The following is a 72,089-nucleotide window of genomic DNA, read 5'->3' as shown; positions in this document are numbered from 1 at the left end:
ATGAAATACCTGTATGTATTTGATGTGCTGACATATAACAAAATCTGGGATTTAAGAAAATGTACTTCAAAAATGGAAAAATTGCAGATAATTGAAATTTGAGGTATTTATAACACAAATAAGGACCATTTAAAATAGACCAACAGGTAATATTAAAAACAAGTATATACTTCTGGAAAGATTGTGTGTGTTATATATTGACTATCAAATACTGAATTAACTTCTTCCTAATCCTAAGTATTATCTTTCCAAAAACTTGCTGTGAAGGTCATTTATATTTCCTTTCTAAATGGATTTTGAATAAAACATAAGAGCTGTATTTAACATTCTGCATCTTAATTCCAAGACTCTGATTGTATGCCTTCTTTTATATTATAAACATCAAATAGAGATGATTTTCTTTTTGAATTCCATATTACCTAGCAATATTTAACACATGAAATGCTAGAAGTGGCACTCATTGATCTTTGCTCTGCATTGAAAGTTGATCAGTACATGGCCTCATGAAAAGAAACATGTTCTTTCTAGGGTTTAATAAATGTTTCACAATGATTTTTTTTTTTTAAGTAGGCCTTAATACCCAATCACTTGCATTCAATGGCTAGATTTGAGTGGATAACACCACCTACCAAAGTACAACTCCCAATTTTTATTTCAGAAGGAAGCAATCCTTGAGAGATGAGAAAATAACTTACTTTAAGCTTTATTCATTTTTGTATTTGGCTACCATAAAATATCTTTTCTAAGTAGATTTAGGGTTTAAAAAAAATCTAATCCAGATTAAATTTAAAAAAACCTGCTAACTTAATTGTAATCTTTCCCATAAAAGAGAGAAGCACAAAATGCCATGGAGTATATCCAAGAAACATAACATAAACATAAGACTTACAATGCACAATTTAAAATTTCATATATTGTCAAATGATAAATGTCTGTTCCAGCTATGAATACTTCAACTTCAAAAATCTTTCATAGCCTTAAAAAAGAACTCTCACAGAAACAGAAGCTGGAATGCTATATGTGAACTAGGCCTTGCACCTTGTCAATATTTTTAGTTCTTAAATTTCTGGAATTTCTAGAGCCATAAAACAGCTATTTCATTTTGAAATTTTGATTTTAGCATTTCACTAACACACTGGGAAAGGATCATCTTAACTAAAGGTGTCAAGACTAACGTTTGAGCTTAGTCGTTGAGTTTTCTCTTACGGGAAACAGTTTAATCCCCAAGTACTATGAGATAGGCATTTTCAGGCAACTTTTAAAAAAGGAAAATAAAATAAATCTGCTTTTTGCCGTCTAGGAAAGATACATTTTTCCTTGTGGAAATCTGCAGTCTGAAAAGACAGATACAAAAAGCATGAACTGTTGAAAATAACCGAAATGTTCTTTGAATGTTTAAAGGCCAGCTCATCCTGCAGTGGTGATAGAATAGTCGGCTTACAACACGCAAAGCCGAGCCGCGGGTGGGCAGGCGCCGTCCGTGGCTCGCGGAGTGGATGGACTCGAGGGCGCGGCCGCTGCGCTTGGGGAGCTTCCAGGGCGCCAAGTTCGGGTAGCGCTTCTGATGGATTCCCGGGTCGGAAGGATCCGATTATCCCGGGGGTCGGTGATAAGCACAAAGCTGAGGTTAGAGTCAGCCAGGAAGGGAGGATCTAGTGAGCCGGTGGAAGACGAGAGGGAAGGCCTTTCCTTCTAGGAGCAAAACCAGCCACGCGCCCGGGACGCCCGGAGACCCCTGTGGGGCTCGGTTTCCTTCGCTGTGGTCCTGAGTCTACCCTGACATGTTCCCCTCCACCGGCCCAAATAAATCGTCGCTTCCAGCCTCCAGCTACCGTCACCTCTGTGGGGCTGAGAGCGGAGGACCGGGACAGAGAAGGAGCCGGCGGTCCTAGTCAGCGGCGCAAAACCCGACGGCGCGGGAACTCCGGGCCTGGGGCCTCCATGGCCGCGGCCTCCTTGTCTCCCGGGCCGGCTGCTCCCTACGCTGCGGGACTGAGGGCACTGGGGACCCAGGGGCTTCTCTGGCACTAGCGAGGTCCTAACCTTGAGTGAAGAACGCTGTCAAGTGCAAGTGAAGAATAACCCGGGTGGATGCGAAGAGAATGGTCTCGGGGCGCGCTTGCGCCTCTACCCGAGGACCGAGGTGGGAATTCGACAGACGCCAGCGGTAGGGACCCGGGGCGAGAAGCCCCGACTTTCTGAGTCGTGAGCCGCCTCCAATCGCCCCAGGACTTAACCCCGAGGAGCTTTCAGACACGGGCCGCGCCTAAAGTCGCTGGGAACCGCGAACACCGGAGTCCCGGCCACTTCCCGGACTGGCGCCCCGAGGCCGGGGGACCCGCCTGGGGCTCCCGGCCGAGCCCCTACCTCGGACGTTTTTCCGGGAGCCGCGAGAGGCCTCGCGGCCTGGGCCAGGCACAGCGGCAGGCATCGATCGCCAGCTCCCAGCGAGTGGCCCCGCGCAGGTGGAGGTGGCCCCGTCACCTCCAGGAGCGCCCCCAAGCCCCGGTGCCCCCAGCGTGCGCCCTCTCCTTCTCCCCGAAGGTTAAGTCCGTGTTTTTTGGTTCTCGGTTACGCATCCCATTGGCACGCGTGCCCAGCCACACCCTGGGCGAAACTAGAGGGCCTGCGTCCCCTGGGGGCTGCCGCGAGACCCCGAGTGTGGTGTCCCCTTCGGGCCGGGCCCGAGTCGGAGGCCCCCTTTGCAGCCTAGAGGAGTGCGGGGCGGATGCGGCGCAGGAACCGCCAGGCCGGGGAGGGGGCCACGGGGCCCGGGCCAAGAGCGCGCGTCCCCCGCCCGGGCCCTGCGGCCCTCCCCAGGTGTCTGAGCAGAGCTGCTGAAGCTGTAGAAATGTGCTGGCGCCTGTCCACCGCTGCACACAAAACCCAGCCAAAAGCGGCGAGAGGAAAAGCGAATATGGCGCTGCTGAAAATGGAGCCTCGGCATCTAGAAAGTCTTGCTTTCCTTTCCTCTTCTGGCTCTTAATTCGTCGATCTTTTCCCCCTTGCCCTCTCACGAGGGCCTCCCGCGCTTTCCTTCGGGTGTTCTCTACCCCTCGGCCCCTTTCCTGTTCTTATGAATAATCTCCTTTACTCGGTTTTCCTTCTTCCTTTCCACTCTCGGTTCCTCTTTCTCCATTTTGTGTCACAGGCGCCTTGCTTCTTGTTCCCTTTCTGGGCGCGCACTCCCCCGCCCGGCTCACTTTATTTTGTGTGTGGGTGTCGGAGCAGGGTAGGGGTGGCAAGGATCGTCAGGCTGAGTATCGAGTTTGTTTGTTTTTCTTTCCTTCTTATTTTTTTTTAAAGGTATTATCTTAGGAGCCAAGCATCTTCTTTGGTCGTGCGCTCCTTCGCCTCGCGCCTGGTGCCCCCCACCCGGCTGCACCCGCGGCTTGCGCGGCCCGGTCCCACCAGCCGAGCGTCGCCCGCCCAGGAGGAGCCTCGGGTTCTCCGCAGAAGCGAATACTTTCTGTTTTTGTTTTAAGCTAGAGCCTTGCTTTTGCAGTGATTCGTGGCTGTGGCGTGATTTTAAATAGGTGAGGAATTGGAGTCTCATTTCCCCAGGGGGCTTCCAACGAGGATTTTAAGAGAAGCGTGCAAAGAAGACAGCAATGTCCTTTTTTTTTTCTTGTTTTCTTTTGAACAGAGGGAACCCCCCCTCCACGCGCTGAGATAGTTATGTTTTTAAGGCTAAACTTTTTTAAAATTAGTTTTTCTTTTACACTTATGGCTGACTTTTGATCCTTTTAAAAAAAGGATGAAGTCAAAACAGACTGATGCTTTTGAATACACAACGTCCCCACGTCCCCAAATTGTGGTGCTGGGATAGTTCCTCTAAGATGCATTCTGATTTTGAAGTTCAAGGTCTCTAAGCGCTGTTAAGCGGAACCATGAAAAATATATTGCTACATTAAAGATAAAACAGACGGTGATACTGACTGCTACTGCTGAATCGTAGTAGAAACTTTTTTTTTTTTTTTTGAGGCTGTGCAGGATTTGCCTTGGTTTTATTAGGGAACCTGCTAATAGAAGCAATTTCAAGTGATGGGCTTCCCTCAGTAAAAAGCTGGAAGCAATGACATCTTTTCTATCTGAGTGCCTCTCCTTAGTCGTGGTAAAAAAAAGTAAAATAAAATAACATTAGTTTACATGCAGTGTTTGAAAAGAAAATGATTTTGCTTGCCAAGTTTTTATGTGTTTTCTTTATTTTTTTTACCAACTATATTTGACTTTATTTACAATTGTCAGTTTATTCTCACACCTGGTCAGTTTCATCTTCTCACCACGGTCTTTTGGAACCACATCCTCCAGCAAAAAAAAAAAAAAAAAAAAAAAAACCCAAAACAACCCCCCCAAAAACAAACAAACAAACAAACAGGTGTTCATCCCTATGAGATGCTAATGCCCCTGGAATTGTTTGAAAAGAGCAAAATTTTGTAAGGAGTTTCTTTTTTAAAAAATGCATTAGAGAAGTATTCACAAAAAAACTTAGAATGTTTCCTTTAAAAATTACCTTTGTTGGTTTTTCATTAATTGCCTTTGATTAAAATTAGGTTATAAACCTATCTTAATTTCAGACTGTTTCTTTATGAAAGAAAGGAGAAAGTAAATAGGTATTGGCAAGAACTAAACCAATGCAACTAGGCCCTATTGAGAGCCTAAATCTGTAAATTGGTATCCTTAAAAAACATTAATCAAATTGAGGTTGGTACAGGTAGTTCTCTGCTTCGAACAGCTGATTTTTAAAAGTCTTATAAAACAGGTTAAAATGTGTTTTTAGTCTAGGTTCCTAATTCTTTGTTATGCATTTCTCCTGGTAGATAAATAAATGAATCTAACTTGATGAGTAGGTAGATTTTTCTCCAGATGAACTTTCTAAAAATGGGCAAATTTAGGGAAGTGATTAATACCCTTCAGTTTAATTGGAATGATTCAGTGCTTATACCCAGTTAATCCTATTAAGATGCTATTTCCTGCTCAGGGGGATAAATTAAGCACAACTCAGATTGTTTTAGATGGACAACTTGGTACATATTCTAAGCAATGGGGGCTGGAAAAAAGTATCACTTCTCCAAAAAATATACATTGTGTACCAGTAATGTTCAAAGTACTTTGAGGAAATGTATTGATGAGATGGGTATAAATCATAGTGAATGTTGTTAAGGAGTTTACAGATTTTAAAGAGCAATTGATCTTTCTTTCTTTTCTCTTATTTAGAAAACAAACATTCATAAGAAAAAAAATAAAATTAGATCCCTTCTTTTGCCCACATACAAATTCAGTTTCAGATCAATTACAAAGTTAAATAAGAAAAACAGAATTAAAAAAATATTGAAAGGCCAGGCGCAGTGGCTCACGTCTGTAATCCCAGCACTTTGGGAGGCCAAGGCAGGTGGATCACGAGGTCAGGAGATTGAGACCATCTTGACCAACATGGTGAAACCCTGTCTCTACTAAAAATACAAAAATTAGGGCCGGGCGCGGTGGCTCAAGCCTGTAATCCCAGCACTTTGGGAGGCCGAGACGGGCGGATCACGAGGTCAGGAGATCGAGACCATCCTGGCTAACATGGTGAAACCCCGTCTCTACTAAAAAATACAAAAAACTAGCCGGGTGAGGTGGCGGGCGCCTGTAGTCCCAGCTACTCGGGAGGCTGAGGCAGGAGAATGGCGTGAACCCGGGGGGCGGAGCTTGCAGTGAGCTGAGATCCGGCCACTGCACTCCAGCCTGGGCGACAGAGCGAGACTCCGTCTCAAAAAAAAAAAATAAATAAATAAAATAAAAATAAATAAAAATACAAAAATTAGCTGAGTGTGATGGTGCATGCCTGTAATCCCAGCTACTTGAGAGGCTGAGGCAGGAGAATCGCTTGAACCTGGGAGGCAGAGATTGCAGTGAGCTGAGATCGCGCCACTGCACTCTAGCCTGGCGACAGAGTTATCTCTGTAACTCTCCATCTCAAAAAACAAAATAAAAAAAATTGAAAGGAAATATAGAATGTGTAGTATGAAAGGATTTCTTAAAACATTGAAATGCATAATCCATTAAGGAAATGATAAACTGGATGACAGTCATGCTTCAAATAATGATATGTCAGTCAATAAATAGTAGTCCCATAAGATTACAATATTGTATATTTATTGTACCTTTTCTGCGTTTAGCTGTGTCTAATTATACAAATACTATTGTGTTATAATTGCCTACAGTATTCAGTACAGTCACATGCTGTACAGGTTTGCAGCCTAGGAGCAATAGGTTTGTACCATATACAAACCATCTAGGTTTGTGTAATTACACTCTATGATGTTAGCATGACAAAATTGCCTATGGACCTATTTCTCAGAATATGTCCGTATAGTTGAGTGCCATGTGGCTGTATATAAAAATTTTTTAAAATACTTTTTATATGACAAAAGTTATCATAAAATGTTACAAGAGAAACTGAGAAGATATTTTCAAGGCATGTACTTGGTGAAGGATTAATATTCAAAATGTATAAATAACTTATATAGAAATAATTTACTATTTCATGTATAAAGAATTTCATAAATAAAAGATGTGGGCCAGGATATATAGATGTGAAGTGAAAGTATAGTACTATTAATAGGATGAATACATACCAACTTCAAAAAATGTAATTTCCTTTGGGATAGAAAGAAAGAAGGAGGGGGAATAGGAAGAGGCCCCAGGGGGCAACAATCTTTTTTTTTTTTTTTTGTACAAAGTCTTGCTTTTGTCCCCCAGGCTTGAGTGCAATGACTTGATCTCAGCTCACTGCAACCTCTGTCTCCCGGGTTCAAACAATTCTCCTGCCTCTGCCTCCCAAGTAGCCAATTAAGGCGCCTGCCACCATGCCCGGCTAATTTTTGTATTTTTTAGTAGAGACGGGTTTTCACCATGTTAGCCAGGCTGGTCTCGAACTCCTGACCTCAGTTGATCCGCCCACCTCGGCCTCCAAAAGTGCTGGGATTATAGGCATGAGCCACCGCGCCCGGCCCACCACAATTCTTTAAAAAAAGATCAGAGGCAACTATGGGAAGATGTTAATACATTTTGTTCTTTGTAGATTTTTAAAAGCTTGTTATAATTTATTTAAAAATCTCTAACATCAATTCCTAGTCTAAAGAATGAACAAATGACGCATTTCTTTTCCTTCGTCAGTAATAATCTTGTAAGATGGTGTTCACGTGCTTTTCTTTGATGGCAAAGAAAACACCATTCCCCAGTGTTTTTCCTGGGCAGTGTTTGAATATTATGTGACACTCACAGCAGAGATTTTCCTAGTTTGGCATCTCTCTGTTGTAAGCTTGTTTTCTGAGTAGATTTAAATGAGAAGAACAGAAACATATTTGAAACTATGACTAGGTGTAAGAGCATTTATTCTCTTATAATGAAATCGTGAAATATGTTTTTAAAAAGTGAGCAAACAAAAACCTCCACACCATTATAGAATGTTAAAAAAAAAACTATTGAATAATTTGAGGCCTAGTGTGTAATAATCATTATTTAAGTGTGTCTACTTTGTTGTGCTAAGTGTCAGGAATTGGTGTTGTGGAAGGATATATGAGATCTCATTTTCTCCTTTCATATGGCAGGAGTTTATACAGTATTTACATCTGTCATTGATACTTTTTATGAACAGAAGTTTTGTTTGCTTATTACTTCCACAGGGATTATTCATATGGAGCACTGGAAAGATGTAACATTTCATTTGCTTTGATACCGTGTGTTTATTTTAGGTTGACAAGCATCATGAAGCCAAGTGGTTATTGTTTTGCTTATTTGGTGTGAACTGAGTGAGCCAAGTTTGCATACCAAGTGATTCTCGTGGTGGACAATACCAATATGATTATGCCAAATGCATCGCTTCTGATGCATCACTCTTCGGGCATGTACAGACCCTGCTGATTTCTGCCAAAGCACTCTTCTTAAAGTTCTAAAACATTATCCAAAAACCTCTATGGCCCCCTATTGCCAACAAAATTAAAACCTTTCTCTTCATTGGCATTAGAAGCCCCTGTAACCTCATTGCTTTTCCATTTCCAGCCTCTTTCCAATACCACCAAACGAACTCTGTATCCTGCAGCCACCAAACTGTACTAGTTGTAATATGTTCACTAAGAACAGTGGTCTCTCATTTGTCTCCCTTTTCTCTCTTCTTATATCAATTAGAATATAACAGACAACCCAGCTAACACAGAGGCTCATTTTTCTTATGTGATAAGAAGTCTGTAGATAAAGAGTTGCTAGTGTTTTCTTGGGGGTTCAGTGACATCAGCTCTGTGATTCAGTAGACCTTCATATCATAGTTGCAAAATGGCTGCCATAGTAAGTGCAAACACCACACTGACTTCTGAGTGGGAAGGCAGCAGAAAAAAAAATGTGTTATTGGTGAGTCTTACTCACGTCAAGGAAGTATAATATTTTCCAAAATGCCCCACCAAAGGATTTCCTCTTACATCATATTAGCCAGAACTGGGACATATTATCACCCTTTATCTGGGGTACAGGCCCACATTTCCACATCAAAGGGAATTTGCTCAATGCCTAAATAAAACTGGAATTCAGTTAAGCAAAGAAGAAATAGAGGAGTGGTTTTTGGGGTAGGCAGTAAATACTGTCAGCTACATCTCCCTGAAAGCCATCACTCCCTTAAAATATCTGAGTAATGTCATCAGTGACTTCTGAACTTTTTCATCCAATGGACAGTGTTTATTTTCTAACTTACTTGAACTTTTTGTGGGGCTTAGCCACACCCTTTTTGAAATTCATGTGTTCATCAAATACTCACTCATCACTTACTGTGTATTAGTCACTCTGCTGGGCAAAGAGAATGAAAAAATGAATCATGCATGGTCCTGAACCTTCATAAGTTTATAGCCTCGTGGGGCAGACAGGTGAATATATAAGTGCAAAAGAATGTTATAGATATTGTGATAAAATTATGTGGGCTGGGCGCAGTGGCTCATGCCTGTAATCCCAGCATTTTGGGAGGCTGAAGCGGGTGGATCACCTGGGGTCAGTATTTTGAGACTAGCCTGGCCAACATGGTGAAACCCCATCTCAACTAAAAAATAACAAAAATTAGGTGGGTGTGGTGGTAGGCACCTGTAATCCCAGCGAATGGGGAGACTGAGGCAGGAGAATCGCTTGAACCCAGGAGGCAGAGATTGTAGTGAGCTGAGATCGTGCCATTGCACTCCAGCCTGGGCAACAAGAGCGAAACTTTTTCTCTAAATAAGTAAATAAATAAATATTATGTTTTGTGGGTCTTTTTTTTTTTTTGACAGGGTCTTACTCTGTCACCCAGGCTGGAGTGCAGTGGCACAATTATAGCTCACTATAACCTTGGCCTCTCTGGCTCAAGCAATCCTCCTGCCTCAGCCTCCTGAGTAACTGGGACTATGCAGGCTAATTATTTTATCTTTTATAGAAATGGTGTCTTGCTAAGTTGGCCAGGCTTGTCTTGAATTCCTGAGCTCAAGCGACTTTCCCAAACTGACTTCCCAAAGTGCTGGAATTACAGGCATGAGCCACCAAGCCAGGCTTAGAATGATGAATGAGATAAAATGAGGCACAAAGAAAGGCGCAGCCATATCTGGATCTCAGGTGCGATGTCTCTTTTCAGGGAAGGACAGGGGTGATACAGCCATCAACAAAAGCAATCTCACGTTCCTGGTTGGTTGTCTCTTTGCCTCCTCCCCTGGAATAATACAGACCTCTGTAGAAAATCGCAAGCAGGGTAGGGATAAGGGAGCTGGCCTCCTCCCTTCCCTTGGCCTGACAAATATGCATGGAATTCCTAGGAATGTTCAACCTTTTTTTTTTTTTTTACTTCATATTAGAATCCAGCTCATATGGAATCCATGTAGAATCTGACTCAAACAGAATCCACCAGGCATGAGAATTCTGGAATGCCCTTCCTGATTTATTTACTTCATCTGTGTTCCATGAAGGGCACCGGGTCTCACACCTAGACTGTGGGAGCTCCAGGTCTTTACTGTCTTGGGTTTCAGGGTCTAACCACTCAGGATGGCAAGAAGGACGTATTTGGGGAGATGCAAGCCTGTCTGCTTGGCTGTAGTGTAGGACTGGGGGGAAAAGAAAGGCACAGTAAGGATCAAAACAAGGCCGGAGCAGTAGGTAAAGATGAGTTCATGCCAATGTAGGAGGCTTGAAGATATTTGGTAGGTCATAGGTTCCCAAACTTTCCAGCTCACTGCATCTGTATCATCTCCGTAATTTGTTCATGGTGCCCTCAGCCAGAAGAAATACTTCAATTCCATTCATTAAGTAGGTAAGTCTAAACAGCACATTAGTGGTCATTTGTGTGGTGTTTGATAGATGGGGCTGTATTTCTCTCAAACATTTAAAATATCCCACGGCAACCTTGTGAGTTTGTTCCCTGTGCTGTCCCAGGGTGACTTGATATGCAATTTGAGAACCATGGTAAAGGTCATGAAAGATTTTTCATCTGCTGAATTAAATATTTGATTTTGTACTTGAGAAAGCTCCATCTTTCTGTAGATTGGAGTAAAGGCATGGTGGGAGGTAAGGAGACCATGAGTTAATGGTAGTCATTTAGGAGAGAAGTGACGGGGATATAAAATGAGACATACTAATGAGCATGCTGCTGGATCTAGAATATGTTATTGAGGTAGAATGGAGAGGAGGATTTCCTTATCAATTGGTTTTTGGAGAGAAAGAAAGAGATAGAATGATTCCTAGACTGTAGGCTTGGGTTAAAGGGTATATGATAGCAGACACATAGAAAAAATATATCTTTGGGAGAAAGAGTAACATTTTTTGGCATGCTGAATTTGAGATATGTGTAAGGATGAGATGGATATAGGGCATTGGAGCTCAGGAGCAGATCTGAAAAATAAATATAAGTTAATAAATTGTGAATATATAGATTGGGGCTGACAACGTAAGAGTAGATGAAATGGCTCAGGATGAGTGTGGAATAGAAAGAAGCATGCCCATATGTGATGGTCAATTTTGTGTCAGCTTGACTGAGCCACATGCTGCCCAGGTATATGGTTGGACATTATTTCTGGGTGTGTTTGTGAGGGTGTTTCTAGAAGACATTTACATTTGAATTGGTGAACTGAACAAAGCAAATGACCCTCCCCAGTGTGAGTGGGCACCAACCAATCCTTTGAGGGCCTGAATTGAACAAAAAGGGGGAAGGACATTGAATTCACTATTGGTGTGATTGAGCTGGGACATTGGTCGTCTTCTATCCTTGGTGGTCTTGGTTCCCAGTTCTTCAACCAAGACTGGGAACCACGCCATTAGCTTTCTGGCTCTCAGGCCTTCCAACTACATCATTGGCTTTCCTGGGTCTCCAGCTTGCAGACAGCAGACTGTGGGACTTTTTCCTTATAATAGTATTTTCTATCAATTTTAATTTTAATTTTTGTAGAGATGAGGTCTCACTATGTTGCCCAGGCTGATCTTGAGCTCCTGGCCTCAAGCAATCCTCCTGCCTTAGTCTTCCAGAGCACTGGGATTACAGGCATGAGCCACCATGATTGCTCTGGATTCCTATAATAAATATTATAATGAATACATCATGTTTAGAGAGCCAACAAAGGGCAGGGTCCTGCCTAGGAGAGAGAGCCAGGACAGGTATGAAGTTTGTGTAAGGTGATATATTTTGAGTGGAGCCAAGACTCTTCCCCTACTTTTGTTCTGTTCAACAGAGACCCTGGGTCTTTCTTTTTCTTTTGTGGTGGCGCCCCCTGGATAGAGCCTCAGAGAGGCAGCACCACAAAGAGCTATGCAAGGAATTGGTTCTGCAGTGGAGACAGTGGAGGGCAAAGTGTGGGGGACTGTGGGGAGAAGGAGGGGGTAGGGGAGAGGTGGTAGCACACAGTGCGAGGATTCTGTGCCATGCCAGTTCAGCCTGTGTTCAAAGCAGCTGTTCTTTCTGGGCTTCCAAGAGAGGAGCACTATTTTTATGCCCACATTGTAAGACACAATGAAGTATGTACTGGTTAACAGTATCAAATGCAATGCAGTGATTAAATAAGGAGTGGAGAAGATCTATGGAATCTTACAATTTGGTATTTACAATCTTACGTAAATATCTTTTTTTGCAATAGAGCAAGTCAGAACCCTGAGGATCTCAGGGTATAACAAGGGAGACAGCCGTGTAAAAACAAAACAAAACAAAACAATGCACTGTGATAAGGTGTAAGGTTTAATATAAGGTGGGATAACTTTCTTTCACCTCTCTCATTCACTAGCCACTTCCTATCAGCAACTGTCACTGGTGGTTTCTGATGCTCTGAAATGTCCAGGTGCGCTGGCTTCCAGCCTAGCTCCTCTCCTTCCTCTGCGTGTTCTTCCTGAGCAATTTCATCCACTTTAGGATTCTAACTAGCACCTGTAGAACAATGATTTCTCAATCTGTATTTCTAGTTTACTGACTTACAGAGCTTGAGTTCGGCATTTCGAACAGTGGGCATAGTACTGGGCACAAGGAGGTACTCAGTAAATGTCTACTAATTCATTTAAAAGTTGATGCTAAGTAAACTGATGATGTCAGAGTAAATTTGGATATCAATTAAACTGAAGTTTAGACAGTGAGTAAGTAAGGAAATACTTCCCAATAGATTTGACATAAAATTTCAATACTTTTTTTTTTTTTTTTTAGAGACAGGGTCTTGCTGTGTCACCCAGGCTAGAGTGCACTGATGTAATCATGGCTCCCTGCTGCAGCCTCTAACCCCTGGGCTCAAGGGATCCTCCTGCCTCAGCTTCCTAAGCAGCTGGGACTACAAGTGCAGTCCATTATACCCAGCTAATTTTTTTTTTTTTTTTTTTTTTGAGATAGGGTCTCCCACTGTTGCCTAGACTGGAGTGCAGTGGTGTGGTCTTGGCTCACTGCAGCCTTGATCCCCCGGGCTCAGGTGATCCTCTCACCTCAGCCCTCTCAAATAGCTGAGGCTACATGCACACACCACCATAGGTGGCTAATTTTTGTATTTTTTAGTAGAGATGGGATTTCACCATGTTGCCCAGGCTAGTCTTGAACTCCTGGATTCAAGCAGTCTGCCCACGTAGGCCTTCCAAAGTGCTAGGATTATAGGCATGAGCCACCATGCCCAGACTGCCCAGCTAATTTTTAAATTTTTTGTAGAGATGGAGTCCTGCTATGTTGCCCAGGCTGGTCTTGAACTTCTAGCCTCAAGTGATCCTTCTGCCTTGGCCTCCCAAGGCGCTGAGATGACAGTCATGAGTTACTGTGCTGGGCCTAAAACCTCAGTAATTAACTGGAAAGCAGATGAGAGTTTCACTATGGAAATTGGGTTAGGTGCAGTTAATCACAGTGAAGAATGGATTAAACAACGGATTTACAAATCAGAATCCAGGTTCTGCTGTTAACTTTGGGAAATTCAGCTAATTCTCTGTGTCTTCATTTCCATGCTAGTAATGCTTTTTTTAAAAATGTGTTTATGGTTATTAAGATGTAATTCACATACCATAAAATTTATCCATTTAAAGTGTACAAGTCAATATATTTACAGACTCATATAACCATCATCATGAATTCCAGCATGTTTTCATCACCCTAAAAAACACCCTCATGCCCTAATTCCCCATTCCCCATTACCCCAGTTTCTGGCTACTGCTTTCTATCTCTATGTATTTACTATACTGTACATTTCATATTAGTGGCATCATATAATATATGGTCTTTTGTGTCTGGCTGCTTTCTCTTAAGCATAATGTTTAACCATAAACAAAGTTAGCATAATGTTTTCAAGATTCATCCACCTTACAGCGTGTGTCAATACTTCGTTCCTTTTTTATGGCTAAACAATATTCCATTAATTGGATGTATCAAATGTTGTTTATTCATCCATTGATGGACATTTGCATTGTTTCCACTTTTTTGCTATTATGAATTAGCTGCTATGGATAGTACTGTATGTCCTACATGGACATTACAGAAACTTTTCTGTATGGCCGTATGATGACTCAATGTTTGACATCTTGAGGAGCTACCAATTGGTTTTTTGAGTGGTTGCATCACTCTGTACTCCCACCAGCAATGTATAAGAGTTCCAATTTATCCATGTCCTGGCAAACACTAGTTATTGTCCATCTTTTTTATTATTGCCATCCTCATTGGTATGAAGGGATACCTCATTGTGATTTGATTTACACTTCCCTAATGATTAATGATATTGAGCTTTTTTTTTTTCATGTGCTTATTTGCCATTTATATATCTTCCTTAGAGGAATGTCTACAAATGCTTTTCCCATTTAAAAATTGATTATTTTTCTTTTTATTGTTGCATTTTAAGAGTATGTATTCCGGATGTTAGAACCATATCAGATATATGATTTGCAAATATTTTCTTCAATTCTGTGGTTTGTATTTTCACTTTCTTGTTAGTATATTTTGAAGCATAAAAGTTTTTAATTTTGGTGATGTTCATGTCCAATTTATTTTTTCTTTTGTTGGTTGTGTTTTTGGTGTCATATCTAAGAATCCATTACTCAATCCAAGATCACAAAAATTAAGGTCTGTATTTTTTCTAAGAGTTTTATGGCTTTAGGTTTTTTGATCCATTTTGAGTTAATTTTTGTATATGGTGTGAGTTAGGGATCCAGTTTCATTCTTTGCATGTGGACATGTAGTTGTCCCAGCACCATTTGTTGAAAAGACTCCTCTTTTCCTCTTGAATTGTCTTAGTGCCCTTGTTGAAATAGATTGGCCATAGATGTAGTGACTCCCAATTCTATTCCATTGAACAATATGTTCATGCTTATTCTAGTACCACAACTATAATCCCAGAATGAAAAGGTGAATTGCATAGTAGAAATTTCTATTCTCAAATTACTTCATAACTCAAAAGACTTGTGGGCAATTCAGTTCTGGGTTTTCTTTCATATCTCTTTGGGAAAAAAAGTCTCTGCATCAACCCCATCTAAAATAACTAAATTGTATGCATAAACCTAAATTTAAATACTCACCTGCAGGGCTCTTTTATAGAATTCTACTTATGTTGATGATGTGGGCTTTGGCAATCTCTTTTTCACTGTATTCTATGAAATAGCTAAAAAGTCAATTATGAATTGAAGCATTCAATTATTAGAATGCATAATACTAGGCTAATTTAAAAGTTAGTTTTCAATTTCATGCAAAAGCCTTTAAATTATTAACTTTAGAAAAACTATGTATTTGTTATATCCTGTAGACTTAGACAAAGGATTTAAAATTCCTCTACTTTAAATGCAAGGATTCCCATAATGAAAAATCTCTTGACTCTAGGGCCACAGCATCTCTTAATTCAATTTATCGTCTTTGTGTTTTGGTTACTGACACTCTTAATTTTACAAATGTTTTTAAAATATTATCTAGATAAGGAGATATGGTAGCATGATGAAGCTCTCATGAAGGGGAAAAGTGGTTCTCTTGGAAATGTCATAGACAGTGGTATTTGGTTCTTTAGCTCATAAGAAAATATTTTTTCTCTAAGTAAACAATCACAAACTCTTTTCTGGTTTTGCCAAAGGGAAGCCTGTGGCACAATGTTTCTATTGAGGTCACTTGCTGAATTATACCCTCTGTCAACTCTGAAAGGATTTTTGATCTCTGTGGTTATTTAGACAGTGCTAAATTTATGAAAATTCTCTGTTTCCTATGTCTTATTGGTCATGCTTAGGAACTGTTTTGTGAGAGGCAACCCAGGATAAGAGGAGGAACACTTGGCTAAAGCTTGATATACCCCAGTGGCTTCCTGTGAGTCTCAGTTTTGCATATTCAGAAATACAGGTTTATCTGCTTACCAAGAGGTAAACAGGTATGAAAAACTTGGGTTTTCATAACCAAATGTAAAAGGAGTTGGTTTTCAAACCACAAAGCTCAATGACCATTCATTGAGGGCTCCTTCTCACCAAAGAATAAGAACCAATTTTATACAATAGTTGTTTTCCTTTCTGATGCGTATTTCTTAGGAGATGAAACGGCAGATTAGAAATATCTGGTGAATATGTACCTGGAATATGAGAGAGAGAGAAAGAGATACAGTTAGGGAATTTTAAAATAAAAAATTTAATTATTATTTCAAGAATATTACTATTTCAATAATTGGGACTATTCTTATTGTATGAAGTTGAGGAATACTGAGAAGTTCTGCTTCTGTCAAACTCATGATCAGCATCACACACCTCTTTGTGGTTGTTGTAGCCTCCTTTTTCATTTTGCCATTGTTTCAGGTTGACGTTGCAATATCCAGTTTGCTAAATGTGTTCAATAGAGGTAGCAAAGGTGCCTAACCTGAATTTAATCATGAGAGAACACCAGACAACCTGATGTTTAGGGACATTCTACAAAATAACTGGCCTGTGCTCCTCAGAAATGTCAACATCATGATAGTAAATAAGAGAGATATAGAGTGAAAGAGATACCCAGGAATTGTTATAGATTAAAGGAGATCGAAGGACATGACAACTAAATGCAAATCATGGTCCTGGATTTTTTTTATTTTTATTTTTTTAACAAAGGACCTCATGGGAACAACTAGTGAAATCTGAAGGTCTATAGTTGGGACTGGGACCTAGTTCTAATAGTGCTGTATCTATGTCAAGATCCTAACTTTAGGCCAGGCACAGTGGCTCACGCCTATAATCCCAGCACTTTGGGAGGCTGAGGCAGGCGGATCACTTGAGGTCAGGAGTTCAAGACCAACCCCATCTCTACTAAAAATACAAAAACATTAGGTAGGCATGGTGGCGCACACCTGGAATCCCAGCTACTTGGGATGCTGAGACAGAAGAATCTCTTGAACCTGGGAGGTGGAGGTTGCAGTGAGCCAAGATCATGCCATTGCACTCCAGCTTGGGTGACAAAGCAAGACTTTGTCTCAAAAAAAAAAAAAAAAAAAATCCTTACTTTGGTAATTGTACTGTGGTTATGTAAAATAGTACATTAATTTAGAAAACACACTGAAGTATTCAGAGGATATCATGTCCGCAATTTACTCTCAAACAGATCATGAAAAAAGCACCCAAATATATAAAGCAAATACTATTAGATTTAAAAGGAGAGATAGATTGCAATACAGTAATAGTAGGGGATTTCAACACCCAACTTTCAGTGATGGACAGATTATCAGACAAAAACAATCAACAAAGAAACATCAGGCTTAAATTGCACCAAAGACCAAATGAACCTAACAGACATTTGTAGAACATGTCACCCGACAGCTACAGATTACACATTCTTCTCATTGATACATGGAGCTTTCTCCAGGATAGTTCGTATGTTTGTCCATAAAACAAGTCTGAACAAATTTCTAAGAATTGAAATTATATCAAGTATCTTTTCTGACTACAATGAAATAAAACTAGAAGTCAGTAACAGGAAGAACTTTGAAAACTCTACAAATACATGAAAATGAACATGCTACTGAATAACCAATGAGTCAATGAAGAAGTTAAAAAGGAAATTAAAAAATTTTTTGAGACAAATGAAAATGGAATCACAATATACCAGAGCCTATAGAAAACAGCAAAAGCAGTTCTGAGTGTATTTATAACATAAACACCTTCATCAAAAAAGCTGAAAGATCTCAAACAATCTAACCTTGTATTTCAAGGAATTAGAAAAACAAGACCAAACTAAACATAAAATTAGTAGAAGGAAAAAGGTAACAAAGATTAGATCAGAAATAAACAAGATAGAGATTAAAAAACACAATACAAAGGATCATTGAAATAAAGTTGCTTTTTTGAAAAGATAAACAAAATCAACAAACCTTTATCTAGACTAAGAAAAAAAAGAGGAGACTCAAATAAATAAAATCAGAGATGAAAAAGGAGATGTTACAACTGATACCACAGAAATACAAAAGGATCATGAGACTTATAAACAACTATAAACCAAAAATGGGAAAATCTAAAAGAAATGGATAAATTCCTGGACACATACAACCTATCAAGATTGAATCATGAAGAAACAGAAAATCTGAATGGACCAATAGATCTAAACATTTCTATCTCTTCATGAATACATTTGAAGAATAATGATTGAATCATTGAATCTACCAAGATTGAATCATGAAGATCCAGTAGCAGGTTGGTCTCGTTATTAGACCAGCAAGTAACAAGATTGAATCAGTAATAAAAAGTCTCTTATCAAAAAGTCTCCCTCAAAGCCCAGGACCTGATGCCTTCACTGCTGAATTCTACCAAATACTTAAGAAACTAATACTATGCCGGGTATGGCGGCTCACGCTTGTAATCCCAGCACTTTGGGAGGCTGAGGCCGGCAGATCACTTGAGGTCAGGAGTTTGAGACCAGCCTGACCAACGTGGTGAAACTGTGTCTCTACTAAAATTACAAAAACTTAGCTGGGCATGGTGGTGGATGCCTTTAATCCCAGCTACTCGAGAGACTGAGGCAGGAGAATCGCTTGAACCCGGGAGGCGGAGGTTGCAATGAATCGAGATCATGCCGTTGCACTCCTGCCTGGGAGACAGAGTGAAACTCCTGCTAAAAAAAAAGAAAGAAAGAAAGAAAAGAAACAGAAACTAATACCAATCTTTTCAAACTGTTCCAAAAATGGAAGAGGTTGGAATTCTCCCAAACTTATTTTGTGAGAACAACATTACCTGACACCAAAACCAGAAAAGGACAGACACAAATAAAGGAAACTACAAGCCAATCTCCCTGATGAACATAGATGCAGAAACCCTCAACAAAATATTAGCTAACCAAATCCAACAGTTCATTAAACAGATCAGAACAGATCAGAAAAAAAAGATCGTACATATTGAGAAAGAAAGACAAAAGAGTAAAGACAACATTTAGAGAATTTGGTTGAATTCTTTGTACTATTCTTACAACTTTTAAGCCTGAAATTATGTCAAAATTAACATATTTGAAATGAATGGAAGATTTTTAAAGTTTCAAAATTGTTTAAAAATATTTAACTATACAGTACATGAGAGTTATTTTGTAATTAAAAAATAAGAGAAACAGTATGGGCCTGTGGTTTAGAGAGAAGTCTACAGAAGGATGCCTGGGTTTGATTCCTTGCTCTGTCACTAGCTGTGTGATCATGAGTAAGTTACATAATTTCTAAATTTCCTTACCTGTAAAAGAGGGATAATAATACTGAAACCTACCTCATAAGGTTGTTATGAAATTTAAATGAGTAAATATTTGAAAATGACTTTCAACACTAACATAAAGTGTTGTATAAAATGTTTGTTAAAGTTTTTTTTGTTTTGTTTTGTTTTTTTTTTTTTTTACAAATAACTGATTTGGATTTTTATTAGTCTTTTCTTTGGCCAACTTGGGATTCTTAAAGTTTCCCTTGATAAACTCTTTGCTAATTTTTTGGTCTGCTTCGTATTAGGAACCTGTAAACTGGTCTTCTCTTCTCTTCTCTTCTCTTCTCTTCTCTTCTTTTCTTTTCTTTTCGATGGAGTCTTGGTTTGTTGCCGAGGCTGGAGTGCAGTGGCATGATCTTGGCTCACTGCAACCTCCGCCTCCCAGGTTCAAGTGATTCTCCTGCCTCAGCCTCCCGAGTAGCTGGGATTACAGGCATGCACCCCCATACCTGGGTAATTTTTGTATTTTTAGTAGAGACGGGGTTTCGTCATGTTGGCCAGGCTGCTCTCAAACTCCTGACCTCACGTGATCAGCCTGCCTCGGCTCCCAAAGTGCTGGGATTACAGGCATGAGCCACCGTGCCTGGCCGACTGCAATGGTTTTTCATAAAAAATATTTAATATAGTTCTTTTATTTTCACTTATCAATTTTCAATTATCCAACACATTTAAGATTGACTAAGTCAAATGCTACAGTAAGTTTAAAGATGGATAATGTTTCTAACCTCAAGGAGTACACAAATTAGAAGGGGGAATTAAGCACAGAAATGGTTATAATGTGAGATTTGGAGAAGTAAAAAGTGGGAGAGGATTTACAAGAACGAAATATTACATCTAGATGGTGAGAGCAGGAAAGGTTTCACAGAGGATGAGGATAAAGTTGAAGGAGGAATAAGATTTTAGTAGGTGAGATAGATGGGCAGGTGTTCTAAGTAGCAGGATGAACAAAAAAGCAAGACAGAGCAGGTGGTACCTTGGGCTACTTATTTGAAGTTTAAACAAATTTAAAGTTAAAATTTAAACCATTGTAAGCCATCGTTTCCTTATCCATAAAACAGACTAACATAGTACTTGTCTTACAGAGTAAATGAGAGAAAAATGATGCCTGTGTCGTATTTAGCACAGGGTCTAACAGTAAATGTGCATTATGTATGCTATCTATCATGCTGTATTATTTTTGGTACACATTTGTTGGAATTTAGGTAATGGCAGGGAGACAGGTACATGGAATGTATTGGATTAATATTGAGTGGTGTGAATGGGGGTGAGAAACAGAGGACAAAGTTAAAGTTGAGAGACATTGCAAAGGTCGAATCCATGCGACTGACCACAGATAAGAAATAAAAGAAGAGGAAACTTGGGCTGCTAGATGAGTAATCATGACCTGAAAGAGCCACAGGGAAAATAAACCAACTTTTTCTATACCCCATAAATTTCAGACACTGGGCAAGTACTTGATTCCTGTGATTTCATATTTTAAAATCATCCTTTTGGTGGAATCATACTGTAAATATACAAGGGCACTTGCTATTTACACTATTCTAAGGTGAATCATTCCATAATTCTACAAAAACGTTTTTTTCAAATATGGGTTTTATATCAAGTTTGCTTAAAATCTAGATCAGCACCTGTATCTGTAAATCCCAAAGATAATGTTTCTATGTTTTCAGAATTATAATGATGCAACAACTATTTGTTGAATGAACAGTACTCTGAGTACCAACATTTTACTAGGAACAATTGTCTTCATGAGTTGCCTTTAATTCAAGGTAGCAAGGAGGGAGCCATTTCTGGGGCATTTGGTCTGTACCCCCCATACCTGAAATTTTACTGGAATTGTAGAAACGGAGAACAGTGTTTTCATCTTTTGTTTTGTTTTGTTTTTTCTGAGATGAGGTCTTGCTCTGTCACCTAGGCTGGAGTGCAGTGGCACAATCTTGTCTCACTGCAACCCCATCTCCCTGGGCTCAAGGGATCCTCCCACCTCAGCCTCCGGAGTAGCTGGGACTACAAGCATGCACCACCACACCCAGCTAACTTTTTGCATTTTTGGTAAAGAAGGGGTTTCACCATGTTGTCCAGGATGGTTTCATCCTTATATCATGCCCTCTATGCCACTGCTGGGAACACCTGGAGACCACTAGGAAGTATGTGATGCTGCCTGGTGACTTTTCCTGAATAACTCATCTTTACCTTAATGCAAGAGGCTTAGATTCTTTAATCAAAATTGTACCCTGTGATTGAAGTAGGATTTTTTTTCTTTCATTTATTTTAAACAGAACTATTCATCTTTAACTTTGTTTTAGAGACAGGGGCTTGTTCTGTTGCCCAGGCTGGAGTGCAGTGGTATGGTCATAGCTCACTGTAACCTCAAACTCCTGGGCTCAAGCCAACATTTTGCCTCAGCCTCCCAAGTAGCTAAGACTATAGGCACGTGCCACCAAACCCAGCTAATTTTATTGTTATTATTATTATTATTTAGTAGAGACAGGGTCTTGCTCTGTTGTCCAGGTTGGTCTTGAACCCCTGGCCTCAAGTAATCTTCCCACCTTGGCCACCCAAAACCCTGGATTATAAGTGTGAGTCACCATGTCTGGCCTGAGTTTAAAAATTTTAAATGGCATATTTGTCTAACATTTTAGAGGTGAAAAAACATAAATCCACATGTTATTTTCTAATAGGCCTGTTAATTAGGTAGGGCAAATATTATTAATTTTATAGAAGAGAAGAAAAAGGAGCACTTATCCTGAATCACGCAATATTTAGTACTCTTCCTCCTCCATCTGCCTACCTTGTTGAATTCATTCCACACTGTTTTCTTCTCCCCTGTGTCTCTGAGTTCCTCAGTGGATTGTTTGACCGGCCTATTCCCTATCCACAGTCCCTGGCAGTCACAGCTGAGGAGTCAAGACTTCCTTGGGCACCTACTTACTTTATTATTTTGAAGCAAATGGCAAGAGGATATTTGTATCTATTCTAAAATTTTTAATGTTGATTTTTAATAGATGAGTTCAGAAAGATAGGTGGGACTGCCAATTTATCAGCATTTTTACTGTAGAGATTGAATACCAAAGAACTGTTGCCTCAAGTTGCTTCTGTAAACACACCATGGAAAATTGAAGACCATGGCTCCCTTGCTAAAAGCATTGCAGTCAGGAGATGGAAAATGTGATGCAACTTAGCCAGTTTACTGAGATAACCATAAAGTCTTTCAGCAGAAGTTTCCCCAGTATACCGAAGAAAGTTAAAGTTCTTCTCCTTCTCACCCCTCCACTCCCCTTCCATTTCTAGCTAGATCCAAGATTCTATTGGTCTGGACCCAGATGAAATCATTGATACTGTTTGCAAATAACACTCTTCTACTAAGAGATCTGCAGTGATTAAAATTTTAGTTCTGCATTATTAAAGCTATAAAAATGGCTTGAAAGTATTTCCATATACAAAAGAGAGGTTCATGAAGTAAAAAAACAAAAAAAAAATTAAATTTTCGTTAGAACCCACCAGGCAGAATATTGGTGCATTATTTTGCCCCATTTAAGAGATAATTATCTGAATAATTTCACAAGATTTTCCAACTAAGTGATACAACTTTAAAAAATAATAAAAAAGAAATATGCTAATATACCCTAATACTGATTGCCTTTTTTTTTTTTTTTTTTTTGATATAAGGTATTGCTCTGTCTGTCACCCAGGCTGGAGTGCAGTGGCATAATCACAGCTGACTGCAGCTGCAACCTCAACCTCCCCAGCCTCAAGTGATCCTCTTGCCTCGGCCTCTCAGGTAGCTAGGACTACAGGTACACACCACCACACCCAGCTAATTTTTGGATTTTTTCTAAAGATGGGGTCTTCCTATGTTGCGCCAGCTGGTCTTCAAGTCCTGGTCTCAAGCTATCCTCCCGCCTCAGCCTCTCAAAGTGCTGGAATTACAGTTGTGAGCCACCATGCCCAGTCGAATGCTAGTTTCTGTGATGCTGCTTTTGGCTTGTTAAACATAACTGACCTTAGTCCTCCAGTTTTGTATGAGAAGAATACTTTTGGTGAGTAGAAAACATTTTAAGCTTGAGGCTGGTTGGAAGGGTTCAATTTACTTTTACTTATAAATCGACTTAAAATATGACTTGCATTTGTTTTGAGAATTAATTTCATAGTTCTCCTCTTGCTCTTAGTGATATCTGTGTAGTGTTGTCTTTTAACTTATTTCCTGGTGCCACTGTCTTCCATTTATTGGGGTGACTTCTGTAACTCACTTGATTAAAAAAAAAAATTCCAAACTTTTTTTTTTTCTTTTTTTTGAGATGGAGTTTTTGCTCTTGTCGCCCAGGCTAGAGTGCAATGGTGCGATCTTGGCTCACTGCAACCTCTACTTTCTGGGTTCAAGCGATTCTCCTGCCTCAGCCTCTCGAGTAGCTGGGATTGCAGGCGCCTGCCACCACGCCTGGCTAATTTTGTATTTTTAGTAGAGACGGAGTTTCACCATGTTGGCCAGGCTGGTCTCGAACTCCAGACCTCAGGTGACCTGCCAGCCTCAGCCTCCCAGAGTGCTGGGATTACAGGCGTGAACCACCGCACCTGGCTATTTAAAAAAAAAAAAAAAATTCTAACTGGATTTTTTGTTTTTAACAATTCCGTCACCATACTTCTGAAATACAGAAACGAAGAAGAATTCAGGTCATGCATAATCATGCTAATGGCAATCCTGCGAGTTGCCTATGCTGTTGGGATGAAGCTGGAAGAGTATTATCTGAAAGCCTTGGATTCATGATATCTGGAAGGTCTATAGATCAGTGTGGTCCATTGTGGCTTGCCTGTTAAGACAGGTGAATCCTATTTGCACAGATGTTCTTGCTTTTCTCTCTTCCTCTCCAGGAAGAAAATAAAATATATATGCCCATTAATCTGCACAGATGAGCCCCATTGATAGGGCATATTCTTGGGAAAAGTAAATTTGCAATTCAGTTGTGTATAATACACAAAAAAGGGGCAAAATGCCCAGTCCGTTTTACTTTTAGCAATTATAAAGACCCAAGTGCCAATGAAGCTGTAGGACTCACTTATGTTGGGTTTTCTTAAAATTAAGAAAAGATAATGTATGTTTCTAAAATTAATCCAGTGGGCGTAGTTTGGCTTTAAAAACTGAACATAAATATTATGGCCTCAGATGAGATAATCACAAAGATTTAGATGACACTGTATTCTTCTCCCTTATTTTTGTTAGTGGTCATTCTGCATAAAAGCTGTGTTTGATATATACCATTGGAATAAAATGTTCAGAGTCCTTTCAATATTTTAAATATTTATATGCTCCTTTGAAGTAGTTTCAAGTGCAGAGGGAAAAAAAGGCAGAGCTAAGTAACCGTGGAAACAGCCATTTCATGTAAAACGTTAAAAACTACACAAGCAGGCTTGAAGACAGTTTTAAAACCAATAGTGGTACTTATATAGACAATTTTTTAGCCTAGAATGAGTTAATATTCCTTTCTGAGTTAGTTTTCCTTATCAACTGTCTCTCATTATCTCTCTTTTTAGAAGTCAAATGCTAGTATGAGGACTGAAGTGAGGAAAAGATATTGGAGCTGAAGAGATTTACATGAGTAGAACCGTTCCTAATACTACTTTAAACAGAAGAATAAACATTGAATGAAAGGGCAGTGAGGTACACCAGTTGCAGTCTGTTCTAACTGGATAGTCACAAAAACAATAGAGGAAAGGACACTCAGTTTGGTGTTGGGAGAAGAAAAGCCAGTACCTGATAGTTTTAGCAGGTACATAAAATATTACCAAGTAGAAAGCAGCATCGTCTAATGAAATGAGACTTCTCATACGCTCTGTAGAAGCATTTCCTAGATTGTTTTTTCAAATTCAAAAATTTCAAGTGCACTTCCAAAAGTTTGTTGAAAGTGGCGTGGTGCAGCTCGGCGTGATTTCACAGCTGTTTAACATCTCAACGCTTTCAGAGAACTCGGCTTCTAATTGGTTCCAAAGCCAATTTAAGTTGTCTCATCACGCAACGGGAACTCAAAATGCTGATTGGACTAAGACGCGTCGCTTACAACGTTTATAAATCATGATAGCGATTGTTCTTGGAGGGATTCTGTACAGAGCAATTTACTGACTGTTAAAAATTTAAACATCACGTTCTCAAGTGGAAACTCGCAATTATTTGAGGAGAGAAGAAGGGAGAAAAAGAGCGTTCGGAACTTAGAAGAGTACGTTAAAAGGCACCAGGAAACATTCACACAAAGGGAACGATTTTCATTTAAGTATTTATAGGAATGGAACATGTTTGCCTGCAGTGTTTCTGTGCTAAAAAATTTCAGGAGTTAGTTATAGATCCTTCCTTTTTCTTCTTTAACTTCTCTTTCCTCAAACCGGGTTTTAATTGTCCTTCGAGATGTGTGTTTTAAGTGGTATGGCTTCGATGTGGGTGTGTAAGCTAATTCCAGGGAGGAGGGCAGATTTAGCAATAAACTACAACGCACTGGACTAAGAAATGTTCCTGTACCTTTTTTTCCCGATGTTTCTTTCCAGTAACAAAATGTTAGTGTGAAATCATTGTACTGTATTTAGTACAAAACAAATAGGGATTTCATTTATGCCTTTAATAATACCTGAAAATAAAAATAAAGCAGGCAAATAAATACAATTCAGATGACCTTGGGAACACTACACAAGTAAATCACGAGAGATTAGCGAGCGAAGCACTGGACAAATTGTTTGAAACAAAGGGAAAGTTTCTCAGCTCACAAGATGAAAGCTTTGATTTCCTCATAAAAGAAAACTGATAAGAAATAATTATTTTCCTGAAATACAACGTTCCAAATGGGAATTGGCGAGGGGAAGCAATAGTATTTTAACACATTTTGCAATCTGCAGTGCTGTTTGATTTTGTTGTATAATTTTTCGATATGCTTAAAAGGTGGAAAATAGAATTAAGAGGGTTGGAAACATGAAATGAAACATTTTGGTTCTGATAGTACCAATCGGAAAGCAGAAAGGAGCAGCCGCACACTGCCTTTATTATTCTTCATAAAGGCTGTGGCAGAAGCGGCGACCGGCATGGGAGTCTCTGTGGCGCAATCGGTTAGCGCGTTCGGCTGTTAACCGAAAGGTTGGTGGTTCGAGCCCACCCAGGGACGCGACTTCGTTTTACGAGCTGGTCGAAGGAAGTTTTGCAGAAATCGAGTTCAGGCCTCCGGGCTAAGCTGGGTTGGATTTCCGGGGACCAAGCAGAGAAACCACCCACCCTCACACCGCGCACCAGCCGGCGAGCCCTTCGGTTTCGTCCCGTGCTGAGCGCCCCCCGGCTGCAGGTGAGCGCGGCCAGCCCTTCCCCGGGGTCGTCGCAGGGGTCTAGGCCTCGCCAGGGTCCCGGAGCGGGGACGCGCAGAGGCCGCGCGCGACCGCCTCTCCAGTTCTGCGCGTCCCCGGAGGCCCGAGCGTACACGGGGAACGCGGCCCGGGCTGGTCTTCCTCGGCTTCGGGACGCCTGAAATGTCACGGGGCCACCGAAATGCGTGCATTTCGACAGTGTCAAGTTGGAGCTGCAGACTGAAAACTCTCACATTTTTTTGAAGCAAGGCCGCCTTTTGTCTGTTCCCTGTCAGCGTAAACATCTCCGTCTGCGACTTAAACATTAATTGTTCCTGGTATTAATGCCTACAGAAATAATTTTTGTTGCAGTAAATCTTTCGTGTGGACAATATTGTAAGAATATATATTATATTCACTTTTTCTACTAAAACGCTTGCATTTATTAGAGAATAAAATAAGCCTGCAACACTTCCCATCGATGCAGAAAAGGAGAAAACCTCTTTTACAAAGTATGATTGTTAAACCTAAAAAAAAGGATGAGAAAGATTAAAAGTGAAGCTGCTACATAATTCGCTTCAACTTTCTACTTTCAACGTCCCCTACTTTTATTTCCCCAAATGCAAAGCCCTCTCAAAATAGTTTCCTTTTATTTTATTACTTTGAGAAATAAGCCTAGTTTCATCATAATAATTATTGTCTTGGTCTGGACTACAGAAAGTTGAAAGACAGTTTTGAAGAAAAGTGTAAGAACTAGTACATCTGATTCCTGTGGATATATTGTTTTATATTCTTCGTTATATTTCAGCTCAGTTGACATATTAATAAAGGCTAATTTTACTGAGTGCTTTCATGGAGAAAGGTATGTAATCTTCATAAGCCTTCCAGGTCCTATTACTGCCATTGTACAGATGAGGCAACTGAGGCACAGTGCGACTGAGTAATCAGCTGAGTAATTTGCTTGAAGTCACAGTGAGTTTGGAGCCTGGGTAGTCAGGCCCATGCCCAAGTTCCTCCCTGCTGTACTGCCTGCTTGGAAGTTCCTTGCTCTAAAATACAGCTACCTAATTAGTTAATTTAAAACCAAAATGATACTTGAATTGGTTTTTATGAAGTTTCGTTGATATTTTGCTCCAAATCTCGTAAAGGGAGTAAAATAAAAACCAACACAACATTTATGGAGTGCTAAAAGGCATTGTTAAATTTGCATTCATTGGGCTGGTCAATTTTATTCAAATGAAAGCTGTGTGTGAACATGAAGTCTTCCTGGGGAATGTGTCTTAGGGAAACACTTTGTTAGCATTTAGGTACAGAAGGCAAGAAGAGAGAGAGAGGCAGACAAAATCTGGAAGGAGATAGATTCAGGCCATGGAGTCTAGAAACTAAGGATTCTTTGACCCCAAGCTGATGTTTGGGAATTGGGACATCCATGGAGACCCCTGTTTCGGGACACTTTTGTGAGATAGTACCAGAATTTGTACTTGACCAGGGGCCTAGGTGGCAGTTTAAAATTCGATCTTCAATTTCTAAGTACATTCTATTTCACCCTACTTTGGGTATTAATATGATTTAGAGACCAGGAAATGAAGGAGAATTAAATGGGAAAAGAGGTGCTGTGCTGAGTGCAAAACTCCCCTCTAATGTAAGCAGAAGCAGTTGCTGTTATTATGTGGACAAGTGCTTAGGCCATTTCCTTGGCTCTTGCAGGCAGGTAAGATAGGTGGGCCGCAGTGTGGGTGGCTGACACCAGTAGTCTCAGCATTTTTTTGAGGCCAAGGCAGGAGGATTACTTGAGCCCAGGAGTTAGAGACCAGACTGGGCAACAGAATGAGACCCCATGTCTACACAAAATAAAACATTAACCCAGCATGGTGATCACTTCATTGCACTCCAGCATGGGTCACCGAGCAAGACCCTATCTCAAGAAAAAAAAAATGGTAGGTGGGCAACAATTTGGAAGAATTGCATAAATATTTATAATTGCATTGGCCTTATAAAATTTCAGTGTGTCATGGTTGTAGATGTTGCAATAAATGCTATTTCTGAGGAGCATCTTTTTGTCCTTAATTTCTTGGCTCTGAAATACCAGCCAAACCCAGATATATGTCAATATCATTTAAAGCTTTAATTAGGATGAATAGCATTTAAAAGGCTGTATTGTATATTTGACTATGTAAATATGTTCCTAATATTGCTAATAGAGTTGTACACTTAAACTGCGTATACAAAATCAGAGAGAAATTCACTGAAGTAACATAATAAAAGGTGAACCAATTGCTATGATTTAAATATAAAAACTCATTAGAGAATGTACTATTCATCTAATTTAGGAAAGGACAAAACAGATAATAGATAAAAATTGAAGATCTGTCACAAAAATCATAGAAATCATTCAAATAAAGTATTTTTATAATGCAAGTGTTTCTTTAGACCATAATGCAGGCTAGGAGGAAGCCACATGGTTTAATGTGTCTCTGCTTTCATTTCTAACACTTGTGTCTGATGTCATTCAATGCAAAGTTTAGGAAAAAAAGCCTGAAGAAACTGCACTGCTCCGTTTCTGCATGCATAATACATGATAATGAATAATGCAAATATGAACTTTTATTTCTCTGAATTTTGATGGACACAGGGCCTAAAATGTTCTTCAATTTATAGCTACAACTGAAAACAGCAATGAATTGAGGGTAAAATAAGCTATAATACATTTAACGAGAAAATAGTTAAAGCACTTGAAACATTTTAAATAAGTAAGAACGTTAATTTTATCAACTGTATTATTTCATTTTAAGTCCTTGGTGTTGATCCCTTTTGGTAATGTCAGTGTATTCTATGTTTTTACATGTTGAAAATAAGCGTTGAGCTTACAGGAATAGGGTGAGAATAAACTATGTCTATAGATCACACCAAATACTTAAATTTTAAGTTATTTTTAAAGCCTACATTTTTAAGAAAAATCGTAATATTTTAATTGTCTGAAATATTAATGAAAAGGGAACTTTTTGATTAAGCATAAATACATATAGAAATGTACATGAATTATTGAGTACAACTGAATACATTTTTACACATCTTTGTAAACAACTCTCAACATCCCAGAACTCCCCTTTATGTTTTTTTTTAACCAGTCAAGAAAATATAAGTTTTAAACTGTAAACATACAGATTATTATCTTAAAATGTGAATTTTTAAGTGTCGTTGATCAGTATTGAAAAATAAATTTACGACTAAATCCTGTGTCTTAGTCTGCTCTGCTCAGCCTACAATAAAAAAACACCACAGACTGGGTGGGTTAAACAACAGATAAAATTTATTTCTCACAGTTCTAAAGGCTGAAAAGTCTGAGATCAAGGTGCCAGCAAGGTAGGTTTTATTCTGCTGACTCTTCTCTTCGCCTGTGGGAAGCTGCCATCTTGCTGTGTGCTCACTTCACCCCTTTTTTGTGCATGCACCCGGGAGAGGAATGTCTAGCTCTCTGATATTCTACTCATAAGGACACTAATCCAATCATGAGAGCCACAGCCTCATCACCTTATGTAACACTAATTACTTCTCCAAAGCCCCATCTCCAGCTTCTGTCACATTGGGAATTCGGGCTTCAGAATACATGTTTTTGGGGGGACAGAAACATTCAATCCTTAACACCGTATCAGAGGAATACTTACAGATGAAGATTAGAAAAAATAATAGAAATTAGAAATCAATTTTCCATGCCTACTCACTTATGACCTAACCATCTATGATAGACTTGGTAAGAAAAAAATTGTGGTATTAGGGCAGGAAATATGAGAAATTTGCTATTTACTTGAAGGGTTTAATTTTGTCTATAAGCAAATAAAAAGTGCTCTTATCCCTTTCCATCAAAGATACAAAACAAAAACAACCTTTTAGAAATGATTATGGCATTTTAATTAATTCAATTTTATTTTTGGAAATAAAGTGTAAATTTTAAAACCAAGATGAGACTTGATCTTCAGAGTTGCTGTGAGAGAAGAGAACTCAATAATTTCCCAAATAATATAACCAAAAATCTTAAGAATTTTAATCTAGAGTTCTCTATTGGAGGAAAAAAAATAGTTGTCCTGTCATTTTGAAACTATAAAAAAAAGAGGAAAATCTAGAACTATATGAAAAAAGCTATATTTAAAGTTGTGGAAAGTCCAAAAATACCACTGAGGAAATGCATTCAAGAAAGGATTAGTGTACAAGAATCTCAAGAAAAGTTTTACTTTGTTTAAACAAAATTATTCATTGTTATTATTAAAGTGGTATATGCCTAAGGTTATAATAATAAATATCTATATAAAGTTCAGTATAATTATGTTTATTGCAACTTTACTTAAAATAGTGAGAAACTATAAACAAGAGAAAATATCAAACACTAATGGAAATAGTGAAATAAATTGTGGTATATTCTTTAGACAAGAGAATACATAAAAAGCATTTATATAGACGTTTAGTGTTCTTCAGAAATAATGCCTTTGTGCAATGTTAAAATGTGGCATTAGGCACAAAACACTGGATACAAAACTGTCCAAAAAGTATAATCCCTATTTTGCAATAAGACTGAATTACTTGCATAGGTGATCTATAATTATTTCTTGATAGTGAGTTAAATACATCAAAATGAGAGGATCTGATTTTTTTTCTTTTTTATGTTTACCTCCCAAGTTGTCTACAACAAATACATATTACTTTAATTTGTTAATGTTTTTCTAATATAAAAATACCTGAACTCATACTCTAGATGCAATTTTGAATGCTGTTTTTCTATCTTAAAATTTATGTATTTGTTTGAGTTCCCCAAAGAAACAGGAACAGTATGTATTTCCTGTAAGGACTTGGCTCATCTGATTAGAAAGGCTGAGAAGTCCAAGATCTACAGTTGGCAAACTGAAGACCCAGCAGAGCCAATGGTTTAGTTCTAGTTTGAATCTGAGCTGACTGGACAAGGCCTGTCCACACTAGGGAGGGCAATCTGTTTACTCAATCTACCAGTTCACACGGTAAACTCATCCAGAAACACCTTCACAGACACACCCAGGAACAGTGTTTTATCAAATACCTGGGCACCCTGTGGTTCAGTTGAGCTGATACATAAAATTCACCATCACAAATTATATTGATGAAAACTAGAGAGCTCAGAAATAAATCCCTAAATATACAATAAAACAACTTTCAACAACAGTGCTGGGATTTTTCAATAGGGAAAGGATATTCTTTTCAACAAATGGTGTAGGAAAACTGAACATCCCATGCAAAAGAATGAAGTTGGACCATTATTTTATACCATAGGCAAAAATTAACTCAAAATGGATTACAGACCTCAATATAAGACCTACAACTAGAAAACTCTTAAAAGAAAACATAGGGGGAAGGCTTCATGGCATTGGATTTGACAATGATTTATGTATTTGTTTGAGTAGATATGACACCAAAAGCACAAGCAATAAAAGAAAACATGGATAATAGACTACATCAAACTTTAAAACTTCTGTGCATCAAAGGATCCTATCAAAAGAGTGGAAAGGTAATTCTCAAGATGAGAGAAAATATTCACAAACTATGTATCTGATAAAGAGGTAATATCTAGAATATGGAAGGAGCTCCTACAATTCAACAACCGTAAAAAACTAAACAGCCAAAAAATGGCCAAAGGGCTGGAGTTGACATTTCCATAAGAAGATGTACAAATGGCCAATAAGCATATGAAAAATGCTCAACATCATTAGCGCTAGGGAAATGCAAATCAAAGCTACAGTGAGATACCACCTCACACACATTAGGATGGTTGTTATCCAAAAAAACATAAAATAACAGGTGTTGGTGACGATGTGGGGAAATTGGAACCTTTGTGCCCTGTTGATGGGAACTTAAAATTATATGGCTATCATGGGAAAGCAGCAGGCGATTCCTCAAAAAATTAAAAATAGAATTATCACATGATTCAGTAATTCTGCTTTTGAGTATATATCTAAAGAAATTGAAGACAGAATCTTGAAGAGCTATTTGTACACTCATGTTCAGAGCAGTGTTATTCACAATACCCACAAAGTAGAAGCAACCCAGGTGCCCATAGACACTTGGTAAATGATGAACGAATAAACAAAATGTGATAAACATACACACACACAATGGAACATTATTCAGCCTTAATAGGAGAGAAATTCTGACACATGCTACAACATGGAGGAACCTTGAAGATGTTATCCTTAAGTGAAATATATCACTCACAAAAGACAAATTGATGATTTGTATGAATTGTATAATTCTACTTGTATCAGGTACATAGACTAGTTAAATTCGTAGAGATAGAAAGTAGGATGGTGGTTGCCAGTGGCTGGGGGAAGGGAGAAATGGAGAGTTGTTTTTAAATGAGTATAGAGTTTCAGTTTTGTAATATCAAAAGAGTTTTAGGGACTGGTTGTACAACAACATGAATGTACTAATTCTACTGAACTCTACCCTTTAAAATGGCTAAGATGGAACATTTTATGTTATGTACATTTTAATCACAATTAAAAATGAAAATATAAATTATTTTGTGGGGATTTTTCAGTATGGAAAGGAGAAAAGAGTAACTTTAAGTGAAGAAATCTGACAAGTACTACCTCAGTGTGATATTGAAGCAGGGATGGATAAGCAGACCAATGGAAACAATTCAGAACCCAGAAACAGATTTAAGCACATTTAATTAAAAAAGCAAGTTGAAGGCCAGGCCCAGTGGCTCACACCTGTAGTTCCAGCACTTTGGGAGGCCAAGGCAGGAGGATCAATTGATGCCGGGAGTTCAAGACTGGCCTGGGCAACATAGAGAGACCCTGTTTCTACACATTAAAAGAAAAGAAAGGGGAAAGGAACGGAAGGGAGAGGAGGGGAGGGGAGGGGAGGGAGAAGGGAAGCCCACAAGGAAGAGGAGCACAACTCCTGACTCCTTAAGTGACTTCCTTCCAAAGAGTTCAGTATGGAAAGGAGAAAAGAGTAACTTTAAGTGAAGAAATCTGACAAGTACTACCTCAGCCAGGTGATCACGATCAATACCAACAGTGGTAAGTCATGTTGATGGTATGTACCCTTGATAGGATGTAGCTCTTCGCCTCTGTAGTCTTCCTTCCAAAAATTTATATTCCCACTCTATTCACAATGAAAACAAATTTCAGTAGAGGGTCATCCCACAAAGGGGTACCAAACCAAATCCTGAGTCCTTTATATTTCCCCTAAATTTCGCTTTAAAACTGTATGTTTATCTTGTTTTTCTATTCTACTCCTCATGTACTTTTCATAGGCAGCTAAAAACAAAAACAAAACAAAATAAAAACAATTAGTACTTTCAACAGTGTGCCTATAAATATCCTCAGCCAGACCTATGAGTTCCTTATGTACGTTTTCTATTTTCCACGTTCCTGCAGATGATGTTTCACCACTGTCTTCTGTGGAGTTTGTACCTCCTGTTAATAAATTATACTATGTCCCCTTTCCTTCAGCCTCCAATAGCTATTTCATTACTGTCTTTTAAGCCTTCAATAATGGGCTCTTTAAGGACTTCCATCTCCTGTCTACCACCTGGTCCCAAAGGTAAGGCTGCAAGTTTTTCTTACGGCAGATACCAAATATCTTAAGTTTTTCTTAAGGCAGATATATTCCAAATATCAAGTTCTGTCTTAGTTGTCTGCTGTTGCATAATAAACCACTATAAAACTCAGTGAGTAAAAACAACAACCATTTTTTTTTTAATCGTATGTCTTGGTTTTTAAATTTTTTAAAATTTTTTATTATTTGGTTTGAGATTGGGTCTTGCTCTGTTGTCCAGGCTGGAGTGCAGTGGCGCGATCCTAATTCACTGCAGCCTTGGCCTCCTGAGCTCAAGCCATCTTCCCACCTCAGTCTGCTAAGTAGCTGGGACCACAGGTGTGTGCCACCATGCCCACCTATTTTTTTAAAGTTTTTGTAGAGTCAAGGTCTCCCTACATTGCCCAAGCTGGCCTTGAACACAGGACTGCATTTATTACCTGGCTTGTGAATGTGCCCACTCTAACTATGGCGAGTGGGGATGTAGTGACACTTTGGATCTTTTAGTATCAATGTGAATTCAAACCCTTGAAATGTCAGGAATTCCTCTTCCCCCAGTTCACCCACACAAATGGCTATATGTCCCTTTGGAAAAAGGACTGGGGGACTCTATAATATATACTTGCTGTGGGTGATAGAATTCTTCCTGGGACCTGGTCTATCCTTCAGTCAGTGAGTTCCTTGCCTGAGTAGTGGCTCAGATCCAGAAATGAGGCAGAATATGGTCTTTTTTATTGGGGTGATTGGTCTCAATCTCCTGAAGATTCATGGTTGATTTCTTTTCTCTTCTTTTTGGAGATGGGGGTCTCACTCTGTTGCCCAGGCTGAAGTTCAGTGGCATGTGTGGTCATGGCTCATGGCAGTCTCAAACTCCTGGGCTCAAGGGATCTTCCTACCTCAGCCTCCCAAGTAGCTTGGAGACAGATGCATGCCACCATGCCTGGCTAATTTTTAAATTTTCTATAGGGATGTGGGGGGGTCTTACCACATTTCCTGGGCTGATCTTGAAACAATTCTCTTGCCTCAGCTTCCCAAAGTGTTGGGATTACAGGCGCGAGCCACCACTCTTGGTCTCGATTTATCCTGATTGTATACTTTGAGTAATATGCTTATTGGCTGCTCATCCAAGATGTCCCTACAGATGCTATGTTCCATTAACCAGCTTCACATTTCTGTGAGTCAGACACCTCTCCCTCTTTCAATCCAAACTTGCCAGCCATTAGAATAATAGCCCACAATCTGCCCTTATCACTGCAGGACACTGTCATCCCCATTGTTATCAGGGAGCCCAGTTCTGTACCAGTATCCCCAATCTCAGCCCAAGCCCACAGGGGACAGCCACACTGACCTTCACAGAGACGCTGGTGCCCCTCATCCCGATGACTTCATTGCTTTATTAAACAGTGTCCTCTGGCCCCTCCCACAGTCTATCATTGGTGAGTGGGTTTTCTGGCACTCAACAGGGTATATTCACTCTAGACCATTTTCCCAACCTTTTGATCCTTTATTTTCCTGTCTATCATGGAAGTTCCAGCACTTTCTCTCACATAATGTGGCCATGTTTTCTACAAGCTTCTGAGATCTTGTAGTGTGTTGTCACCAACTCCTAGGTTGCTTGTCAGGGTTAAATCATGTTTCACAGGACAATGCTCTGTCTTGGTTGGCCCTCCTTTATTCAGCCTTATCTTCTACTCACTTTGATCCAACACCAAATGTCCTCTCTTTGTTTGTGATGGTATATGTCAGCTTGGTCCTACATCTCCTTTTGAGAGCATCTCTTCCCTCTCTCAGGAGGCTGGCTCATGTTATGACTCAACCCCACTCATTTATCTGATGGCCAAAAGAGAAAGTAGAAGTGGATCTGGAAGGAGTGCTTGTGGCCTTGCAAGGCAGATGACTGCATCATCTTCAAGCAAGCAGGCTGTGCTTGCCTTTGACAGGATGAAGTGGGCCACTTCTGTAGGCCCAGAGTCTGGGCAGAACATGGGAATTCAAGATGCCCCAATGCGATGCCTTAAGGTCAACTTCTTCCCAACAGGCCCTCTCCTTATTCAACCTCTTCCGAAGCTCTGTTACTTATTGTTGAGGCTCGGGCTTGATTCTTAACCTTTTTTGGTGTTGGCTCACAGATGAGAATCTCTTTATATGGTGTGGAAGCGGCCATCTGACTTTCCTGCTTACCCTTAATTGGTGATTAACTAACCTCAGCCTTTCATTGTCTTCCTCTAGGGCATCCACTGTTGTCAGCAACAGCCAATTCCCTAATCCTTGTAATTACCACTTTTTCTATCTCTCAAAATCCTAAGATACTTCATCTGCCAGTACATTCCCTTTTGCTGGTATCCAACGCCAGCTTACACCGGGAACGTTTTAATACTTGCACCACTGTCTCATGCCAGAGGTATCCATGCTCCATCTATCCCCAGTGATAAGTCTTCAGTACCTGCCCGCCAGTAGGTGATCTGGCTGTGCCTGCAATCTCTTTTTTTTTTTTTTTTGAGACAGAGTCTGGCTCTGTCGCCCAGGCTGGAGTGCAGTGGTGCAATCTTGGCCCACCACAAGCTCCGCTTCCCGCGTTCACGCCATTCTGCCTCAGCCTCCTGAATAGCTGGGACTACAGGCACCCGCCACCACGCCTGGCTAGTTTTTTCTATTTTTAGTAGAGACGGGTTTTCACCGTGTTAGCCAGGATGGTCTCCATCTCCTGACCTCGTGATCCACCCGCCTCGGCCTCCCAAAGTGCTGGGATTACAGGCGCCTGCAATCTCATTTTAAAGCCACTTTCCTAGGATCACTTCCAGCACTAGCTGCCGCAGGTCAGATGCCCTGAGACTCTGAGATTTGCATGTAGGAGTTTATTGAAGAGTGCTCTCAGAAGCAACTCCTTTGAGGAAACCAGGGAGAAAATAGTAGTGAGCAGAGGAAAAAGCCGAACTGAGATGCAGCTGCATCAGTAGCCTCAGCTGATTCCAGGAGGAGCATCGAGGCTGAAAGAGCATTCAGAGATGTATCAATCCAAGGCACCAGGGCTGGGTCTTTGAATCCCTGCATTGAATCCAATCATTGGATTGTGAGCTGCCCTTGAAGAAGAGACATAAATGTATTGAGGCAACTTCCTTTAACCAAGGTCAATTCCAGAAAATGGATTCAGCTGTGAGCCATCAACAGCCAATAATTACTCCCAGCAACAGCCTTGAACCTGAAGGGGACCTGGGTGAGGGGCCATAGTATCCATGGGACAAGTCTCCTAGGAGTGGTTACTTTTCTTATTTTTTTTTCCTTATATATATATATTATTTCTTCCTGTCTGTTTAGGTCATTGCTGTTTTTTTTTTCTTTTTTGTTACACATTTGGTTTGTATACTTTAATTTTTTAAAACACGGCAAAGTCATTAAGATTTATATTTAAAAGACAGAGATTTTGCCATGCAGTTATACGGTTTGGCTGTGTTCACCTAAATCTCATGTTGAATTGTATTCCCGACTGTTGAGGCAGGGACCTGGTAGGAGGTGATTGGATCATGGGGGTGGATTTCCCTCACGCAGTTCTCGTGATAGTGAGTGAGTTCTCACGAGATCTGATGGTTTAAAAGCATCTGGCCGTTCCTCTAACCCTTGTTTTTTCTCTAGCTCCTGCTGGCTTGCCAGGAAGCAGTTTGTTTCTCCTCCTTCGGCCATGATTGTAGTTTCCTGAGGCCTTCCCAGCCATGTGGAACTGTAAGTCAATTAAACCTCCTTTCCTTATAAATTACTCAGACTCAGGTAGTATATTTATAGCAGTGTGAGAACGGACTAATACACGTAGTTATTCCTGTTTACATTATTTTCTAAATAGTCTGTATTTGTTGCTTGCTTTTTGACTTAGAAGTTGTTTAGGAGAGACTTAATACTTAACCTTTTTCCAGTGGTTGTTTTTTCCAAAGTTAATTTTACGAATTTATGGTTATATCATGGTGTAGTCAGAGAATGTAGCCAATATCGTATCTACTTTTGTCATTTATTAAAGTTTTCTGTTTTTCATTAAAAGTTTTGTTTCCATTTTTCTTGCATATACCAAGGAAGATACAAAATAGCAACGCAGTTGAATCTGACAAACACATTGGTGTGTAATGAAATGCATAGTGTGCGGGATATATAGAAAAAGCAGAGGATATGTTTTTTCCTCTTTGTCTGTCTTTCTTTATATTACCAAAGTTCTTGGCACATAAAAAATGAATATGAGAACAGTATGAAAGTGAAACGGTTCTCTTTATTCCTTTGTGCCTTTGCATACTGATCAGGGAAAAGCAACCAGGATTATAAGTTTTTGCATTGCTTTTCCTGAAATGTTGACTATTTACCAATAGATTTTAAAAATAATTTCTGAGGCCAGGCGCAGTGGCTCACACCTAAAATCCCAGCACTTTGGGAGGTTGAGGCTGGCGGATCACCTGAGTTTGGGACCAGCCTGGCCAACATGGTAAAACCTTGTCTCCACTAAAAATAGAAAAATTAGCTGGGTGTGGTGGCACGTGCCTGTAATCTCAGGTACTCAGAAGGCTGAGGCAGGAGAATCACTTGAACCCAGGAGGCGAAGGTTGCAATGACAGAGCGAGACTGCCTCAAAAAAAGAAAGAAAGAAAGAAAAAAAATATATATATGTATAAATAATTTCTGAGTATGTATTTATTGCTTTAAAAATCAAGCAACAGAATTGTTATTGTAATAAGCATGAGAGGGTTTCCCAGGCAACATTGGATTCTGATTGGCTAAGTTAAGGTAAAATGAAGCAGCGCACAAGTTTTGTGTTTTAGACTTGAGGCTCAAGTGTACTTACTTAGTTTTTGATCTCAATAAAATAGTCTTAAGAAAAATCATACAACATTTTGATTATGTGGATTTTGGCAAAACGGAGATGGAGTGGACGTAGGGCAAGAAGTACTTCATGATTCTTGATTAAACTTCCAGTGTTTTGAAAATCAAGTTAAAATTTCTGAAGTCTTATACTCTAATTGTATTAGCACAATTTATAAATTACTGCAACTTTTCACTAAAATCCTGTCCTTCCTCAGTCTTCATTGTATTATATATGTAACCTATATTTTTAGGAGAGTTTCGTGTGCCAAACTACCAATGATGAGAATTACATATTTCAAAGAAATATTCTAAGTTTTTGAAATAAAACCACAAGTAAATTACCCATTGTACATAGAATGTTGCCACCTAGATATTTTTTCAGAAGAATAGAAAGTATTCTCATTTTGATGCAGTAGCTTGTTTTCCTTAAAGAAATTGTTGCCCTGTTTGAGTCTGTTGGTGATAATTCAAAGTAAGTTATATATTATCTTTAGTTTTAAAATACTTAACAAATCTAGATTGAAGCAGTTTGAAGACTAAGTGTTTACTGTAAATGTAGTTGTAAAATAGAGTGAAGGAAAAATACATCACATATATGGATTGAGGTATATGTTATCACTAATTTTTTTTTTTTGGTAATTAGTACATGCCAGATGAGGTGTCTCTAAATTGGGTTTCACTAAATGACTTTGGGGTAAAAAAAAATCATAGAAGCACAGTCACCTGCAGATAAAATGTTGAAACACTGAGTTTGAAACTCTTCTCTGAATATCTTGTTCTCATTATGGCGTAAACCACACATCATATTGTGCTTTACACTGTTGTTACTGTGTGATTTTTCTTAGATATTAAGAAAAATTTAAGTGTAGTTATTAAAGATAATTTGAAAATATAAAAAAGAAAATAGTTAAATGTAGTTCTAACAATATTATGCATATAATTTTGTACTATCATTTTCTCTTGATATCTTGTACTAATTTTCCCATATTAATATGTAAAATATTTTTCACTGCTGTGTAATATTTCATCTAGGATGTATACCACAGCACACTTAACTATTCTACTATCACTAAACATTTAAGATGTTTCATTTCTTCATGGTCGTATATAATGCTGAAATGAGGGTCTTTGTATATAATGATTTTTTTCTTTCATATTGGAAGAATTTCTTGTGTGACGTTTTTATAAGCTACATCACTGAGGCAGAGTATTAATATATTTAGAGTTCTTGGTATCTGTTGCTAAACTGCCTTCAAAAAAGGCAGTATCAATTTGCACTCCCAATGGCAATATATGAGAATGTCTGTTTTGCCATACTTGTAGCAGCAGTGAGAATTGTCAAAACTATTTTCTAGTTACTTTGATAAAAATATTAATACTGTCTCCTTATTGCTTTAATTTGTATTCTTTGGTTATTAGCAATGCTGATAATTTCTTCAAGTTTGTTAACTTGCTTTCTTCTGTGATTTGGCTGGACACACTTTAAAAAAGCATCTTTATAATAAAGCTATTTATAATGTACAGTGATCATATAGATAGTATTGTGATAATATACATTGTGTATTGATATAACTCACGCACCATACAATTCACCCATTTAAAGCAAACAGTTAAATGATTTTTTAGTATATTCATAGGGTTGTGCAACCATCACAATTAATTTTACAACATTTTCATCACTCCAACAAGGAATCATGTACCTGTTATCAGTCACTCCTTATTTCCCCCCAAACCCCTTTACAGACCTAGGCAACCACTTATCTCTACTTTCTGTCTCTATATGTCTACTTATTCTGGATATTTTATATAAATGAAGTCACACAATATATGATCTTTTGTGACTGCCTTCTTTCACGTAGCGTAAGTTTTCAAGAGGTAACCATGTTGTAGCTTGAAACAGTGCTTTCTTCTTGATTGCCTAATAACATTTTATATAAATCATTTATCAATTTATCAGTTGATGGATATTGGAGTTGTTTCTGCTTTTTGACTGTTATAAATAATGCTTCTGTGAACATTTATGTACAAGTTTTGGGGTGGACACATATTTGTCTTGGGCCTACAACTAGGAGTGTAGTTGGTGGGTCCTATGGTAACTCCATGCTGAGTATTTTGAGGAATTGCCAGAGTGTTCATACATGCTTTTATGCATGTTAATCTATTGGTGTCTTGGTGCTGTTCTTATAGATTTGCATGAGCTCTTTATATAAGGTCAGTGTTAACCTTGTATACTTGCAGAAAGTATTTTAGTTCCCATATATTGCTTGCCTTTAATTTGGGTAATGAATTTTGTGTGCAAATATTTTTCAGTTCTACATTGTCAGTTCAGTCAATATTTTATTTTGTAACTGGTTTCATTGTTACTAAGCTTTTTAAAAAACCATTCCTTGGCTGGGCAAGGTGATACATGCCTGTAGTCCCAGCTACTCAGGAGGCTGAGGAGGAAGGATTGCTTGAGCCCAGGAGGTTGCAGCTACAGTGAGCCATGATGGTGCCACTACACTCCAGCCTGGGCGACAGAGCGAGTCCCTGTCTCAAGAAACAAAAAACAAAAACCCTATTCCTCTGAGGACTTTGAGTCATATTAATGTTTATTTTCTTGTAATTTTTCTATATTCTTTAAAAATATTTCATTACTTTATTTAGGTTATTTGGGTGGATGGTGTCAGATTAACATCAAAATGGATTTTTACTCCCAGTTATCTTACCAGTTGTGCCATTACCATTTTTCTTAACACTTCCTCTCTTCCCTGCTGAATTTGTCTTGATATTGCCTCTTTTATTGATTATTAATTTTTTTTTTACATGTTCTAATGTCTGTTTTGGTCAGCATGCCTATTCCTGCACCAGGACCACATTGTTTAAATTATTGAAGGTTTAGAATATGTTTTGTACCCAGGAAAACAGCAATGTTTCCTTCAACCCAGCACCTCATATTTAATTAATCGTTTTCAAAAATTTCTTAGTGACTCATTTTTTTCCAGATGGTTCCCAGCTTTTTCCAAAGTTTTGTTATGTTTTCTAAATACCATTGGAATACTTATTGTGCTTGCATGAAACGCTCAGTTAGACTTCAAGAGACTTGACATTTTAATAGCAGCAAATTTTGTCATCCAGGAACCTGGTATATCTTTCTGGTTATAGTTTTTCGAAAAAGCTCAGCCAAGTCTTGTACTCATTTTATGCAAATCACATATGGTTTACTCCCCACTGGAGCAGATCCAGGTTCTGAGGGACCTAAAGCTTATGTGATTTTGGGGGGTTTTCTTAAAGAAAATGAATACAAAATTACAATTACAAAATTAGGTACCTAATCTTGGAAGAAGCCTGGGCAAGCAGTGGGCTCTGGGGCTGCCTTTATTTTCTAGGCAGTTGGCCTCTTTTCACAGGTATGTCTTTGCTGATCTTGTTATTATATATTTGTAATATATTATCTTGTGTTCCCATAGGAATTAAAGAATCTATGAACTAAACTTAGAAAATATTTGAAAAAATCTGTTTTCTACTTTTCCATTTTGGAATTTCTATACAAATAATCATACTATATGTGACTAGCAATAAGTTTATATCATCTTCTATAATGTTTTTTCTGCATCTTAAACTTGTTATTTATGTATTTATTATTATTATTATTATACTTTAAGTTCTAGGGTACATGTGCATAACGTGCAGGTTTGTTACATATGTATACGTGTGCCATGTTGGTGTGCTGCACCCATCAACTCGTCAGCACCCATCAACTCGTCATTTACATCAGGTATAACTCCCAATGCAATCCCTCCCCGCCCCCCATGATAGGCCCCGGTGTGTGATGTTCCCCTTCCCGAGTCCAAGTGATCTCACTGTTCAGTTCCCACCTATGAGTGAGAACATGCAGTGTTTGGTTTTCTGTTCTTGTGATAGTTTGCTAAGAATGATGGTTTTCAGCTGCATCCATGTCCCTACAAAGGACAGAAACTCATCCTTTTTTATGGCTGCATAGTATTCCATGGTGTGTATGTGCCACATTTTCTCAATCCAGTCTGTCACTGATGGACATTTGGGTTGATTCCAAGTCTTTGCTATTGTGAATAGTGCCGCAATAAACATACGTGTGCATGTGTCTTTATAGCAGCATGATTTATAATCCTTTGGGTATATACCCAGTAATGGGATGGCTGGGTCATATGGTACTTCTAGTTCTAGATCCTTGAGGGATCACCATACTGCTTTCCATAATGGTTGAACTAGTTTACAATCCCACCAACAGTGTAAAAGTGTTCCTATTTCTCCACATCCTCTCCAGCACCTGTTGTTTCCCTGACTTTTTAATGATTGCCATTCTAACTGGTGTGAGATGGTATCTCATTGTGGTTTTGATTTGCATTTCTCTGATGGCCAGTGATGATGAGCATTTTTTCATGTGTCTGTTGGCTGTATGCATGTCTTCTTTTGAGAAATGTCTGTTCATATCCTTTGTCCACTTTTTGATGGGGTTGTTTGTTTTTTTCTTGTAAATTTGTTTGAGTTCTTTGTAGGTTCTGGATATTAGCCCTTTGTCAGATGAGTAGATTGCAAAAATGTTCTCCCATCTGTAGGTTGCCTGTTCACTCTGATGGTAGTTTCTTTTGCTGTGCAGAAGCTCTTTAGTTTAATTAGATCCCATTTGTCAATTTTGGCTTTTGCTGCCGTTGCTTTTGGTGTTTTAGACATGAAGTCCTTGCCCATGCCTATGTCCTGAATGGTACTACCTAGGTTTTCTTCTAGGGTTTTTATGGTATTAGGTCTAACATTTAAGTCTCTAATCCATCTTGAATTAATTTTTGTATAAGGAGTAAGGAAAGGATCCAGTTTCAGCTTTCTACTTATGGCTAGCCAATTTTCCCAGCACCATTTATTAAATAGGGAATCCTTTCCCCATTTCTTGTTTCTCTCAGGTTGTCGAAGATCAGATGGCTGTAGATGTGTGGTATTATTTCTGAGGACTCTGTTCTGTTCCATTGGTCTATATCTCTGTTTTGGTACCAGTACCATGCTGTTTTGGTTACTGTAGCCTTGTAGTATAGTTTGAAGTCAGGTAGCGTGATGCCTCCAGCTTTGTTCTTTTGACTTAGGATTGTCTTGGCAATACGGGCTCTTTTTTGGTTCCATATGAACTTTAAAGCAGTTTTTTCCAATTCTGTGAAGAAACTCATTGGTAGCTTAATGGAGATGGCATTGAATCTATAAATAACCTTGGGCAGTATGGCCATTTTCACGATATTGATTCTTCCTATCCATGAGCATGGTATGTTCTTCCATTTGTTTGTGTCCTCTTTGATTTCACTGAGCAGTGGTTTGTAGTTCTACTTGAAGAGGTCCTTTACATCCCTTGTAAGTTGGATTCCTAGGTATTTTATTGTCTTTGAGGCAATTGTGAATGGAAGTTCATTCATGATTTGGCTCTCTGTTTGTCTGTTACTGGTGTATAAGAATACTTGTGATTTTTGCACATTAATTTTGTATCCTGAGACTTTGTTGAAGTTGCTCATCAGCTTAAGGAGATTTTGGGCTGAGACAATGGGGTTTTCTAAATATACAATCATGTCATCTACAAACAGGGACAATTTGACTTCTTCTTTTCCTACCTGAATACCCTTGATTTCTTTCTCTTGCCTGATTGCCCTAGCCAGAACTTCCAACACTATGTTGAATAGGAGTGGTGAGAGAGGACATCCCTGTCTTGTGCCAGTTTTCAAAGGGAATTTTTCCAGTTTTTGCCCATTCAGTATGATATTAGCTGTGGGTTTGTCATAAATAGCTCTTATTATTTTGAGGTACGTTCCATCAATACCGAATTTATTGAGCATTTTTAGCATAAGGGCTGTTGAATTTTGTCAAAAGCCTTTTCTGCATATATTGAGATAATCATGTGGTTCTTGTCTTTGGTTCTGTTTATATGCTGGATTACCTTTATTGATTTGTGAATGTTGAACCAGCCTTGCATCCCAGGGATGAAGCCCACTTGATCATGGTGGATAAGCTTTTTGATGTGCTGCTGAATCCTGTTTGCCAGTATTTTATTGAGGATTTTTGCATCGATGTTCATCAGGGATATTGGTCTAAAATTCTCTTTTTTTGTTGTGTCTCTGCCAGGCTTTGGTATCAGGTTGATGTTGGCCTCATAAAATGAGTTAGGGAGGATTCCCTCTTTTTCTATTGATTGGAATAGTTTCAGAAGGAATGGTACCAGCTCCACCTTGTACCTCTGGTAGAATTCAGCTGTGAATCCATCTGGTCCTGGACTTTTTTTGGTGGGTAGGCTATTAATTATTGCCTCAATTTCAGAGCCTGCTATTGGTCTATTCAGGGATTCAACTTCTTCCTGGTTTAGTCTTGGAAGAGTGTAAGTGTCCAGGAAATTATCCATTTCTTCTAGATTTTCTAGTTGATTTGCGTAGAGGTGTTTATAGTATTCTCTGATGGTAGTTTGTATTTCTGTGGGGTCAGTGGTGATATCCCGTTTATCATTTTTTATTGCGTCTATTTGATTCTTCTCTCTTTTCTTCTTTATTAGTCTTGCTAGCCGTCTGTCAATTTTGAACCATCAAAGATCAAAAGAGACAAAGAAGGCCATTACATAATGGTAAAGGGATCAACAGGAAGAGCTAACTATCCTAAATATATATGCACCCAATACAGGAGCACCCAGATTCATAAAGCAAGTCCTTAGAGACTTACAAAGAGACTTAGACTCCCATATAATAATAATGGGAGACTTCAACACCCTACTGTCAACATTAGACAGATCAATGAGACAGAAAGTTAACAAGGATATCCAGGAATTGAACTCATCTCTGCAGCAAGCAGACCTGATAGATATCTATAGAACTCTCCACCCCAAATCAACAGAATATACATCACACTTATTCCAAAATTGACCACATAATTGGAAGTAAAGCACTCCTCAGCAAATGTACAAGAACAGAAATTATAACAAACTGTCTCTCAGACCACAGTGCAATCAAACTAGAACTCAGGACTAAGAAACTCAATCAAAACCACTCAACTACATGGAAACTGAACAACCTGCTCCTGAATGACTACTGGGTACATAACGAAATGAAGGCAGAAATAAAGATGTTCTTTGAAACCAATAAGAACAAAGATACAACATACCAGAATCTCTGGGACACATTTAAAGCAGTGTGTAGAGGGAAATTTATAGCACTAAATGCCCACAAGAGAAAGCAGGAAAGATCTAAAATTGACACTCTAACATCACAATTAAAAGAACTAGAGAGGCAAGAGCAAACACATTCAAAAGCTAGCAGAAGGCAAGAAATAACTAAGATCAGAGCAGAACTGAAGGAGATAGAGACACAAAAAACCCTCCAAAAAATCAATGAATCCAGGAGTTGGTTTTTTGAAAAGATCAAACTTGTTGAGAAAAGGATCCATATATTGAAGGTCATTAATATATGTTTTTAATGATGACTGCTAATCTAAATAAAGGAGTGTGTTTACTGAGGCCATAGCTAGATGAATTTGCTCCTCATCAAGTTTCATGCTTCAGATGCAACATAATTTTGCCCATAATGCAGAGTGTAGGCTACAGACCTATAGAATAACATAATTTGCATCATAGGTTTTTTTTTTTTTTTTTTTTTTTTTTTTTTTTTTTTTTTTTGAGACAGAGTCTTGCTCTGTCGCCCAGGCTGTAGTGCAGTGGCCGGATCTCAGCTCACTGCAAGCTCCGCCTCCTGGGTTCACGCCATTCTCCTGCCTCAGCCTCCCAAGTAGCTGGGACTACAGGTGCCCGCCACCTCGCCCGGCTATTTTTTTGTATTTTTTAGTAGAGATGGGGTTTCACCATGTTAGCCAGGATGGTCTCGATCTCCTGACCTCGTGATCCACCCGTCTCGGCCTCCCAAAGTGCTGGGATTACAGGCTTGAGCCACTGCGCCCGGCCTAGACTGGGTTTTTAATACAACCTTTTTTTTTCTTTTAGAGACAGGATCTCACTCTATTGCCCAGGCTGGAGTGCAGTGGTACGATCATAGCTCACTGCACCTTTGAGTTCCTGGAGTTAAGCAATCCTCCTACCTCAGCCTCCAAAGTAGCTAGGACTGCAGGTTTGTATCACCATGCCCAGCTAATTAAAAAAAAAAAACAACGTATTTATTTATTTATTTTTCTTTTAAGAGAGATGGCGTCTTGCTGTGTTGCCTAGGCTGGCCTCGAACTCCTGCACTTAAGGGATCCTCCCACCTTAGCTTCCTGAATCACTTAAGATTACACGCACAAGGCACCACATCCAACTTTACTATAATTTTAATGCTGTGAACTCAGAGTACATGTATAAAGATTTCAACAGTTTTCATTCTAGAAGTTATTCAAGAAACTATGTATTTGACCTGGTTTCTTGGATCAAAAATAGCCAAATGAGAAGAAAAGCTTCCTAATTAAATAGTCCTGAACATAAGTTAATGACTAGGTTTAAAGAGTCTTGCTAGGGACTTATTCTATTTACAAAACAAAAAATATTGGAAAGGTTATTTGGTATATGTATCTTACTGCTGCTACAGCATTTTATAAGATAAGGGATCTAATTTTCACAGGTCATTTGAAAATTGCATATTTTAGAAATTTTAGAAGATACATCATTTATCATTTCTGTTTTACTCTTTAATGTTTTTGAATTCTTAGAGATTGTAGGACAACAGAAAAATGGACAGTTCAACTTATTAGTTAAATTAACTGTCACCTTTGTAGCTGATATATATTTTGGAAAACTCACAAAATCCTATAGTACCCAAAGCATCCCACCAAGTGCTTTAGAGGTGTGCAACACATTGTGGTTTATGGCACTGAGAACACCAACCCTAGTCCCTAATTATCCAAATAATCAAGAATACGGGGACGTTTTTAGTTAAGACCTTTGGTTTTAATAACCGAAGATACCTATTCACAGTAAAGAATTCTCAGATAATTGTGATTATAACTGCTAGTGAAGTTTAGTTGCATATTAACTAAATGTTTGACACATGGGATTAAGAAGGGACGTGGTAAAACACAAGCAGCTTTAAGTGATTTAATTAGTGCACCAAAAAGGTGGAGGGAAAAGCTCACAGGCTCACCTTAAATTGTTTTCAGGCCAGGTGCAGTGGCTCACACCTGTAATCCCAGCACTTTGGGAGGCGGTGGCAATGGGGTGGGATGAGGCCGGATTACTTGAGGTCAGGAGTTAGAGTGATGAAACTCCGTCTCTACAAAAAACAAACAAAAATTAGATGGGCATAGTGGCAAGTACCTGTAGTCTCAGCTACTTTGTGGGGTGGGGCAGGAGGATCACTTGAACAGGGAGGTCGAGGCTGCTGTGAGCTGAGATTGCGCCACTGCACTCCAGCCTGGGTGATAAAGTGAGACCCTGTCTAAAAAAAAATTGTTTTTTGTTAACATGATTTAATACCTATTAGATTTTGTCTTTGTCTAAACATAAGAAAATAACAAAAACCCTATACTTTATATGTGCTTTTGGAATTGGGAACCACAGAAAAATCTATGAAGGTTTAGGATATTTTCAAGTGTGTGGAGGTTTTGAACATTTCTTTTCATAAATCTCACCTTTTTCCACCTCCAAATGGACTTTTGAGGAATAAAAATGGATTACTGTGAATTAATGCAAAGAAAAATATTTATTGAGATGCACAACATGCCACCCAGATCAAAAGCCTATAGTTGGAACAAGACAGTTAACAACATGACACAACATAATAACCTTTCATTGCATTCAGAGGCGAGAAAAGAAATAAATGAATGACCGTGTAATGTTCTATCCCTTCCATTGGAGAACTTTTGCATGGAATATTGTGATTAGCATGGTGATTGCATCAGCTTTAAGCTTTTATCACTGTCTAGGTTTTAAAGCAGGGCATGCAATATTATATCTTAAAAGCACTTTAATTTTTAAAAACCCCAGAGAGCCTTTAAGTGAGACATAATTAAAATTCAAATCAACCTTAGATGTATATCCAAGACAGGTTTCAAAAGACCTGTACAACCTGTGTCCCTTTGATTCCATACCCTTTCCAGTGATATCTCCAGTTGCTCTGGGCAGCACGCACTTGGCCAGCGAGTTTGGAAATCCATGAGGGCATTCTGGGGTTGACACAATGATTTGATATAGGGTATCACTGACACTTAGAGGAGGGGACCAGGTTTGCCTGATGGCCCCAAAGCTTGATTTGGTTCTGCACAATGAAAAATGTTCCGGCCCTGCTAGTTTCAAAAGATGCCCTGAACAATATCCTACGACAAATATGGCAGTAGTACTTTTAATACAGATCTAAGTCAGCAGCCTTCCGTGTGAAGGAATACTGAAAAGTTTTAAAACAAGCTACACAAAAAGGCTCCTTACTTAGGAAAAAGTCCTTACGTAGAGGAAAGCTTAAACGACATAAAGATATTGCATAAGAATCATCAAACAACTTACTCTTTCTGTGGATCCTGGCTTTATTAGAAGTTTTGTTCATTATAGGGGGTTTTATTGGCATTAATTTGATGTTTTAAAGGTTGACATTACAATATTACTGATCTTGATGATTGAGTTTAAATTTGAGGAACCCTTACATTTTATGCTCAAAATCAGTGGTTGACTCGTCTCTCTGTTGGCATAGCTCTGGTGTTCACAGTTTACAGGGGAAAGGATTTTAGTGCAGCTGCACGTTTATTGCAAAATCAAGAAAAATCAAAATTATGTTGTGTAATTGAGGAGATTTGGAAATTACTAGACTAAAAGACTGAATATTACTAAGAAGTAAATGAAATACAGAAGTCACAATACATCTTATTAATAAATGTTATTTAAAAATATTTTGTATTATTGCCATTCTCTGTATTTTTTTAGTGCAGTACAAAATGGTGTGAAAATCACAGAAACAATCACCCACAATGTCCCGCCCGAGAAAGAACCCGCAGACCAGCAGCCCACAAGACAATACAATGGATGGGAGCAGCTTCCATTACTTTCAAGGGAGATTTGAGCTCTCCGGGAAGAGCAGACAGTATCCAGCAGATGCATTGGAGCCCCAACCTGGCATTGGAGATGTCAAGGACATTGAAAAAGTAGCAAAGTCTATGCTAGACCCAGCACACAGATCTCATTTTCACCTTATAACACCAAGCTTAGTATTTTTGTGTTTTATATTCAATGGATTACACAAGGCACTACTCAGTGTTGGTGTGAGCAAAAGGTCTAATATTGTGATTGGGAATGAGAACAAGGAAACAGATACTCTTTATGCTAGCAAATTCGAAGATGTTGTGCCTAACTTCACTGCCCTTGAGATGTCATCAATTCTCTGTCACTGCTGTGATCTTCTGATAGGCATTGCTGCTGGATCGAGTGACCCAATATGCACCAAGAGCCTCCAAATAGAGACAATTCAAGGCAATGATGATATCCATTGGAAGACCTTTGCATGGTAAAAGTGCTGATTTATTAATTAGCTATAATGCAAGGCCAGCTATAGATTGGATCAACTCAAGACCATGGGTTGTTGGAGGATTAATGTTCACATTTCTATTCGGAGAATTTGAATCCCCTGCATGTGAGCGACTTGATCAAGTTAAAGTAGTTGCCAACAAAGCACAGATGACGACCTGCTACACTGTGGGAATGTTCCTGGATCAGTGCATGGATGGTTCCATTGCTTTACCTGCTGTTGTGTCTGAGATTCCAGTTTTTGAGCAGAAGAAAGCACTGTTTTTAAAACGGCACTTAGAGATTTCTTTGAATTTGGGGGTGTACTTCGCCACCCTGTTATTGGGGAGCTATCACCACGAATGTTCCCAAATCTAGCAACAGCAGCAAACTACTGGGCCAAAAGAAGGAATCCCACATTTTCTGGATTTGAAGCCCTTGACTTTATACCAGGATCAACTATTACACTCCCTCTAGTTCAAATGACATCTGCTCAGAAAATCTCCAGAGGAAGTGACATGGATCCATATACACTTAACATCCTTCATCGGTACGGGATTTCGGGATTTGAGTAACAAATACGTGAACTAATCCTTATATTTACATATAAAAAGAAATTATGTGAATATCACATTCTAAAATTATCTGAGTGTTGCCTATTGTTTTCAATCTTGGTCTGATACATCTCTGACATCTATTGTAACTTCTCTGTAATCTTTTATGTACTTCTTTAAAAGAATCCATCCAGTATTCTCTGGCCACTGAAAGATGTGATCTCCAAAGTCTTTTTAAGTACTGGAGGCTAAGAATATACTTTGACATGTGGTAGAATTTTGAAATAATTGAAATGTTTTCTGTAGTCACACGGGGATTTTTATTTTATTCTTTATAAATAAGGCCCAGATCGTTTTTAAGATTATTGTATTTCTTCTCTAATTTGTCTTGATGATTTTTTATAATTATGTTGAAATCTGATGCATTATCATTTGTCCTAGCACTATTTTTTGTTACGGTTCTAGTGTCCTCGTGTACCTCTGTTCATTTCAGGAGATCTCTTTTATGGAATGACTTATTATCTTTTCTTAAATAAAAATATAATCATTAAGTCAGTGCGCAAGGATATGGCTATTTTAATGGATCTTGTAGTGTAGTCATATCTGAGCATTTACATATTGAAATACATGGTATGAATTATATTCCTTTTAGTTCTCAAACTGTTGAAATGCTATTTTCATTTCTAAAACATTGTTTATGTAGTTAGATTATATCACCCAGGAATTTCATTCCCAAATATGTGATGGATTATGTTTCCAAAGGTGGCCATAGCAATGTCTTTCATTCCACATCTATTTTCTTTCTGCAGACCAAGGCAGGCCTGCGGTGGCGCGATCTCTGCTTACTGCAACTTCCGCCTCCCGGGCTCAAGCTATTCTCGCGCTTCAGTCTCCCAAAAGCTGGGACTACCGGCGCACGCCCAGCTAATTTTTTGTATTGCCCAGGTTGGTCTCGAACTCCTCGGCCTCCCAAAGTGCTGGGATTACAGGTGTGATCCACCGCGCCCGCCCCACATGTACATCGAATATAACCTCGCCATTTCAACATCAAGAGGTGGGATCTGTTTTCCCTTTCCTTGAATGTGGGCTGGTCCTGTGACCGGTTTTGGCAATAGAATGCAGTGAAATAATGTTGCCTAAGTTTGGAGCTTGGCCTTAAGAGGCTTTCAGCTTCCACCTTTGCTTCCAGGAATGCTCTTTCTTTGAACCTTGCTGCCATGCTACCAGGAAGCCCGAGAAGCCACATGAGAGGTTGACCTGGAAGAAAAGGGTGGTCCTAGGCCAACAACCCCAGCTGAGCTCCGGATTAGCAGCCAGTGCCAGCTCAGTTATGTGAGTGAGCCACTTTGACTTCTTAGGGGCCCAGAGCCCCAGGTGCCGTTACTTTGTCAAGCAGAACTGCCCAGTCAACCCACAGAATCATGAGAAGTCATATATTGCTGTTTAGGATGGTTTTTTTCACTTGGTAGATAAAATAGGCTATCAAAGGGAGTCATTACAGCATAATCCTTGTAAAAAAGAGACGTTAAATCAGACATTGTTGAGAACCACTGTCACAGACAGTAAACACGTTCCCCTTACGACTTTTAAAAGATTCAGCAACTTGCCAAGATTTTTTTTCCCTAACAATAGATCACTTGGATTAAAAACTGGTCAGTTCTCAGATTTAAAAAGACAACCAATAAGGCAGAAACTTGCTACATCAATTTTTGAATTTTTATTATTCTCTCCCATTTTAAGAGGGAAATTCATTATTTTCTATCAGAAGGTAAAAAACATGGCTAGAGTTAGCTGTAAAACAGTGGTTGCCATCCTATGAGTCAAAAACTGGTGAAATTTCTCCAACTCTATGCTTACCAATCATTGTGTGCTAATTCTCAAATGTATACAGATGTTGTTATGATTAGAAAAATACAAATTCACTCAAAAGCACCACTAATTTTATAGTTTCTTTTTCGGTCATTATATAATATTCAGTTGTGGAAGGATCTGAACATTAAAACAGAGTTCTCATACTTGAAATATTGTGAAACCCACTGCTGGAGGTCCCTAAATCCAGCCGCTAATGGATTTGTAGCTGCTAGTATTCCTTCAGATGAATCACTCTCTTCTCTCTATTTGGTTTCTGGATCTTGAAATCATTTGGTTTCTCACAGTAAACTGAGCAATGGACTAGGAAAAGAAATTCCATAGAAAAGTTAGATTAGAACTTTTAGTAGCGTTTTGTAGGGCAACCTAGACTTTCATTAACCATCATGAAGGAATTGCCTCATGGAGCCATTTTTAGAAAGGACAGACTTTTGTCTGTGGTTTCTGGGTTGGTGGAGGTCACTGTGTTGGTGGAGATACAAGTAACTGGGAGTAAATGGAAAAGCTAGTGGTTGTACACGAATGAATAAAAATTCATAGTAATTTATGGTATTTGAATTGAATGCTGTACACAAATAAGGATATATTCTGGAAGTCCTAAGTCAGGAAATGATGTTTATTGAATCTGAGCATACCTTTAAGTATTTTAAATAACCTTTTAAACATTTTATGCTTCATATTTTTCAAAGAATTTTCCTGACTCTTATCTACCTCACGAGTGTCTTGAGGATCTACTGGAATATTATTCTCCCCACTTACAGACCAGGAAGCTGAGGGCACAAAGAGGTGAAGTTATTTGGCAACAGTCCAAGGTGAATCGCAGATCCCGGAGAGCGGCTCAAGTCTGTGAGCCCTCATTTAGTACTTTTAGAGTAAGTGTAATCTTTAAGATTAAAGATTTATAAAACGCCTGTTCTTATCAAGCACTGACACTAGATCTACCAACCCTTATGGAGATTAGCTTGATGTCATTAGCCAGGGAGAATTTGCTACAATACCAGAGAGGGGGTGGGGGGGGGGGACACACACACATGAAACAAAGTGAAAGCATCACTATATTCACTTGCATATTAAAGTGATTTCATATACTTAATTGTTCTTCTTTGTTATAGGTGATTGACATTTTCTTATAATCGAATAGAGTGAATGAATAAAAATGTCTTTAGAGATCTATTACTGCTATCATCATTAATCTGTAACATACAATTTAAGCAAAGTGTACTTACTGTGTAATTCATTTTAAAGGCAATTCCTGTAGCTTTCCTCTCAACTCGTCTGCCATCATCAAGCATCTAGGTGGACCCTAGAACAACCAATGTTGACCTTCAACTGAGTATTTGATACATTTTAAATGGTTTTTACCCATAATTTAAACATAGACCAACATAGAGGTTTAACAATGTAAGAGAAAGACTGAGGTTTAAAATAACTATGTTGAGATTCTCTGGTGTAAAAAAATTGGAGGACTGTTTTGAGTTAATTTGCATAAATATTGGCAGAAACTTTAGCTATCATTGATCAGCAGGTGTTTGCATTTTTAAAATCTTATAAATGTTGGTGTCCAATGCAAATCCTTTAAGTTTTAAATTTTGCTAACCAAGATTTAACAGCAGGGAGAGGAGAAGGAGGAAGTAAAGAAAAACTGCTGTCCATTTTCATCACTCTTTCATAAAAGGTGGGACTCAATTTCAAAATAGAGGACGGTTGTTTAAATTGAGAAAAGTTGGCTTCATGGACAGCTGTTACACAGCCCTTATTTCCTTGCTATGCTGTGGACTGGTGGAAATTTAATGACAGAGGGAAGTCGCTTAACATGCCTGCACTGGGAACCACAAACCTAAGCCAATCTCTTTGTTTTATGGATGAGCAAATTAGAATTCCTGTCCATGTATATCTAAACATACTTTAAGAAGCTCAGTAAGGCTGATGCATGAGTGTTTCTTTTTTCTTTTCTGAAGACAGCTTCATTCTCTGCTTGTGCTAGCCAAAGCCCCTTAGAGATCATGTACCTAGAAAGGCCCAGTCATGATTTCCAGTAGCCACTAGAGTTCCTTGATGGTCATGTCAAAAAACAATGCTATTTTTCTGGTAAATAATGGCTTCTTTTCCTTTATATTGTTGCTGGAGTAGTCAAAAAAATTTAATTTCTCTGATCTGAGATCTGAGTGTTCTGGCTGCTAATGTCATTCATCCGAAAAGTGAGGCCCCTAATTAATATTAGGTAGGAGCATAAATGGAATTTGGGACACGTTTTTATAAGTTGTTCACCAGGCATATAAGAAATTTTATGATATTTACATTTTCCCAGTGCCATATCTCGTTATAACTTCTGAAGTCCATAGAACTTTGTTTTCTTAATGTTTTTACCCTGGCATTTTCAAGATTTGCATGTATAGGAAGGAAAAAAAACTCTTGAAATTGGACATTATCGTCAATCTCTCGTCTCTGATTTTCATTGCTGTTTCATTTTCTTTGTCCCTTCTTGCTCATTTTCCTCTACTTCACTCCTCCCAACACATTCCTGCTCCCAGAGAAAGTTTCTAAAGCACATCTTTGGAAATTCCAGTTTACCTTAATTTCAGCTGAGGAGTTGCATTGTTTTTGTATACTGGGAAGTACCATTATACAATTACCATTATACATATACCATTATAATACTGTCAATCATTTACATTCTAGTATGAATAAGTTCCCAGGCACATTTGTTACCCACATCCCACTACCCCATCTAGTTTCTGGAGGGACCATGAAGATAATGGATATTGGAGAAGGGTGCCATCAAGTGGGGAAAATGGCAAAAGAATGGGCAAGCTAAAAGCATTCGATGTGAATCTCATCAGCTTTACAGTCTTGCTTAGGACTAGGTATTATCCCCACTTAAAAAAAAAAATCCAATCTAATTAGTTAATCAGACTTACCTGCAGATAACTTTGAATAGACAAAAGAGAAATGGGTGTGATGATATTAAAAAAAAAAAAAACCCAATCATGCTTTACAATCAGCACAAAGGCTTCCGGTTAAACATGGTGGCTTGAACAGATGCATTTATATATGTTCCCTCTGTAAACCACACTAAAAGGATATTAAAGGATTAAAAAAGAACAAGGAGAATGGCAGAAGAAATGACAACAGACAAAAGATGTCAACGGAGATGGAAGCTCAGGAAAGCAAAACGAGAGATAACTGATTTAGTGGCATGAATATGATGCCCAAGACCTTGGGTGGGGAGCCAGCCAAAAAAGCCACTTCTCTCTGCAGAACCCCAGAAAGTCACAGGAATTTGTGGGAAGTAGAAACCTCTAAAACGGAGTGCAAAGTGGCACTGATATTCAAAGAATTATTTGAAAGGCTTTGGGCTTCCATATTACCTCCTTCCCCTTTCAGGGCTGGGTGGCTACCTTTCCCCAACCCCTCAGAAGGTTGGAGGTTTGCTTTGGAGAGTGTGTGAATCAATTCAAGATAGAGACAGAAAAAAACCAAGCAAAATAAAATATCTGGGAAAACTTATAGAACCCTATGTGACTCAGCTGTGCAGATTTATGGTTGTAATTGTGAATCATAGAAAGTTGATTCATTATGCTGTAACTATAATTGGGGGGAAGTAAAGTGGTTTGCTTGTTTGGTGGGGATGGGTAGGTAAGAAATCTTGATTTTCCATAGGAAAAAGTCAAAAGACAATATTAAGAACAACAACAACAAAAACCCCCACAAGAAATAGAATAGCTGAGTGTCATGGCTCACGCCTGTAATCCCAACACTTTGGGAGGTCAAGGCAGGAGGATTACTTGAGCCCAGGAGTTCAAAACCAACTTGGGCAATGTAGTGAGGCCTCATCTCTACAAAAAAAATTTTTTAAATTAGTTTGGTATGGTGGCTCATGCCTGTAGTCCCAGCTACTTAGGAAGCTGAGGCAGGAAGATTGCTTTAGCCCAGGAGGTCCAGGCTGCAGTGAGCTATGATCTTGCCACTGTGCTTCAGCTGGGGTGATGGAAACCCTGTCCCTTAAACAAAACAGGAAGGGAGAGGGGGAGGGGAGAGGAGGGAAGGAAGGTAGGAAGGTAGGAGAAGCGGTTATTTTGAAATATAGTAATATAAACCAGAAGAAATAGCCGCTTCTCTGGAGTGAGATTCCAGAATGGGAAGGAATACTCCTTATGTAGTTTCAACTGTAACTGAAATGTTGAAAGAAGTGTTTTAGAAACTATTTTTTCCCCTGTCCATGTTTTATTCTCTGCTTTTCCATAAAACATGTCATTGTATATAAATAAGAAAAACTGTTGTTTAAAAAAAGTTATATTGTTCTGAACTTCGACAACTTTCTTTTTCTTTTTTTGGAGACAGAGTCTCACTCTGTTGCCCAGGCTGGAGTGCAGTGGCGTGACCTTGGCTTACTGCATCCTCTGCCTCCTGGGCTCAAGTGATTCTCCTGCCTCAGCCTCCTGAGTAGCTGGGATTACAGGCACACACCACCACACTGGCTAGTTTTTGTATTTTTAGTAGAGACGGGGTTTCACCGTGTTGGTCAGGCTGGTCTCCAACTCCTGACCTCAGGTGATCCACCCACCTAAGCCTCCCAAAGTGCTGGGATTACAGGTGTGGCCAATTTTGACAACTTTCTCAAGAGAAGTGAAGAAAAATACTCCAGAGTGAATCTTCTTTGGAAATTATAGACTCTGTTGCTTGTATTTAGTTCTTTCTTGATCTTACTAGTTTGATTTTGTGGTTTTATTTTTAACCCTGCTTTGTTCTATTTTATTCCTAATAAGAACCAAGATAGCAGACTTTCTATATTTTGTATTTCTTTTGAAAAATACAATGACATGAAACAGAAATTTAGGAAAGCTGAAGTTTATTTCTTTTTGCACCTGGAAATTGAAGGAGATAATAGATCATCTTGGTTATGGTGGATGTTTTTATAACAGCCTGTTCTTTTCTTTTAAGCTTAGATAGATTCGCTGATGTTTTCCATTTGCAAAAGTAAACAGATTTAAAGGGGTGGGGTGGGGAATGGGGCAAAGTAACAAACAAGAACAAGAAAAGTCCTAATATGGAAGCTTCTGCCCTGAACTGGATATATTTTAGAGTCTACTCAAAGAAGCAACAGGACCCAAGGCTGACAAACTCCTTCACCAAGGGAGCCTGGTTGCCCAGGCAGACAACTTGAAGGAATTCTTATTACTTGCATATAACAAGAATTGGAGAAGATACAAATAAAGCTGATAATATTAGAAATCATGTTGTCCCTAGAATGACACTGAATTTTCTAGCCAGTTTGTGAAACTGGAGTTTATCTCAAACTGATAAGCTTATCAAATTCCAGGCTGGAAAAAAATCTCTTATCAAAACCTTTCTCCAAATGTAAATTTACTTTAGGAAGAGGAGGGCTGGTGTTTTAGATGGTGGAAGATGAGTGTGTAAATGATACACTTAGATAAACATCATAAGAATTATTTTAAATTGTTTTGGAAAATAAACTACGTCATAAGTAAAAAAGCCACTTATATCCTACAGTTACCTTTTTGGAATCTGAGTCAATTAATTGCTTTAGTATTCAGAATTTTTAGTAACACACATGAATGTTAAAAATTACTATATAATGTGTATAATTTATATGCTTTAGATATACATAGTGACTTGATAGTGTTTACACATAAAACATTTTAAAATTCTGATATGTGAAATATTATTTGAGCTAAAATACCTAGTGTTTTTAGTGTCTTTTTGTTTTGTTGGAAACTCAAATAATTGAGTGTTTTGTGTAAAAATATTTGTGAAGAAGGAAAGCCTAGCCAATCTTTGACAGCACACTATTTAACATGAGAAATGGAAGCTCTTTTTGCATAGTGTAGGTTACCTGATGCATCTACAATGAAGACAGCCTGGCATAGTGTGTTCAGGAGCCTTGTGCCAGTCTGACTTGCAGAGCGGCTGTGGGCATGCTCTTAACCATTCTGTGCCTTATACCATGAGTGTTTGGTCTAGATAATTTCATTTCAGTTCTAAAATTATCTGGTAATTAATTGAAACATCTGATTGTTTATAAATCATGGCAAGTTGCTGATTTTCCTGAATTTAAAATAATTAATATATGTTTGGAGAAGTTTCTGAAACTGTGCCATGGGGAGGAGGAACTGTGTTAAGCGTGGCTTACTTTCATCCTTTCTGTGGTGGAGGTGAGATTTAAATGAAGTTTAGATTTAGGACAAATGTTGAGTTCTGACTCTGGAAGACTCGTAATACTAGTAGTGTCAGATTTTGTGTATAAAACAAAGAGCATGACGGTAAAGATGACATGATTCATTCAATGGTGATCTTGATCATGATGATGTAGGTGTGCACTCTTACTGTATGCCAGGGACTATCTGAAGGACTTCACATACATGGGATTATTTAATCTTCTCAACATTGCGAAACATAGATAGCAGTATCCCTATTCAATGAGGAAACAATACAGTTTAGAGTTCATTTCAATTCTTAATTATCTTTAAGCAGATATATTCCATAATTTAGTTATAATAGTATATATAGAAAAAAAGAGGCTTTGGATTCCTGGTTCCACATGTGAGGAACTTGGAAGTTGCCATCCTATCCTAACAAATGAAAATTTCAACCACACCTCTTAGATGTATAAGAGAAGTGAAGTCACAGGGCAAAATGTTGTGCTTAAAATTGGAGAAGCAGACAGGCAGACACAGAGAATCATAGCATATGGAGGAGAAACCACCTCAGAAATCCTGAAGTGTAATTGAAAAACTGACAGAGGCTAGATGTAGGCATGTCTGTGAGTTAAAAACTCCAGGGGGACCCAGTCATGGAGTTTCTGTGTTTTACCTCTAGGAGCTCAACCAGGTGCTCACAGTAAATAGCAGAGAAAAATCCCCTTGTGCTTTGGGCAGGGAAAGGAAAAAGGAAGCATTTTGAAATATGCCAGAGCACTTAGTTCTTCTTAACAAGGTCTGCCCTCAGGAGAATCTATTTAAGCAGAACTTAACCTTGGGTTTATCAGAGCTTAACTGACCTGGAGGAAGGGACATAACCATCCAATTCTAGCCATCCTGTCTCACTAAAGGGTGGAGAAAAAAACTGAGAAACACTTATGAAGTTCATTGTCTAAAGGTACAGCCTCACTAAACAATGGAGGCCTGATTATAGGACTAATGAATGCTTCCTCTTCCTCCATACTTCCATCATATTACGAAAGGCCTGTTATGGCAGTCATTTACCCAGTACATCCTGTCTATCCAGAAAAAAAATTACCAGGCATACTGACAGACAAAAAACAGTTCGAAGAGACAAAGCAAGCATCAGAACCAGGCATGACAGGGATATTGAAATTATCAGACAGGGAATTTAAAACAGCTATGATTAATATGCTAAGGGCTCGAATGGATAAAATAGCATGCAAGAGCAAATGGGCAATGTAAGCAGAGAGATGAAAATTCTAAGGAAGAACCAAAAAGCACTATAACAGAATTGGAAAGTGCCTTTGGGCTTCTTAGTAGACACAGCTAAGGAGAAAATCTCTGAGCTTGAGGATATCTCAATATAAACCCTCAAAACTGAATGGCAAAGAGAACAAAGACTGAGAAAAACAGAATATAATATCAAAGAACTGTAGGACAGCTACAAAAGGTGTAACATATATTAAATAGGAATACCAGAAGGAGAAGAAAGAAAGAAAGGAACAGAAGAAATATTTAGAATAATAATGAGTGAGAATTTCCTCCAAATTGATGTCAGATACGAAACCACAGATTCATGAAACTCAGAAAACATTAAGCGGGATAAATGCCAAAAAATTGCCCTGAGGCATATGGAAAAATTGGAGAAATTGTAGTTTGAAGTTTCAAACTACAAAGATAAAGAAAAAAGTCCTGAAAGACACCAGAGGGAGTGGGGGAGCCTTACCTATAGGGGAATGAAAGTAAGAATTACATTGGACTTCTCTTCAGACACCATACAAACCAGGAGAGAGTGAAATATTTAAAGCTGTAAGGAAAAATAACCACCAACCTAGATTCCTGTATCCTGTAAAATTATCCTTCAAAAGTAAAGGAGAAATAGACTTTTCTCAGACAAACAGAAATTGAGGGAATTTGTTGCCAGCAGACCTGACTTGCAAGAAATGTTAAAAGAAGTTCTCTGGAGAAGAGCAAAATAATATAGGTCAGAAACTTGGATCTATGTAGAGAAAGGAAGAACAACAAAGATGGAATAAGAAAAGGTAAAATAGAGTTCAAGACCAGTCTGGGCAACATATTGACACCTCATCTCTACAAAATATTAAAAAATATGCCGGGCATGGTGGTGCATGCCTGTAGTCCCAGCTACTTGGGAGGCTGAGGTGGGAGGATTGCTTGACTCCAGGAGGTTGAGGCTGCAGTGAGCCATGAATGCACCACTGCATTCCAGCCTAGGCAACAGAGTGAGGCGCCGTTTAAAAAAAAAAGGAAAAGGTAAAATAAAGACTTATTTTTCTGATTATTAATTGATCTAACAGATAACAATTTGTTCAAAACAATGATGGCAACAATGTATTTGATTATGTATGTTTATGTATATATCTTATCTGTGCCTATGGGATATATACATATAATATATATACACACAGTATACATATACATATATACAGTCATGAACCACATGATGATGTTTTAGTCAATGACAGACCACATATACAATGGTGGTCCCATAAGATTATAATAGTGTATTTTTATTGTACTTTTTCTGCTTAGATATGTTTAAATACACGAGTACTTACCATTGTATTAGAATTACCTACGGTACTCAGTATAGTAACATGCTGTACTGCTTTGTAGCCTGAGCAATAGGCTATACCATACAGCCTAGGTGTGTAGTGGGCTAGACCATCTAGGTTTGTGTAAGTATACACTATGGTGTTCACACAGTGACAAAATCACCTAATGACACATTTCTTAGACTGTAGCCTTGTCATTAAGCAACACATGACTATACATATATATATATATATGCTATATTTAAGTGAAATTAATGATAGCAATGATACAAGAGACAGGAGGGAATAATTAGGATTATTTTGTTTTTGTAAGGCATTCACACTATCTGGGAACTGGTAGTGTTATTTGAAAGTGGGCTTCGATTAGCTTTAAATATATATTGCAAACTCTAGGACAACTACTAAAAGTTTTTTTAAAAAAGAAGTATAATTGGTATGCTAAGAAAGGAGAGAAAACAGCTGGGTGCTATGACTCATTACCTGGCTAGTGCCTGTAATCTCAACACTTCAAGAGGCTGAAATGGGAGGATTGCTTGAGTCCAGGAGTTCAAGACCAGCCTGGGCAATATGGCGAAACCCCATCTCTACCAAAAAATACAAAAAATTAACTTGGCATGGTGGTGTGTGCCTGTAGTCCGAGACTCGGGAGGCTGAGTCAGTGAGCCAAGATTGAGCCACTGCCCTCCAGCCTGGGCAACAGAGTGAGACCTTGTCTCAACAAAAAAAAGGGAAATGGAATCATATAAAATACTCGGCTGAAACCACAAAAGCCAGAAGAAAGAGTGAAAGGTATTAATCCAACTATATCAATAATCACTGTGAACATCAATGGTCAGAGTGGATAAAAAAACAAGACTCAGCTATATGGTGTTGATAAGAAAACCACTTAAAAGATACATATATATACCTAGTCAAAAGAAAACAGGAGTAGCTATATTAATTTTAGACAGAGGACTTCACAGCAAGTAAAGTTATCAGTGTAAAAGAGGGGCATTACATAATGATAAAAGGGACAGTTCTCCAAGAAGACATAACAAATTTTTTTTTCTTTTTTTTTTTTTTTTGAGACAGAGTTTCACTCTTTTTGCCCAGGCTGGAGTGCAATGGTGTGACCTCGGCTCACTGCAACCTCCGCCTCCCGGGTTCAAGCAAGTCTCCTGCCTCAGCCTCCCACATAGCTGGGATTACAGGTGCATGCCACCACACCCAGCTAATTTTTGTATTTTTAGTAGAGATGTTGGCCAGGCTGGTCTCCATCTCCTGATCTCGTGATCCACCTGCCTTGACTTCCCTAAGTGCTGGGATTATAGGCATGAGCCACCAGGCCCGGCCAACAATTCTTAATGTGTATGCACCTACCAACAGAACAGCAAACTACAGGAGGGAAAAAGTGATAGAACTGCAAGGAAAAATAGATGAATCCACCATTACAGCTGAAGACGCCAACACGCTCTCTCAAAAATGGACAGATTCAGCAGGCAGAAAATCAGTAAGGACATAGTTGAATTCAATGCCATCAATCACCTGGGTATAACTGATGTCTATAGACAGCTTCATCCAACAACAGCAGAATACACATTCTAATCAAGGTCACACAGAACATTCACCAAAATAGACCACATTCTGAGCCATAAAATACATCTTAACAAATTTAAAAGAATTGATCATGGAATGTCATTACATATAGACCAGGTGAAATTTCTTGTTCCTAGCTTTATCTCCAGGTCTTTACCAGGAGGAAACTCCACTCCACGTTAATAGTTATGTGAATTGTGTTAATAATAGCTGTAGCTCCTTGTTCTTTCTGGAGAACCCTTGAGACTTTCATAATGGGGAACATAGGAAACTCCAACTCTCTTATTCGTGCATTTTGTTCATCAAACTCTTCCCCTAGAATTAACATGCTTCTCTTGCTGCCCTGCAGCCTTTCTCAGCCCATCTCCTCTGCTCCAAGATGGCAGAGTTCTTATTTATATGTTACATGGTTGCCTGTTTATAATATTAATTTTCAGTGACTCAAAACACTGCCTGACATGCTTCCTTATAGAGCAACCTATGGCACCAGAGTAACGTCTGCTCAAAGATAGCCCTTTCGTTCACACATAGGTTTAATTATATTTTGGGGAGTCTGTTTAGTGATTTGTTCACAGTATTAGGACACCTCTAAAAATGCAATGTTTCCAGGCACAGTGGCGCATACCTGTAGTCTCAGCTACTCAGGAGGCTGAAGTGGGAAGATTGCTTGAGCCCAGCAGTTCGAGACCAGCCTGGGCAACACAGCAAGACCCTGTCTCTAGATCAGATGGATTTTTAGAAATGCAGTGTATGGAGCAAAAGATAGATTATGCAAAATTCTCTTATAGGATGTCAGACTCTGCTCCAGCCTAGTGGTAGGACATGTATAGGATATGTTACATGTGCACAGAACACTTAAAAATTAGTGCATTTGAAAAACAGTTGGTCTGGTTGTTATACATGTACCAGAAAAATTGTATAGACACTGAATTTTATGAATAAATTTATTTTTAAATTATATAAGAAAATATGTTTTAAGCCCAAAGATGATTGCTTTGTAATGTGAATAATAATATTTAATTTTCTCAATTTTTTAAAGAATTGGGTATGTTCTATATCAGGCTGTCTTAAAGTGAAGCAAATAATTTTAGTGCATATAATGTGAGATATACTAAAGGATACAAAAATTTTCAAATGAAAATATACATTCTTAGGTCAATAAGTCGTATTTTAATTTGCTGTGCATTTAAATTGCACTAACTAAAAAAATTTATGGCAGCACAAACTCTGTATAATCTTCAAAAACCTTACATTTATAACACATTCAAAATATGCCAAGATCAGAGTTCAACTTATTCAAAATTTAACAATTCAAATTTATTGCTAAGTTATTGAGTTAAATGATATGCTATTACATGGCTTCAATTTGTTCTGAATTGAAATAAATGAAAGAAAATAACTCTTAGAAAATTGCAAGAAAATTGAGGCTAGTTTTTGAGTCTGGTTTTGTTTTAAAATCAATGGCAGTGGTTCTCAAACTTCAGCATGTATCAGGATCACCTGGTTAGAACACAGATTGCCTTGCCCTGAGATGTTCTGATCAGTAGTCAAGGTAGGGAGCCTTTTTCTTTCTTTCTTTTCTTTTTCCTTTTTCTTTTTTTTTTTTTTGAACCCAGGCTGGAGTGCAAGTGGCACAATCTCAGCTCACTGCAACCTCTGCCTCCTGGTCTCAAGTGATCCATCCACCTCAGCTCTGCAAGTAGCTGGGAGTACAGGTGTGCAGCACCATGCCTGGCTAATTTTTGTATTTTTTGTAGAGAAGGGATTTCACCATGTTGCCCAGGCTGGTCTCGAACTCCTGAGCTCAAGTAATCCACCTGCCTTGGCATCCCAGAGTCCCAGAGTGCTAGGATTACAGGCGTGAGCCACCATGCCCAGCCTGAGCCTTTAACATGAATTTCTAACAAGTTATCAGGTGCTGCTGATGCTGCTGTTACCTGGATCACACTTTGGGAACCACTCCTCTGCTCTGAAGCATTGATGAACTCGTTTTCTTCCATTTGTGCCAATGATGACTTGGTGTCATTGCTGGCTTTGTTTGAAATCTTCCTGGTTCTAAAAAGCAGCTACTTCTTGTTAGCATTTAAGGCAAGGAAGTCAGTGCTAATGACCTCCATCATTTTCAGTTACCCTTTTGATTTTGAAATGGTGATGAGGTAACCCTGCTCACCACCAAAGTCCCTGTACACCAGTGCCTGTAACTATGGAAACACCATGTTTTGGTACCCCACTAATGTTAGGTGGATGACTATTTAATATATCATAATGTTTGGTTCTGCTGTCCATCTGTTTTTCAACTTGATTACCTAATGATAGCTTTGTTTATTTTTCGAAGTATTTGTTTACATGCATGCTTAGTGGTGTCGGTAGCTGGTCCATAATACTTACTCTGGCCAACTAACATGGGAACATTTACTGGATTCATCATGAGTAACTAATAAATTTATGTAGGCGAAAGGAGTAGTTAATTAGCTCTAATCTTTGCAGTAAGGATCATTAGCGTTTAATGAGAATGAATAATTTCATAAGACCTGGAAATATATTGCCCCAAGCCAAATAGTTTATAACCATCGAATTGCAAATTGCTATTTGAAATTAATGAGTGACATTTGCACATATTGTTAGATGATCTATAATATTTTTATGTTATACCTTTAGGTCTAATAGGGTGTATATGAGGGTCATATAATTTCATTGTAAATTATTGCAATTAAACAGACTTGAGATTCTGTCTTAATGTGAAATGCTACCCCTCTTTTCCTGGCTAACACCTACTTCAGCTTCAATACTGCTTTGCAGAGAGGCTTTCTCTGATACCCTTCTTCTATCCCTCCCTCATTCTCTCTCATGGTGCCTGACCTTTACACTTTCAGAACAATTATTGCAATGTGTAGACATACATTTACTCTATGTTTTTATGTAGTTAATGTTTCCCTCTCTATTACTCATCCCATGAAGGACAAAAATGAATGATCTGATGAATGAAAACTGTAAGTGTGAAGGACACCAGATACCCTAAAGTCTCGTTTTCTCTCCTAGCTATAAATATATCAAGGATTCATTGGATGCATCAGGTCTAATCAACTTGAAAATTTCAATGACCAATACTGAAGAAGGTTCTTAAGAACCTTAGGCTGCATGACTAAATATTACCTCAGACTTTATCCTGAAAAAAATACTTAGGTAAAACCAAATACTTATCCAGTTAACATCATTTACCTTTGATTGTGGTATGGAATACAGATCAGTGATGACCGGTTTCCTCTTTTACCTGCCATTCTTATGAATAGAAGTAAAACTTAAAACAAATTCTAACGTCACCTTAACTGTGATACCGGATCAACGATCCAATGGATCAAGGGCAAAAATCGTTACTTGTTCTCTTTGAGAGCAGTTGACACTGCCCTGTGTGATTCTTTCATGGTGTCTTATGTTTTAACAGAATATTCCCTGATGATGCTTTATTTTCAAGAGTAGCAACTTTTACAAACTGTACTTAGGCTAAATCCATACTGAGACAGCAAAAATGGCCTCTTATTCTAGTTTGAAAACATTACCACTTTAAATAGGGTACAGTCACATGATAAAATGTGGACATCAGTGCTCTACTGTGACAAATAATCCCCACACCCTCAGGTGTGTTGATGGGTATTGATGTCCACATTACATCCTTTGGGAGGCGGAGGCAGGAGAATTACTCTAGCCCAGAAGTTTGAGATCAGTCTAGGTAACATAGCGAGACCTTGTCTCTACAAAACAAAAACAAAAACAAAATCAAAACAAAACAAAAAACTGGGTGTGGGTGCATATGCCTGTGGTCTGAACTACTTGTGAGGCTGAGGTGGGAGGATCACTTGAGCCCAGGAGGCTGAGGCTGTAGTGAGCCATGTTCATGCCACAGCACTCTCCAGCCTGGGTGACAGAGTGAGATCCTACCTCAGGGAAAAAAATGAAATAAAATACATTTATTTTAATAGTATGAAAATTAGGTATTTTTTTGGACCTAATCACCTATCAAATGTAAGAAAAAAATGGATTAAATCCTTAACACTTGATGTATCAAGCAGAAATTGCCAGTTAATATAATATAATTAAAAATTAAGAACACTTTAAATTCATGGTTTATAATAGGCACATAAATATCTAGGGGCCTAACCTAGAGTAAAAGAACATATTAGTCTAGAGTTTATTCTTACAGAAAATAAATACATAACATAACAAATTAATATCTTTAATTTTTATATTGTGATGTACTTGATACACATATATCAAGTACCTGTCGTGAAATCATAGTGTATTCATGTTATATTTCAGCCAAATTTGCTAAGCCAAGAATAGCAAATGAAGGGGATCAGAACATGCCACTTCAAAATATGGCACATTGGCACATTGATTACTTTGAGCTGAAGGCAGTTGAGAAACAGAAGATGCAGGAAGGGCTTTCTGATTTCCTCTTTCTACTTAAAAGCAGGACATAAATTTCTAGTGAGAAAGGTGTCCTCCCTGGGGAGGAGAACAATTTTTATCACCAGAGACAGATAATTGATGCTGATAAATCTGTAAAACAAATCTTACTAAAATAATCCTTACTGTTGATTACTTTCCCTTATGTATTTCCTAGTCACTTTCCCACCATTTACCACCCTAGCCAAACCTCCTTTTCCTTTGTCTTGTCACATATGTACAGCTTATCACTCTGTTAAGATAGTACACAAGCTGTCAGGCCTTTCCACTTCTCTTGGCCTTTCCTTTATACAAAGGCCAAAGGCCCCTATGTACATGAAAATATTAACATCAAATAAAATATGTATGCATTTCTCCTGTTTATCTGTTTTTGTCAGTTTCATTCTCAGGCCCAGCCATGGATCTTAAAAGGATACAGGAAAAGTCTTTTCTTCCCTACATAAACATTTTATGACCAAGACTTCTTTTCCTAAAACCTTGAGAACCCTAGAATGTGGTGTGTGCAGGGGGCACGGAGGGGAGGTGGGAGGGGGCAGGTGTGAGTGTGTGGGGTGTGTGTGTGTGTATGTGGTTTGAGAAAGAGTCCTGATGATAACATCTGTAAGCACAGTAGGGGAGAGGAATCTGCTGGGGCCTGTGCAATTACTATAATTTGCTGAGGGATGGAGATCAGACATTCTCTTCAGACCTAGCTGGTGCCTTTCACAGCGTCAATGATCTCTACTCAGGTGGCTTGCTACACCTTGGTTAAGTCCTCACATCATCCTCTTGAGCACCAGTTCTGCATTTCCCACTATAAGTGAAGTTGGATGTCCTGATGCTAAATTAAACATCGTTAGCACTGAACTCATCATTCCCTGTCCCCTACATCCTATCCTGCTTATTTTGACTGTCAGATTCAGGACCACATTACTGTCTCTAAAGAAGGTTAGAATAACTACCTCACTTTTGTCTCCCCACTGCCATCTGAGTCTGCTGTCAGATTAGCTACCTTTCAAATCACGAATCACATCACATTTGTTCAAAAGCAGCCTGAACATCAAGGTCCTCTACCATGAGGGAACCACTGTGACATTATCAGCACACAACTGAGTCTTCATGGCCAGAATTAAGCAGATGGCAGGGTGATCGTCTGTGATCTCTAGAGCATTTGAAACAACTTGATGAGCCTCACCAGACACAAACATCCCACTGGCTTTTGTCTCACTGGTTAAACTAGTCAGGATTAAAGAACAAACAAGCATGTTCTGGCTTTTTCAATGCTTGGTGTTTTTGTTCACTGGTAAATATTTAAGTTCCATACTGTGTCAATTCAACACACAAACACATTTTATTTTATTTTTATTTATTATTATTATTTTTTGAGATGGAGTCTCGCTCTGCCGCCCAGGCTGGAGTGCAGTGGCCGGATCTCAGCTCACTTCAGCTCACTGCAAGCTCCGCCTCCCGGGTTCACGCCATTCTCCTGCCTCAGCCTCCCGAGTAGCTGGGACTACAGGCGCCCGCCACCACGCCCGGCTAGTTTTTTGTATTTTTTAGTAGAGACGGGGTTTCACAGTGTTAGCCAGGATGGTCTCGATCTCCTGACCTCGTGATCCGCCCGTCTCGGCCTCCCAAAGTGCTGGGATTACAGGCTTGAGCCACCACGCCCGGTCACAAACACATTTTAAATTCTACATATAGAGTAGAAGAGTTAATGGAAATTCAGCAAATTTTCCTTAAGAATAAACTACAGAGGGGGAAGGAGGCAGACAGTGTCAGACAGCTGTTTTGGAGAGTTCCTTTTCTTTGTGTGATTTAGTTTGACTTTTTATATTGATCAAATTCATAAAATAATTTTTTAGCTCACTTAACTTTACCTGAGGACTCATAGCTTTAATTGGATTCTGACCAGTCATTAGGAAAAAACATTTTTAAATATTTTTATTTTATTTTAATCAAGTATTTTTAGAGATGGAGTCTTGCTATGTTGCCCAGGCTCAAACTCCTGGGCTCAAGAAATTCTCCCATCTCATACTCCCAAGAAGTTGGGACTATAGTCATGCACTACCATGCCCAGCTTGGATAAAATTTTAAACATAGTCTGAGGGAGAAAAAAAATTACTATTAGACTCATTCATAGTTTTTTTTTTTTTAACCTCCACTTCCAACCAATCACCAATGACATTAATCAATGAAGAGTTAGAATGGAAACGTTGAACTACTTTTTTTTTTTCCTAGTGCAGGCAAGCCTCACATATCACATATATTATTTCAAGATCATATTCATTTGAGATTAATTTAATAAAAGGAGAATTGGGCTAACCTGTTACGGGCATTACTCATCAAAATACAACCTAAGATTTGGCTTCTCAATCAGACAGCCTTCCTCTCCTATTACTAAATTGTGTTAACTATTGATGCCAAAATTAATTATTCAGCATTTGCAAATTCTCAGTTAACAATGCAGGGAGCATCCCACTAATTGATAGCTGTTCTTGGTTTATTTTATTCCATCAATCTATTTCTCTTAGGAATGCCTATTCCTTAAATTTATTTTCCTTAAAAAATGCATATTTATTTCATCTAAAACTCTTCGGCTTGAATCCTGTTTTAGCACAGGATGAGGCCCTAACTCCATGCCTTGCTGAAAGCAGAAGGTTATGAAGTTGCCCTGTGCCTTCTCCAAGTTACAGAGGTGGAGGAGGAGTGGTTGGACCAGGAGCAGGCATCCTATAAAAACAGCTTTTGTCTTTTGCAGGAGCTGCCTAGGATCAGAAAATTTTTGTTCTAGTTCTAGCTCTGTCTCTAAGTATGCTTGCTTATTTATTTATTTTGTTTTTAATAATAATAAACACCCTCAAACCCACCATGCAAAACAAAAGTAAGAACCTTGACAAATAACTGAATCGTAATCGTAACCATATGGCTTCCTCTCCATTTCATCTCATTCCTTCCTGGACCCAAAGTTACCCCTGACTCCTATGTTCATACCTCTTTTTTATTTTTTGGACCCAGTTAATATAGTTTTAGTGCTTTTGTATCTTTCCTTGGAAGTATTTTCTGTTTTAGTTGTGTTTAACATTGGAACGGCATCAGTCTACCTCCTGACTTATCCTTTGTGTGCTAGTGTGTTAAGCCAGTTTGGGATGGATTTTTCTGCTACTTGTGACATAAAGGTTATAACTGATTCAGTGGCTGATTTTAACTAGCAATGAAGGACACTGTCATCTTCCACAATAAGTCAAATGAGCTGAATTTATGGAGACCCCTGTAGTTCCCTCCTTCTCATACCAAAAAGAGACCAGCCTGACTCTTAGGCCCAGAAGAGAATTCTCCTGTCCTCTCCTAGACAGGATTTTTATCTAGGCTATTTCTTTTTTGTTTTCTTTTGTTTTTAGAGATGGAGTCTTGCTCTGTTCCCCAGGCTGGTGTGCAGTGGCACGATCTTGGCTCACTGCAACCTTCAACTCCCGGGCTCAAGCAATTCTCGTGCCTAAGTCTCTGGAGTACCTGGGATTACAGGTGTGCACCACCACTCTCAGCTAATTTTTGTATTTTTAGTAGAGATGGGGTTTCACCATGTTGCCCAGGCTGGTCTTGAACTCCTGGCCTCAAGTGATCCACCTGCCTCAGCCTCTCAAAGTGTTGGGATTACAGACCTGAGCCACTGTGCCGTGCCCATCTAGGCTTTTTCAATGCTGACATTCTTCAGTATTCCTAAATGAAAGGGTTGGATTTAAAGCTAGTGGCAGTGAAGGGGAAAACCCCAACTGTCTTACTGTAACTGAAACCCTCATTATTCAAGGAAAATTAAAAACAATGTGTGATTCCTTTTTCTTTTTTCATTAAGGAATTTTTTGTTTTGAAGATACGGCTTAACTATTGATGTCAACTATATTTTGTGATGGATTCACTGATATCAGAGTGCAGAGCTAGATGAACCAGCAGGCTAACTCAGGATGGCAGCTTTTATATTCTTACAAACAGTGAACTAATTAGTTACTTAATATTATTTATTCAACAAACATTTCTTGAAGATCTACCATGTGACAGTATTTTCAAAGGTACTCAGAATTTGTTTAAATCAATAGTAGTAAAACATGCAGACACAGAAAAGACTTCATGTAAGAAGTTTATGCTCACAGTTCCCTGGAAACAGGAGGCACAACAGACCACATAGGGGACCTCAGGGGAAGTACCAGGGTCTGTGAGGAGATGGGGTGTAAAGAAAAATGTGGGCAGAAGCTTTTATTGTGCTTTCTGCTGAAGAACAGGGGAAGCAGGGAAGCAGGCTTAGGACTAGCTGGTTTGAGTAGTTTCAGTGGGCACTGGGGTATAGGGACTGCCTATAGTTGTCTGGTACCTGGTGCTGGCATATTAAGGTTGTGTAATAGTGGCCTGGGCTGTAAGAGTCCTGTAAGAGCCCAGTAAAGGAGGTGGTTAGGGGTATGGGTTTTGGATTGGTTGGTTTGCATACAAAAGGTGTACTTGCAAGTGAGTCCCTTACTGTCTCAGGAATTAGCTAGCCCTGGGAGGGGGCAGTCTCTCCTGGGTCAGCAAGGCCCCAGATGCCAAAGCATGAGAATAA

At 38.8% G+C, this 72,089-nt stretch overlaps 1 protein-coding gene and 1 non-coding gene across 2 annotated transcripts; both read left to right on the top strand.

The window, feature by feature from the left end:
• Positions 1-26,205: 26,205 nt before the first annotated feature.
• Positions 26,206-26,279, top strand: TRNAN-GUU. Its single transcript has one exon. It is a non-coding gene; the product is annotated as a tRNA-Asn (tRNA).
• Positions 26,280-37,548: 11,269 nt separating this feature from the next.
• Positions 37,549-50,874, top strand: EBLN1 (endogenous Bornavirus like nucleoprotein 1). Its single transcript, XM_033209188.1, is given in 4 exon segments — positions 37,549-37,737; positions 49,724-50,252; positions 50,254-50,581; positions 50,584-50,874. Coding segments are annotated over 3 exon segments (1,104 nt in total). The 5' UTR covers positions 37,549-37,737; positions 49,724-49,767.
• Positions 50,875-72,089: the final 21,215 nt, after the last annotated feature.

Source organism: Trachypithecus francoisi, unplaced genomic scaffold (assembly GCF_009764315.1).
Source record: "Trachypithecus francoisi isolate TF-2019V2 unplaced genomic scaffold, Tfra_2.0 Lachesis_group9, whole genome shotgun sequence".
In the NCBI taxonomy this organism is placed as follows: Eukaryota; Metazoa; Chordata; class Mammalia; order Primates; family Cercopithecidae; genus Trachypithecus; species Trachypithecus francoisi.
Note: the sequence above shows the minus strand (reverse complement) of the source record. Positions and strands in the feature narration are given on the sequence as shown.